Source organism: Brachypodium distachyon, chromosome 2 (genome assembly GCF_000005505.3).
Source record: "Brachypodium distachyon strain Bd21 chromosome 2, Brachypodium_distachyon_v3.0, whole genome shotgun sequence".
In the NCBI taxonomy this organism is placed as follows: domain Eukaryota; kingdom Viridiplantae; phylum Streptophyta; class Magnoliopsida; order Poales; family Poaceae; genus Brachypodium; species Brachypodium distachyon.
In genome coordinates, this window is record NC_016132.3 from 21,401,819 (window position 1) to 21,473,184 (window position 71,366).

Below are 71,366 nucleotides of genomic sequence, written 5' to 3' on the forward strand. Positions count from 1 at the left end.
ACTTGCGTTTGTTTGCAAACGGGGAGGAGCGTGGAATCGGCACACGTAGAGCACATATTTACCCGTGATAGGTCGTTGCTTCTTTCGTCCTGATTTCGTTGGTTGATGTTGTTGTGGCATCTGACTCAGCTCTAGCAAAAGAAATACTTATTTCACTCCTGTCACATCAACAACCATCAGCATTAGCTCTCTGTTGCTTCCAGTTCGTTGGTCATCTGATGCCTTCTTTCTATGGCATCCAATAGGCCGGTTTTGACTGGGGTGGGTTTTATATAGTACTGTATGTTACTAGGAAGCAACTTATGGAACTACTTTGGTGCAGGTCAGGGTTTAGAGCATGTTAACTTTGTGTACAAAAGGAACGAAATGTATGAACCTCTTTAGTTCACAGAATTCCAACAATGCAGGAATAATGATTCTAAAGTCATTCTGTCTTTAAATATGTACATGTGTTTCTTTTTCCATTTTTGAAACAAATGAATTGGCACAAATAAAATGTTAATTGTGCAAAGTAAAAGTAATGAATTTGGTGACCTATAATAATCTTTCCAAAATGTCAAAAGCAATAGGATTCTTCCTTTGAAGTTGATTGAAGTGGCCCAGGTTTCTTCTCCTATAAATAAATAAATAAATACGCTGAAATCCCACAACGACTAAAAAAAAAGTTTTGAAATTCCTCTCAATCAAACATGCACTTAAGGCCCTGTTTGTTAGAAGTGCTTTTGAGATTGCTAGAAGCACCAAAAGCTGAAACAGAAGCCCAAACAAACAGGGCCTAAGGCTCTCCAAATGGTCCCGTCAGCAATCTCTCTTAGAGCACATCAGATTTTCTTGCTTACGTGGAGTACTCAACAAGGATAGAGTGTGAAATTGTCTCTTATTTCATAATATATCGTTTCTACCCACAATCCAAATATTGTTATCGTCGAAGACGCACAATCGACCACACGAGAGCAAGCAATCAACAAGGCACCGAGATTTGTTAACAAGGTTCAACGATCTTGCCTACTCTTCGGGGCATGAATACAAGTGCTCTTCACCGTAAACTAAATCGACATAGTACAAGCGACAACAAATCCCGCCGAGATCATCAGACGCATCTCGACCATCGTGCCACAGCCGGTCCGGGCACTCGTGCCACGGGCACCGGACTGTCTCCTCGTGATCTCGTGTCTAGCATATCAGCTTTTGTTTAGTCTATTTTGGCTACCCCACGCTGCATTTATATATTAGGCTCGAGTTACACGTGTTCAACTAAAAAACTTAACCCTCCGCTAATTACAAGTCTAACCGTCACCAAATGCGTATACATATTCGATACATATTCTACTAAATACATAGATAATTAAATCTCTCGCTGACCATCCAACTAGACTCACATAATCTTAACAAAAGTGGGTCTCTACTATAATAAATACTTAGTCTATGTAGTAAGTACAATGATTGGTATAGTTTGTATGTAAAATGCAGTGTCGGCCTGTCTGATCTCGCTTCTAATCTCCTCTGAGTACGCTGTTACCTCTACCACCGCGGCAATATGACTAGTATTACGTACAGTATTTACGCTAGCACCGTGGTACGCGTAGCTCTCCTCATCAGTGTCGTTGTTATCATTGGCTCCAGCCTATCTCTCTAGGCTCTAGCTAGGGCAACAGCCACAAGTCCACAACTGCAACTTGCGGGCGTGGGGCTGCAAGAGGGCCCCCGCCTAGCGCGCACAAGTGTCAAGTGGGCAGGGCCGGCCGGAGCGTAATAAGAAGCATGCAATCCAACACAAGCAAAGTGGGCGTCCCTGTGGTGCCTTCCTTTCCTTCGCCGTTTGCTTTCTTCTTTTTCACCCTAGCTTCTCCCCCTGGGAAGGAAACTGGCAATAACGGCGACCACTGGGGAACAAACAACACGGCCAAGGACTGAAGCTAGTGCCGTTGAGTGTTGTGGGCGTTGCCGAGCAGCCATTGGCTGGGGAGTCGGAGCTGTAGGGAGGCCGCATCATGTGTCGGCGTCCGTGACCGCCTTTGCACGTACCGGTATTCAGATTCCTGGGGCGCTGGCTGCAAATGGTCGCATAATTGAGCCCGGGACTAGAGGTTGAGAAGCCGCCGGCCGGCCGGGCGCAGAGATTCGAGATTCCACTGCCGCCCCGACCCCCCTCCTTTCCCGCGTCCGGACCACCAAGATTTGCTGCTCCCAACACTAGCGGAGCGTATCATAATGCGCTGGGGGAAAATATATTAAACATATAAATGGGGCAGCTTCAGAGCACAAAGTAAAGCAAAGCAATTAGCAGCAGTAAACACAGAGATGTATTAAGGCTCTCCGTGTCAGCGTGCACCAATAGCTAGTAGTAGCAATAAGCAGTTGTAAGCACTAAGCATCCATCGGGCTCGGACCACGTATCAGTCGGTGTTATCAAATTCGACAAACATGAATAGTTTTTGTTCGTTTGCTTAAAAAAGGAAAGTAAAACCCCGTATTGTGGTAACGCTTTTAGCGCACAATCACGGATCTCTTTCCCCCCTGTCTAGTTCAGCTCGGCACGCTCTTGCATATAAAAAGGCGGCCACTACGTAGTCCCCTTTGCTTTATTTTCCAAATTGAAGGAAAAGGCCGAAGTATCCATGGCTAGATTCGGTAGAAAGAGCCTAGAGCAGCCTAAGTAGGTATAGCTAATCCCGCACTGAGGGAGAGGGATAGCCAAAAAGCAGCTCAAGTTTTTGGCGTAATTGGCACTTGACATGCATGCATGCCCACCCCGGGGTGGAGCAGTAAACAAATGCGCTCCGAAACCGGCCACCGTAGGCAAATGGCAACGGAATTATCGGTGTAACTGGGATGGGTTGCAGGTGTAGTTTCCCGGCAGGAGGCCGTGAGTAGTTTAACTCCTGCTGCCGATCAGAATACTCCCTCGACCGCCCCTGGAATTAGCGACGCTGTTCCGTGCAAGCTGTGAAGCCGTAATAAACTGGTTAGATGGCAACCCAGCAGCAACTGAGGCGACGTCATTGCCTCATTGGTGAGATTGGGACCAGATGTGCCAGGGCATCGTTATCGGCGCACAGTTTTTCTGGCCTGCCGGTCGCCATTGGGCAGTGTCTAGCTCCGTGTCACGCAGCAGGGCAGGGCCATGCAAAATGCAGCCGGCCGGCAAACCAACCGAGGAGTATCTGCGTTGCTTCTCTCCGGTCCGGCACTGCAACTGGCTCCGACGCTGCATCATGAGTACCAAATGAGCTTCGAGTCAGCACTCAGCAGAGCCGTTCAAGCAGCAGGTAGCTTAGCTAGCCATCACAGCAGGGGACCGAACCGAAGTACCTCTCCAGCTCCAAATGCAAGCATATTTACAGAATCTAAATATAGCAAGCCCCGGATACTTTCCCTTGGGTTCAAGTGTGAGAACACTGCACGCGCATCTCTCTCTCTCTCTCTACATCTGTGCCTGCAAAATCGTACGACATGGCATGTCACATGTGCCCATCGTTAAATTGTGCAACGGAAAATATATGTAAGATGCATGGACCATCCATCCAATTATTATTCTATGCACCGGTTGAAACCAGGGGAGCTGCACATGCTTGCTAGAGGGAGAGGAGTGAAGACGACGGATGGCTCGCTCAATAATGGGCACATGCATGCAACCAGACTGAATGGGGGACACACAGACACGGGAGGAAAAAGAAAACACAATTACTTATATTGTGGCAATACTTACTGGCTGGCTGAATGGCTGGCTGACTGACTGCTCAGAGATTTGCAAAGCATCTACCAGTTACAAAGTGCCTTTTTCTTGTAACCTACCCTTGACAGTGTTTGCCACTAAGAGAGTTGACATGCTGTAATTCTCTATGCTTCAGAAAAATAGACATACTGTAGTTCTACGTTTTTCCTACATTGATCTGAAGCAGATCTGATCCGGGGTTTAAGAGTACTCCCTCTGATCCGAATTTGTTGACGCAGCCACTTCACAAAAACTCACTCCCTCTCTCCGGCCGTCGCATCAAGCTTTCTGGACCGAAGGGAGCAAGACATAAGTGGCTCCCAGTGATACAAAGAAACTAAAATACGTTTAGTTATTGAAGAAACTAACTCTGAGCATGTGTGGTGAAATTAAAGGTGTTCATCTGTTCGTTACAACTTACAAGTCACAAAATATCTCTTGAAGCTTATCAACTCTAGTCTCTAGTGGCCCCTTTAATTGATGGGCATGCCATATAAATTTCATTTCTTGCAAAGATCTAAAGAAAAATTATGACGGGACCACAGATCAGTTCATAGTGCCACCTCCCGCGTCTGTGAACTTTTCACTTGAGAATGCAAAAGGAAGTCCTACTCATCCTGAATTTTACCATATATTCTGCATCCTAAGATTCCAGTATAAGTGCTAATCGTTTTCACCCCCACTATTCATGCTTTATTCCCTCCCTTTCTTTCTTTTCTTTTGGTCGCATCTCTTGGCATGAATTACAGTTCTAGCAAATCCTTACAAACTTCAAGCCTTTAAACAGAAACTACACACTTGCTATTCTTGGGAAAAACTGTAGCACTCACCAGTAAATCTGATTCAACGGTCAGCTTTACTGTACAATGCTACAGATGAACCAGGGACCATTTCAACAGTGTTTGGACCACAGCCAATTAACTTGCTTCACTCTCTTCCCTCCATCAGTTCTGGCACTACTGGGGCATGTTTCACTTAAGAAAATCCATGGAGGGCGTGACCAATTACAACAAAATCTACCCTTGCACGTAAATTCCTCGCATTCTGGGAAACCTGGTATAAGAAGTTCAACTACGGTATTTCAGTTTTACAGCAATTGAATTACAGCGAGAGCAACACATCAAGAAGTTTTCTTTTTGTTGGAAAAAGTACGCACAAAGGAGTTACTCTTTAAGATGATGGAACATAACATCCCCCGACCTCTGCACCTGAAGCTGCACCCATCCCTGCACAGAATGAAGTAAACAAGCTGAACATGTAGATAACAATTAAACAGTTTTAAGTTGCATACTCATAGGATTTTGAAAAGGATGTATAGATGTTGGATGTTTAATACTTCTATGGTACATACCACAAGTTCATTAAGTTGGGGAAAACGAAATACAGTATATTCAAAATGAAAACACCCAACTTTCTGTAATGTGAGGTTTGGCAAATGGCAAATGAACTTTCACTTTTGGTGACTACCAGGACTTGCCACATGCTACTTCACAGCTCGCGATACCTAGATAATAGATGTGCAAAAATCCCAAAAGCAATTATATATAGACTAATACATCTGGTGTTCTTTTATCTCAAACAAGCACCTAAGTGCACGGAATTTTGTATTAGAAGAAAGCACTGAGATGGCGCCGGTCTGTCAAACAAACACCCAACCAAATCTAACAGACAAACAATGAAAAAGGCAAAACAAAGACAAGCCAAAAACAGGGAAACAAAAACACAAAAAGTACATCTAGCCTGGAATTGGAACTTTGGAAGAGCTTACCATGAGAATTCCATTAAGAGACGCATAAGGGTATGGCTGCTTAAATATCCTTGCCAAGCACGTTGCTCCAAGATCCCGTAAAATACAGGCTTGACCTGAGCAGTGATTTGATGTCATCTACAAACTATTCAATCCCAAATTGTTAGCCTGAGCAGTAATTCTTTGGGCCTATGGCTTATATATAATCAAATTCATCTAAACAATTGCAAATATATTCATCACAGCTCAGTTCCTACTTTATCCTAAAAATATATTCATCGAGGTACAAGGGAAGGGGATATTCCAGAAGTATTAGAGTACTTATAAACACCAATCAGCTTAGTGCAAGGAAATATGCTTTTTCCAAATATAACACATATTTAAGGAAACACCATGAATAATGCTGAGCAGTGTCCGTTGAGGTTCTCTCAATTGGCTATACTGTATGCCCATGCATTTACTTCACTGGAGATAACTTCTTACCAAGCCCAGGAAAGACCCAGCTTGGCCCAGTGATTGCAAATATATAGTAGGTTGGATGTACCTCTCAGCAAGAAAAGAAAGGACATGACATGAGGGTGTCTGTTGGTAGTCGACCTTGACCTGCATAATTAGCGTAGTTTTCCTGGTTATTATTCTCATCTCCCTATACAGCAAGAAAGGAAAAGGCATGAGGGCCTCCCCTCTTGCATTTGGACATTATCTGCAAAGAAATGTTACGACGTCTGGGAGATCAGCTTGCATATCTGCCAAGACTGGTGACAAATGCACAAATATGGCACTAGCATTATAGCAATAAGGATATTCAATCATATTCCAGATTCCAAAAAGTAGTATAAGCAAGTTGTAATATGCCACCCTCATCAGAAATAGATGATTGTCAAAGGCTCAAAGCATCTTATTTCTCTGAACCACTGCTTTTCGGGAATTGTGCCATATGGACTGTGGTTCCAATTTGATGTGCTTGCATCTTTTACCATAAAAAGGTGATCACAAGAAATGGGTCCATTTAAGTGCTCAGCAACATCATTAAGAATTACACTTATTTCTGATTATTCTATCAACTTAATCAGTAATCTAGTCTCAAACTTGCCACCCTGGAAATAATGCACCCATTCTCCTTTGCGCCATGCCTAAATTTCGGACATTTCAGCGGGTCCAATTTTTTTACCCTTTTGGTCAAAATTTTAGGTTTGACTAGAATTTTAGTCAAGCCCAAATAGTCCATATGACCCGCCATAGCCTTGCTTAGTACAACCAGTATTACTTAAATATTAGAAGTATAAGATTGGATTCCAAGTTCAGGATTTTCAAAATTTCTGTGGTATTTTTGACATATTTCAAACTATATTTCTGTGCTTTTTCCCAAAACAAGTTTCCAAAATTTTGGTAAGTTGGAGGGTCCTGAGGTTTTCTCTGGACCAAAATATGGAATCTTGCGCTGTGCATAGCTTACTTCGGCAAAATTTAGAACCGGCAAGCCAAAACAGTAAAATTTAGAACGGTCAAGTAAATAGGCTGGATAAAACTTTAGGAATGTCAAATTCAATATTTATGATGATAAATAGTTGAATGATAAACAATTTTAAGAATAAATAAGAAACCATGTATTTAAAACTTTAACACCACACAGAAGTAACGCAAATATAAGAATATATAAGAAATATGTCTTGAACACCTTATATACTCTGCAACAAGACAATATTTCTCTTTTACATAACCCAATACTCAACAGGTACAAAATATGTAACATTATTCCAATGATTCGAGTGTATAACCAAATCAATGATGAGATTGTGCTAACTCTACATCACTTTTGAAAATTTTCAACCCATATCCCAGAGGGAATAAGGGATCATAGTTAGCACCTCCAACATTTATAGGCAATTGATCGGCAGACCTAAACCAAGTTACAGGCAATGTGCCCACAAAATCATAATCTCCAAAGAGGCAATCAGTAATCCCCATCCCCTCACTTCCAGGTAGCCAGGCAGCAACTAGAGCATCTACCTTCTCCAGAACTTGCGGCTCAATAACCAAGGGCCTTCCAGATATAACAATCACTAGGGTAGGGATTTTACTAGCAACACGAGTAATCAGGTCGGAACCATTAAATGGAATGCTAAGGTCACTTCTATCTCCCAACCCTTCAGCATATGGAACCTCGCCAACTACCACAACTGCATAGGCAAATTCCCCAGTATCAATGGTAGCTTCTGTTGGGCATTCCTCATGCATAACTTCAGTTTCCACTCCCACAGATTCTTGTATGGCTTCCAATATGCTTGTACCTGTTGGTTAGGATAGCATCAATATCTTTTTTTATATAATACTGAGCATAGTGCAGACTAATACTCTTTTCATATCATAGAATTAGAACTGTTGTATTAAATAAATAAATAAACCAACTAAGAATGGTCACACGTGGTTTTAAAAGAAAAGAAAAATGTGTGTTTCATGTGATAAGCCAACCATTGTGGCTGACTTAATTTCCAATCAACATCCAGTTATTTTAACACCAAACACCCACTAATTGTTTAGTTCCATTGTGGGCTTTGTGGCATCTCTTCTGTAAACTGTATTCCAGTGTCTCTTGTATTTTGTTTTGGCCTTTAATACAAGCCTTCAGTCTAAAAATATAACAGCCACTACACAGTACTTGAACAATCCACTGCAAACGTCTTAAACTTCCTTTTAAAAATCACGGCAGTTGAAAATGGGCCATATGTTTTCCATAACTACTTAGCAGCTGGAATTCCAGACAAGAAACTGTTTCTTCAGTACCAAGGTTACGGTGAAGTGCTCCCCAGTGTATTCTTGCAAAGTTGAGTTTTTGCTTACCAAGAGTGATCCGTCCGCTGTTTCCATGCCAAGCTATTGTCCACCCACCGCACTGATATCCAATATTATCAGCATGTGTCCCTGCAACGAGTATTCTTTTTGCATTTTTGGGCAACGGAAGAAAAGTTTCTTTCTGATTCTTTCCATTTTTCAGAAGTACCAAAGACTTTCGAACAGCTTCACGTGCCAGCAGCCGATGCTCCTGAAAGGTTGAAAATTTCATAATATCATATATGGTCAGTGATATCCGATGCGAGACAATTCAAACAGGAGAACAATAAGGGATATCTATTCTACTAGTACAATACCTGTGCGTTGCTATGGACTAACAAAATACATGTTTCAAGAAAATGAAGTACTATTATGTTATATTGTACTCCATAATCCACATTCATTCGAGTCTCAATGTGCCAAATCAACAATGAGGAAAAAGCAGTCCAAAGATGACGGACCGCCACCAACTGAGTCTTTTATAGGAGTATAAAGGTTACATACTAAAATCACAGAGTGGGATTCCTTTCCTTCGAGACACCAAGTTAATCCACATTGCCTAAACCATTGCGAATATTCATATGTTAACGAAGAAAAGAAAATTGTATGGTGCGAACATGTTGTAACAACGAATGACACACAGTTAATCAATATTTAAAAAATCAGTTGAATCAAAACCCAAAATAATAATATAAGTAATATTTCCAGATACATTAGTTTACATGGTAATCATGTGTGTTTATATGTGGAACAATGCTAAAAAGTGCTAGGAGTCTCGATGAATAATAAGTTTGAACCAAATTATAACTTATACAGTTTGACGATAGTGTTAAGTTCTCAAATATATATATACTGAATAATATAAATCAAGAAGAGACCTAGATGTAAATTAGGAATTGTTTAGTAATGAAAATCTGTAATTAGGAGACACAGAGAAACATACATGACTTGGAGATTTATAGATAACTCAAAGGTGTAACTGAAAATTTTCTGAAGTTTATATGCAGACAATGGAGAGATAAGTTAGAAATTCCAAAAACAAAACATAAGGTCATAAATTTGGACTATCCTCTTTTTATAAGTGGACTACGACTAGTAGAGTATATTAAGTGCACTACGACTAATAGAGAACAGCAGATAGATCATCACAATTGTATCTAAACAGATAACAACCAGTAGATCTTCATAATTGTTTTCAAACAGACCACGATACCTAGATCCTTATAAGTGTACTAAGCAGATCGCAAACGGTAGATCTTCATAAGTGTACCTAAGCAGATCGCAAACGTTAGATCTTCATAAGTGTACCTAAGCAGATCGCAAATGGCAGATCTTCATAAGCGTACCAAAAACATATCACAACCCGTAGATCTTCATTATCAGTATACCTAAAGAGGTCATCATCGATAGACCTTCTTACATGTATCTAAACATATCAAGATGTTAAATGGTGGCGTATCCGGTGAAAACCTTCATTCAGTGCAAACTTCATAAAATCATATTTAAAAGTTTCAAAAAAATTCTACAAAAATACCATATATTGGGAGTGTGATGTTCTACACACCTGCAAAATTTCAAGTTCAAAGTCAAAATCATTTGGAAGTAATTAAAAAGAGAAATTTACAATGAATAGTGTCAAACATTGAAAGATCGCTATTCATGCAAAATTTGTTTTTCCGCTGCTACCAAACGCCATTGAGTTTGGACTTTAAATTTTACACATATATAAAACATCACTTTTCTAACACATGTAATTTTTTCGAGAATTTTTTGAACTTTTTTCGATGGAGTTTTCACAGTTTGCACCGTAGAGGTGGTTTTCACCGGATATTTATATCTTCATAAATGTAGCTAAGTAGATCGCAATTGATGTTTTTCATATATATTTTCACCTCAACCGACCATTTGACCGGATGACTCATTTGTAATAAGACCACAACTGATCCATCTTTTTTAGTAATTGTACATATATTTATATGGCCATCGATCTGGTGGACCTTAACTGTACAAAACTACACGAGCTTTAGCTCTACATGGTTAGATAATATCAACAAACAATGATTTGAATCTTAACACAAAACATATCACACACAACCGAACTGCTGACTCGGTGCAAATGACAACGTGCTCAATATACTCTCTTAGTTGGATATGTAGTAGGCTAAGTTAGAAAGGACCAACCGACTAGCGAACGAAACTTCAATTTAGTGCACCTGTGAGACTTATAAACTACCAAGTAACCGGCTGATGAACAGCTTTAATTCTGCATATCTTCTATATCTAAATAGAAGCACCGCACTAGTGATTTTCCTGCCTGCTGGTGAAGCCACGTCATCCTCTTTCCCACATGTCCTGTTCCCATATCACGAGCGACCAGCGTTCCCGCGAGCACAAGCCGTTCCAGCAGCACCCATTGGGTTCCAATATGGGCTTCGTCATAATAATACATACTTGCATGTGTTCGATAAATTTAAGATGATTAAAAACTTTTCCTGTGCAATTCCGCATGATATCGTGCTAGTTGACAGGAACAGTAAAACACATTCCTGTGCTAACATGTATGTTACCTTGCAGCCAATTATGTCTAGTAGAGACGGGTCTGAAAATGGATGCTCAAACACTCCAGATATGAACTTAACCCTTAGAATGCGCTCAACAGCATCATCAATCCGTGACATTGGTATCTCCCCTGCCTCCACCAAGAACACGAGATCTTCCAAGAATTTCTCAAACCTGTGAGGTATCATAATCTGCAGATTGGTCAGCAAATGCAAAAGAACTGGTATCTGCAGAATATACTTTATATATGAGAACTTGAAAACTAATACCATATCCATTCCAGCATTAACTGACTGTGCAATGCAATAACGATAATCAGATCCTCGAGGCTCACAGAGCCTGTCAATACCCTCCCAGTCAGACACCACAAAACCCTGAAAAAAGAGCTCACACATGTTGTCACTTTCATAATTCATGGTCATTATTCACCACCAAAGCTTCCATGAATATACCAATCAAACAACATAGGTTTGACTACCTTGAAGCCTAACTTTCCCTTTAAAACATCTGTGAGCAAATAGTGGCTTGAATGTAATGGTTCCCCATTCCAATGAGAGTAGGATGCCATGACCGTTGCTGCTCCTTGAGTTATACAATCAGGGTAAGGTCTCATATGGATCGCTTCCAAATCTTCTTGCGAGCAAATGGCGTTCCCCTCATTGATCCCCTTGTCAGTGCCACCATCCCCTACAAAATGCTTGGGGCAAGCAAGGACATTCTCCCTGCACATCACAAAGACCCATTTCTTCAAACAGGATGTAGGCATATACAGAAATGAGGCTAAATCCCACCATTGAAGTACCTAACGGAAGCGAGGAAAGGATAACCATGAGGATGATCTCCTGGTGGCTGGCCTTGCAGGCCGGTGACAATGGTGGTCAACGAGCGCACGGTCTCTGGGTCCTCGCTGTAGCTCTCGTAGCATCTCCCCCACCTAGGATCCCTACAAACCTGTAAATCACCCACCAGACCAAACACATATGAGGAGCCCCCAAAACGGACACCACCAGTTAATCCGGAAGGGTTTAAAATTAGACTCACGGCGAGGCAAGGCGCAAAGGCCCAGTGGATGCCGGTGGCGCGGACCTCGAGCGCCGTCACCACGCCGATCTTACGCACAAGCTCCGGATCCCTGGAAGTCAACGGAGTATTATCGTTAGTAAACAAACGGAACAGTAAAAGGGGCAGTTACGGCGACTTGGTCAACGGGTTTCATATCACGTCATGTACTCATGTGATTGAGTACCTGGAAGCTCCAAGGCCGACGTTGTGGGGGAAGACGGTGGCGCCGAAGACGTTGTTGTGCCCGTGGACGGCGTCGGTGCCGTAGAGGATTGGGACGGCGAGGCGGGACGAGAGGGCGAGGCGCTGCATGTCGTCGACCATGTGGGCCCAGTCGGCGGGGGAGGCGCAGTCGCGAGGAGCGCTTCCGCCGGCGTTGAGGACGCTGCCGGCGGCGAGCTCCGCCAGGGCGCGGGGAGACGCGACGGTGCGCTCGATCTGGGCCATCTGGGCCGCCTTCTCGCGCAGCGTCATCCGGCCCAGCAGGTCCCGCACGCGAGTCTCAACCGGCGCCGACGCGTCCTTGTACAGCGGTCCCGCGCCTTGCGCTGCCGCCGCCGCCATGCGGGTAAGCAGAACGGTGGAGTGTGGAGATGAAATAGTATGATGGATCGAGCTGACGAGAAAAACGAGGCGTGGTGTCCTTCTCTAGGATGTATTGCTCGCGGCCTCGCGCCACTTGAGATAACCGTTTCAAATAGGCAAAGCCTTTTTTATCTTCTGACTTTCTGAGAAACCCTTTTTAAAGGCAACAATATGTTTTTTTAGTTAAAAATGCAGATATTTTCAAAAATAGCATCGGTAAAATTCTGAAATAAATACGAGTAAGGTGAACATCCATGTCAAGCCTAGGACTTAACCGTTCACCAACAATATGTCATTATTTATTGAGTAAATTTCACAAACCACATTCTTTTTGCCACTTGTCCTGCAGAACCACAGTTGTTGTTAATTTGTCCGCGAAACCACAATTATTCGGGATACATGTCTCAGCAAGCCCAAAACCACTGTCCTAGCACATTTGACACGATTTCTGACAAGTAGACCCCCACCTGTCCGGCACCACCTCTGTCTCTCGATCGACCCAACCCGTTAGCAACCTCTCTTCTCCACCACGACCGCCACAGGAAGCCGCCCCTCCTCGACGTCTGGGCCACCACCACCAGCACGCCATCACGTCCAGGCGCTCGTCGTCGTCCACCCACCAGCAATCCAGCACACCGCCGCGTCCAAGCACTCGATGCCACCAGCACGTCGTTGCGGAAGACCTCGCCATGGATCTGAAGCAGCATCGCGGTAACTGGCAGGGAGCCGTGGGGGAGGATGTCGTGTGCGGTGCACGTAGGAGGCTGGCGGCGGGGCACGAGCCGAGGAGCTGGGTGGGTCGAGGGGTCGAGCGCCAGCTCGCCGCTTGCTTCCTCGGCTCTTTACCCAGGGGCACCTTCTCTTTTCGAAAAATAAACCAGGGGCTCCTTCTTCTACTTGTCCCAATTGTCAGGCGAAAACACGCGCTGCCAACTAGGCATAGCTCCCTTTTACAACGTGATTGATCGATAGTAGCATGTACTCCCTGCGTCCCACATTAAGTGACTCAAACTAGTCTAAATATGGACATATTTATATATACTAAAATACGTCTAGATACATGTAACGTTTTGACACTTAAGATTGGACGGAGGGAGTACAATACTGTATATAAAGTGAAAATAGCATTGATAAGTTCATAACTAACTTGTGCACGCCGTAGTATATAGACAGAAAGATACTTGCAGAGCATCGTCTTGTTACACATCCACCATGAACAATACTAATATTCTTCCTTTATTTAAAAAAATATATTACAACAAAACTGTGAGCACAAAAGGGGCCACATGATCGAGTAATTCTTCCATCCACTTAGCTTGGTTGTCACGCAGCATCCAGGTATATTAACAAGTTCCTTTTTTAAAAGTAGAAGAAAATGTTTGCATCATTCCATTAATTAAGCAAGAGAGTTATGAGTAGTTAACAAGGCCGAAGAGGCAATTAAAAAGCTGCCAGATACGCCAAACGAAGGTCTGTTGTGCTCTCCTGTAAGATAGTCTTTCTGATTCTAAATTCTTCACTCAAATTTTCTCAAACATGAATGTATCTATTTTTTTTAAAAAAGTCTAGATGCATGTAATATTTCGACAACAATTTAGAATCAGAGTGAGTAATATGTTTCACAAATGCTTTGACCCTCAATAGCCCAAACTTTGTCCTCTGCCTAAATTTCCTTTTTCTTTTCCTTTTTTGGAAGATGCCTAAATTCTCTCAATTATGATCATATGCACGGTGGAAACCTTATGGAAGATGCGTGTGTTTTATTCGTCTCAAATTTGCCCCTAAAAACACTACTCCCTCTGTTCATGAATATAAGAAGTTCTGACTTTATCCTAAGTAAAAAGATATTAAAATTTGACCAAATTTACAGAAAAATATACCAACATTTATAACTCTAAATTAGTTTTATCAAGTCTATCATGATATGTATTTCAATAATATATTTATTTGATACTGTAGATATTAGTATATTTTCTTAAAAACTTGGTCAAACTCGAAATTTTTTTACTTAGAACAAAGTTATGACTTCTTATATTCAGGAACGAAGGAAGTGCATCATTTCTTTTTGACAGCAAAACAATACATTACTTTGTCTCTTTCAATCCAAGTAAATGTCATTGTAGGTGGCGTCTATGGGCACATTATACTCTCGCCCACCCGAGAAGTGGAGTCTTGCCATGTGGCTTTTGATAGGGGGATAAACAAAGAGGTAATCTTCAAAATCAACTTTAGAAAAGCTTAGGACCAAGTTTTATGGCCATTTCTCCAACAAATTTTAAGAGCGGAGGGCTTGTCACCAAAATGGTGTGTATGGGTCCAAATTTAATCATTGGAGGCGTTGTCAGTATCAAGATAAATTATACTCCCTCTGATTCTAAATTCTTGACTCAAATTTGTCCAAATATGGATATACCTATTCTTAAAAAGCGTCTAGATACATGTAATATTTCGACAACAATTTAGAATCGGAAGGAGTAATATAGACAGCCGCAAAAAAAATGATAATATAGCATACAGGATTACTTCTAAAAAAGTAATCCCGTGTCACTCATCCATCTGATGATCTGAATATGTTGCTAATTATCATTACATGAGCAAAAGTAGACACCGAAATCTGCGGGATCCTGAGGTCGTGAGTGAACGATTGACTTCTCATTTTCCTCCAATACCCAAAAATTAATGTTGATGCTGCCATTGATCAATTTAACCAGCGGGGTGCTTCTGGATTTGTGATGACGGATGACAGATATTGTTTTCTGGCCGGAGGCGCAAATAGGTATAACGATGTCCCTAATGTCTCGACTGATGAATCTTATGCTTGCCGAGATGGTGTGAAACTAAACAGTGGCTTGGGAACTGTTAAAGTCATCTTGGAGACTGATAGTCAAGAGATTAACTTCACTCATATATAAAGCGGGACGCTAATATGTTTTTTTCCAGATGTATTATCCATTTATAGAAGAAGAACTGCGATTCAGCGAAGTTCGAATACAAATCCTGTCATCAGTCGATATCTCCCCACCCTACAAGATAAAAAAAGAAAGAAACAACTAAAGTGATCATCTGGAATCCCGGCCTGCCGCCCTCCCTAGAGATATAGGGGAGGATGGTAGCAACCCTAGGAGCCAAGCCATCAAACACCACATCATTTCGATGCTTCCAGATGACTCAAAAGACAAGAGTTACAACTGTGTCCACCTTCTTCCGTGACTTACCAGAAGCATCGACATCGGACCACCAATCAACAATTGAGGAGTGAGCTGAGGAAAACCAGTAGAGCACCCGTAAAAATAGACGACCACACCTCACGAGCCACCCGTAGCCAAGCAGAATATGGTCAATATCCCTTGCTCTTGGTTGCAAAGGGGGCAGCACTCTGGATGGTCCAGCCCGCGGCGTTGCAGTCGATCAGCAGTCCATCACCTCTTGAGACAAAGCAAACTATAGGAAGAACTTACATGAGGTCGGTGCCTTAGAGCTCCAAATGAGATCAACACACGGCGTGGATTCCCATCTGGCAAACATGGCTTGGTAAACAGAACGAGCCATGAAACTCCTAGTGGTGGACCGATTCCACCTAACCGAGTCATCCCCTTCCACAAGAGTCAACTGATTCGTAGCATCATAAACAAGGAGGAGTTCCCGCAGACCAGACTCGTCCAGGTCGGGGCTAACCTGCCGAACCCAGCTGTTGCCTGCAGCGCCAACAGCCACAGAGATATCAACACTTCGAGGCCGACAAACCAGCAACAACACAAGGGTGAAATCCTTCATTCTCTGGCCCTGAATCCATGGACCGGACCAGAGATCCGTGGAGAGGCTGTCACAGAGTTGCACATTGGTCACCGCCTCGAAGATTGCAGTAGAGTCGTCTGAGATCGAGAAGGGAATATCACAGTAAGGCCTCCACTGTTCAGTACGGCGAAGCCAACACCAACGAGTTCTGAATGCCAAGTTGAGTAGACGTAGGTAAAACACCGCAACCTTACTAATGAATCAATATAATCTTCTGATTCTAAGAAAAAACTCTCAATATAATATATACTTTTTAGAAAAATCAACCTCATATTAATCCTCTGTCTAGTGAATCATCATGGATTTTTTTTTATTAACTCTACGCCTGTGTGCAGAATAATCTACGGACCGGCAGTTGGCAGATACTCTTCGTACTTGGCCACACCACCTTGATGGCAGCGAAAAATAAAATAAACTCCTCCAATATATTAACAAAAAAGTGAATCGGACAACTGGATTGGTTCAGCGTTTTGGATCTCACTAACCTATCCTTTCGTGGATGCTTGGCACATGGTGAGCTTGATGCAAGGCACGCACCTCTTGATTTCCGGCTTCCGCTAGTACCGCCGGTAAAATCAGGAGTAACATGGGATCCAGTGGGTAGACGCAACATGGTTGTGTGACCGGAGTCACCGGAGTGCACCTCTTTTTTGAAAGAAAAAAGTCGGTACATACGCTGCTTTGTTTCTTTCTTTTGATCCGGACGCGCATTTCTTGTATTTCAGAAGCTTTTTTTTTTACGGAAAGCTTTAGGTCGTAAGACCTATTACTATAATTTTATTAATAAAAATATGTACAGATGGACATTGTTACAAGTAAAAGAGAGCTATCTAAAGCTATCAATCCATGTTTGAAATGCATGGTAGTTCTTTCTTTTTGCTCTATGGAACACCAAATTGAGCTCTTCCTTAAGTAGCCTTCTGCATCTGTAAAGAGATGGAATAATTCCATTGAAGATACAGTCGTTGCGGATATTTCAAATGCTCCATGCTGCAGCACTTGTGATTTTCATGTGAAATGACACGTGAAGTTTTGCTTGATGGTTATAATATTTTCATGGACAGTTTGTCCAGGAGTGAAGTTGGGCAAATGTAACTCCAGCAAGTTTTGGCAAATTGACAGTGAAAGAAGAGATGATCTCTGATTTTCATGGTGTTTCTGTTGCAGAGAACACATGAATATGACTGAAGGTGGAAGTTCTTGTTGTGCAGCATTGCTCTAGTGTTAAGTCTGTCACCATCAGGAGCCACGGGCATGTTAGACGCTGGCTTGTATTATTACATGGATCCGTTGCTTCTCCCCTGGGAGTTTTTGGCGATGCTGACATGGTGACCTGGGCATTCTTGTCACGTACGGTGAGCTCGTTATACTAGCTACCTGCCAAAGCCAGCTAGATGTAGCATGTAGAGACCATCTACGCCTTCTTGTTTGCTAGTCTAGACTACCAATCAATCACCAACCAGTGGCTTTATGCTCTTTGTATAGTTCATCCGTTCTACGGTCATGAATCGTTGTGGCGTTTTTCTCGCTTTAGTGACACCAAATCCAGGCACTGAAACCTCATCAACGAGCAAGCCAAACATGTCGTCTTTGCTGCCGTTTGTGGTATCGTTCCTGTTTCCAGAAGTTCCATCGGGTCGTTGTTGATAAACACATCATGCTCTCAGGACAGAAAATTTAGCATGCAAGATGCAACTCAACGAGGTTTATCCGGGAGCATTTGTGTTCAACAGAGAACATCTTAAGTACGTATTACATAGGCTGCCAAAAACAGGTACTTTTACACCTCCAATGGTACAAATCTGGGGAGCAGGCATTGTAGTGTCACAGATGCAGTGTTACTCAGTATACATCTTCCTAGGATTAGATAGTAGTACAGGCAAGAATACCATGCGCTTATTCGGTTATTCCAGTACATACCAGCTAGCCATATGTCCATACAATAACCACATACAAACATCCTTATGGCCCAAGAGAGCAAAGGGCTAGAACATAGCAGAAAGGTGCCGGCTTAGTGTATTTACAGTCACGCAGGATACAAAGGAACCACAGATTGCGGGCAGTCCGACCTCTTTCCGGCAAGGGAGTAGTATGCAAGAATCTGAGCATAACGATCTACACAAGGCTCCCCATCTACCGTCAGCCTATTTGCATTCTCAGGACTGGGAGGTGTAAATTCTATGTTCCAGAAAGGTCTGGCCATGAGCATGAGGTCGCGACCAGTTTGGGAGGCTTTGTAACCTTGTACCCATACGTACCTCAGAGAAGGCATTTGTAGCATAGCAAGAGCCAAAGCCCGCTCACTGAAGCAACAGCTCCTTAATTCAAGCTTCCGTAGGTTCACACACCCAGACGCAAAAAGGAGCAGTCCATTGTCTGTGTCTCCAACATTACCCAGAAGCATGTACTGGATAGTTCCACTGTGCTGTCCAATATAGCCAAGGCCTACATCTGAAAGCCCCCCTGGTCTCAAGTATAGCGCGAATCTCCGAAGCTTAGCACAGCCCCTCAGCAGCGCACGAACACCATTGTCTAGTGGCAATTCTGTTATCCTCTCTTGTCTATCAAGCAGGACAAGCCGAAAGTCACACAGATTTTTGCAGAAAGTCCCAATAGATTCCAGGGCCCCATTTGTGATATCAGACACATAGGCAGCTATGTAGTCCAGTTCACGGCAACCAACGGCTACAGCTGTCAGGCCTACCTGAGAAACTCCTCCTTGCTCTTCTTGCAGACCAGGATCATCATCCCCTCGCTCAACTCTGAGCCTTTGTAGCTTCTTGCATGTGTCTGCGACAACCCCTAATCCTCTGTCTCCAATCACATTCCTCACCTGTAAAGCATATTTAGGATGTTAGTTACAATTAAGAATAGAGCACTAATTGAATATGTTACAAGGTACATGTATCACCATTACCGCGAGAACTAACAAGTTGGGACATTTTGCAATGAGCTGGCAATGATCTTCAGTGGTGAGAAAAGTGTACTGCAAATCCAGCTTCTTGAGTACAGTGGAAAAGGGAAAGATGATATGCATCTCATTAGTCCCCAAGCAAGTAAGTCCTAAGGAGCAAAGCCTTGAAGGAAATTTAACATTTCCATACTTTGTGAGTTCCCCTTGCTCATTAAATTCCGCTCCAGCAAATTCTTCCAATGATGTGGCCATTTGGAAAAATCCAATTAAATCAGAAAGGTCACAGTCGCTAATCTTCAATGAAATTAATGACTTGCAGTTCTTGGCAAGAAGCTCGAGGTCAGCTGGCACCACTCTGAGGTAAGTCATATAGAAGTTCAAGGTCACCAGTACAGGATTGTTAACAGCAAGGTCATGGAGCCATTCAGTGCCATTATCAGTAATTGAACATTCTTCCAGAAACAAAGTTCTCAGTGATCTGCTGAATTTAGTGCAACATGTTAGTGGAGTGATCTTATCACGGCATTACCAACAAAATATACCAAAAAGAAAGATCATGGAACAAAGGAGTGCATTGAAGAGAAGCAATTTTAGCTTATGGTAGCATAAATAGTCCCAATTTTGGTGATCAGCATGGAAAAGAAATGTACTCCCTCCGTCCAACAAAAGATGTCACAAGTTTGTCAAAATTTGGATGTATCTAGACATGACATAGTGTATAGATGCATTCAAATTTGGTCAAAGTTGAGACATCCTTTGTTGGACAGAGGGAGTATGTCATTTTAGTAAGACAAACTATCTTAGGTACTCAATTGATGCAGGGGCTGGGGGGTTCCTCTTCCTTTTCGAAAAAAAAGAGAGACAGGTAAATATGATCAGCCTGGCATATCCTTGGTACACAATGTTGTTCATGATAGAATGTACTGATAGTAGAAACAACCAGCAACTTGACTATTTATCCTGTACATTAGTACGTTCCAATAGAAGACGAGCTAGCTTTGGTCAAGTCAATCACTACTGCTTTGGCATTTTTACACTTTGTTGCTGCCAGATTTGGTGACCTCTTGCGAATTGGTCAGAAAAATAAATGCTGTGCATCGGACTCTTGTGCATTATGATCAACAGCAAAATACAAAGCATGCAATTAATCACTTATGAATAGATATACTACACTTGTAAGGCAACGAACTCAAACCACGCAGATACAGGTCTTTTTGTCCTGTTGTACGGCTGTCCAATCTACCATCATGTCTCATCATGTGAGGAGAATATGCCCTACAATGGGCGTTCAGATCTAGAACTACCTTTGGCAAACATCAACCGTCATAAAACAAGTTTCTATTTACAGAAACTGATTAACGAGCTCGGTGCTCTATCTATCATTGCGCCCGCTGTTTCGGGACATCAACTAAACAACGGCTCAATTCGCCACCAAGTCACTGTACCCCCGATCCCCAAACTCAAATTCCGGGTTACCTCTCACACTCGCAGATCAGAGCAAAAAGGGGTTAGTAAATCGAGAAATTACAGAACAGTACCTGCAGGAGCGAGCGACGAGGCGGAGGGCGTCGGTGGAGAAGCCAGAGCACTTGTCGAGCTTGAGCTCCTGCAGCATGTGGCCGCGGGCGCGGACAAGAGTAGCGAGGTCGTCGTCGGTGACGACCATGCGCCGCAGGTGGAGCGTCTTGAGGCACTCGAGCGGCGCAGCGAGCTCGGCGACCCAGGGACGAGCGTACGCGCCCCAGTCGTCGGGGATGAGGCCGTACATGGCGGCGCGAGGCTTCCCCTTGACCGCGAGCGACTCGAGGCGCGGGAACCGCGCGAGCAGGCGCGCCGGGGACGCCGCGTAGCAGAAGGGCACGGTGACATGCTTCCGGGTGAGCGCGTCGATGCGGTGCCACCGGCGGCACACGAGCGACGCCGCCTCCCGGTCGCGCGGGTGGTCGACGTATCCCATCACCAGGTGCAGCGCCTCTTCCGGGACGACGCTGCCATCTAAGCTGAGCGCGCGGCTCAGGCGCCGCGGCTCCGGGGCCTCCCCGCCCATCGAGCAGCGGATCAGATAACCTCCGCTCGCTCTCCGTCTAAGGCTCTCCGCCGGGGATCTGATCCGGTGGAGACATGGGGATTTCCCCCCTTTCCCTTTCTGATGGTGCTTGGTGGTGGTGCAGGCAGAGAGGACTGGAGGAGAGAATTATTGGAGGGAGAAGAGTGGAGAGGGGCTGGGGGATGGGGACTGGGGGGGGGGAGGAAGGGCGCGCTTACTTCAGCGCGATCCAGCTAGGGATGCTCCGCCACGTCGGCTCGGGGCCAGGTGGGGAACTGCTAGGGGCACATCTCACGCGCGCACCACACAACACCGCAGGGTGTGGGACGCCCCCTGTCGCCGGCCGGTCTCTCGTCTACCAGATCTTGTGGTGAACCCACGATGATGGTGGCTTTGAATGGGGGCTCAGACAGCAGCTGTACCACGTGAGCGTTAGTTGATGCTGATCATCATCATCAGCAAGCTAGCTAGTTTGTACCTTTTGATCAGGGTGGATCTCAGTGGCATCGTTTGATTGTAATTTTATTACCGAGTAAAAGTGCATGCGTTTTGGCATCGCATGGTATTGCAATTTGATGTTCACGATCGGAAAGTGAAGCTGTCATGGCGTTACAAAACCAGATTTCACTCGATCAGTTTCACGTCAATCAAGTGTAGCTGTCGTGGCATTACAAAACCGGATTTCACTCGATCGGTTCTGCGTCGATCGCAACTGCATAGCGGGACGAAAATATACGACGCCTATAATTGCAATCAAAATGAAGTATATCGACCGTTCACTCTGATCTACCTTAGATCTTTGAGTGTGGAGTTAGTTTGGCAACTTTTTATATCGCGTGTAGTTAACCTTGTACATGGAACCGGATGCGGGGTGATAAGATTAGATTCCCTTCTAGAGAGAGGTGCTTTGGTTTGTATTTAATTTTTATAATAAACTTGAGATGCATGCATCTGTGGCATTGTGACAAAATAGGTTAAGTTGGAACCGTCGCTAGGCCTAACTTTTTCAGGAAGAGTGCAGCAACTTTGTCGCTCTAGCCATGAACCAGCAATATTTTAACAAGCCGTAACGCCATATGAAAACTTTAAAGCTCTCGAAAGAACTATTTTGTTTACTTATACTTTAACCACGAAGTGTGCATGGGGCACATAGCATTCTATTTTGGATTATTTGTAAGTTCTAAACTCACGCATGCATGAGAGACTAATAATTTGGCATCCGTAATTAGATTTAAAAAGAGTTTTGATGGTGTTGATGTACTTGATTTCATAATCTATGGATACCAGTGTGATCCGGTGTCTAATTGAGCCTAGAAGAACACTCTTTTTTGGAAACTCGAGATGAGATGGTACTGTTGGATCAAACATGGATACCATATATGTCACCACCAAAGCCATAAAGTAGGTAGATGTATTATATATTAAGGAGTTGTTGTTGTCTAAGAATTGTAGTACTCCCTCCGTCCAACAAAAGATGTCTCAAGTTTGTTAAAATTTGGATGTATCTAGACATTACTTAGTGTATAGATGCATTTAAATTTAGTCAAAGTTGAGACATCTTTGTTGGACGGAGGAAGTATGTGTTTAATTAGCATTAGCATCTTTGCACAGTGCCCCCCTCAAGAAAACATCAAAATTAAAGGCATGCATAGGGTATAATTTGCGTTAGCCAGTTTTGTTGATTTTGTTGTTTACGCCGTAAAGATCTAAAAGAGATGCTACGATTTTTTTTTCAAGCCAGGAGTAAAAGTTATGGGGCAAAACTTAGAGAATTTTTATTTACTCATATGTCGTTTTGTAAAGTTAGTTCAAGCGCATATGTAAAACTTTAGAAAATGCCACCAAATTAATATTTAAATATTGTGATTCTTGTTCTTAAAATACTTACATATATAACTTGTTGGCGTACTACCAAAATAAAACTCATCACACATATACATATATAGTTCAAACATGAAGTATTTGTAGCATTCATGGTGTACACTTGGCATTTAAGTTGCTTATGATTTTTTTTAAAGGAAGTTGCTTATGATTTGAGTTGGAGTATAAGTCAATTTCTAGAACTTCTATGCAACTTGTAAGTTGTCCAAACACTTAAAAAACATGCAGAACAATCGCCTAGATGCCCGATGAACATGGTAGCAGGCCATTCTGCATGTTTTTTACGTAAGAAGTATACTCCTATTTAATTGCCTATCTCGTCCAAAACCGGAGGGAATGCCCTCTTTTCATCAAAAAAAAAATCGTCCAAAACACCATAAAAGGTGTTGCATCAGACGCAGTGCATCAACTATCGTTACCAGGGGCCTGATCGTTACTCTACTGTATTCTCCACTCATCTTAGCTCAGCTGCAATCTGTCCTCGCCAACACCAACAAACTTTTTTGTGGCACTCCCGGGTGCCCCTAGCAAACTGCACCTTCGTCCAATGATGATCTTTTGTTAATTTGGCAACCGGGAAAGCGAAACCAATTTGACGGGGCAGGGTGAAGCTGCAAAGCGCAAACAAGTGGATGCATCTAGATAGTGGGCATCTGGACATATCGTAAGTGTCATCAACGCATATAAAAATGCTTTCGGCTCTCGGGTAATATACATCCATTTCTCTTATTCTCGCCGTGTCGAATTCGCACTCAAATAAACATAGAACGACCCTGTTCCTTGGCAAGATTTTCTCCGTGATGATGCTTCACACACTCGTACGTACTTCGTTGCGCTTATGAGGGCAATGCGGAACACCTTTTAACCAATATATAAATGAACTGAGCTAAGCGTGACTGCAGCCAGCACCAGGAAGATGATAAGTCCATGTTTCATTTAAAGTGCCAGCAACTACAACTGGCATAAAGGTATCGTGTGCCTTGCACCAAAAGCCGCTAAGTTGAATGGACGGAAAATTTGCTGAACTACTAAATGAGACGGGTGCATTTCTAATTCTCATTGTACATCTCACCTACGGGTGCAATTAATGGAAACGTGAATCTCGGGTAAGCAAAAGATCTACTCCGTATGCTCCGTCCAACAAAGGATGTTTTAATTTTATCCAAATTTGAATGCATTTATCAACTAAGTCATGTTCAGATACATCCAAATTTTGACAAATTTGAGACATTTTTATTGGACGGAGGAAGTACTACAGTATTATTGTTCCATTCCAATTTCAAATTTTTTACTAAGTGAGTAGAATTTTAATCTGTTTTTACCTATTTCAGTAATCCTGGAAGAGGCCACACCGAGACCCTAAATCCTTTTTTTTTTTCTGAATCTCCAGCCAGGCTACACATATGTCTAAGAGGTATAATTAAGTTTTTCTTTTGCTGGAGGAGCTCGACTTAAGTTATGCCACAATATCATTTATCTATTTTCTTTATTACTCCCTCTGATTCATAATAAGTGTCTCAAATTTAGTACAAAGTTAGTACAAAATTATACTAAGTATGAGACCTTTATTATGGATCGGAGGGAGTAGGAAATACTACAAAGAGTGACAACCCGACAGCACAAACCTATATATACTTAAGTTTATTTTTGTCTTTTTGGGAGAGAGGAGCTCTACTCAAGTTATCCCACGGCGGTATCCTTTCTATACGAGTAAATGCGTCGACCCTTCTGTGCACCGAGAGCGTTCGCCGATGCGGGCTTGCTGACCGAAGCGGGCAACGCGAGGCAACGGTGGTGCCTCAGACGGCAAGGATGAGAGCTTAGAGGAGATGAGGCAGCGGCTGAGCCAGCCAACGGGAGCTCAACGTAGTTGGGCAAAGGTGGGAAGAGAAGCGGAGGTGGGGCTGGGTGCAGAAGGGGGCAAACAACGAGTTTGAAGGCAAGGAGGCCTATGGCGATGGCGAAGACCCTGTGCTTCTAGTTGGTGCGTAATTGGCCTCAACGTTGCCGGCGAAGAAGAGTGCGTATGTGCGGTCTAGGAAAACTAACTACCGACTAGCATTGACAAGTGGGACTGGCTTGTCAAAATTTGGATTAAATCTAAGGTTCATGCGAATTGTTACTTGAAAGGCACTACTTCTGTTCAACAATTTTACTGTAGTAACGTAAAATGACTATCTCAAATATGTTGGTTTTATACGGTTAACTTTTTTCTATATTTTATTTACTATACTCATAACTACTGAAGATAAACTTTGGTGTAGTCCGGACAGGTGCGCGTACACGGATACTGCTGCATTGTGTGGTGTGCCGGAGTCGGATCTCGAGAGAATCTATCAAAACTGACGCGTACTACTAAATGTAGGTGCACCTGGACAACAGGGTGGTCCACTCCCATCTGTCACTTCTGTCTAGCAGCCGAGACTGCCGAGTTCCCAATTGTGTTGTACCCAACCGTCGCTGGCAGGTAGGGATCATATGAAAACTGGTACTGTACGTACCTTTCTCATCTTTGCCTCTGAAACGTCAGTGCGCTGTAGCGCGGGCAGAAAAGTATTCGCGTCAAGCTAAAGCTTAACCTGACGAGTTAATTAGCCTCTGGGTCGCTGGTGACCAAACTGAAACAGGACATGATGGCATCCACTGTTTACTCCACTTGGAATGTGGATGCTAAGCAGGCACGGTGCAGAGCAGGAGTACTGCTTAATTTCGTTATGCCAGAAGAAAATGCATCATAAATATATTAACGAGAGCATTGATATTTCGTAGAAGCGACTCCTTTGTTTGGAGGAGGTAAATTAAAGGTGTGGCAGCTAGCAGAGAACGACAGCAGGTACGTACGAGAGTTTTAGCTATTAGCTTCCATTCTAGACTTACTTGATTATTGACTTGTTATTGTACTATCTTATTTCAGAAATTTTCTCATGCCCTTATATAGGGTCGTTGGATTGCAGCCTTTCGCTTTCTTGAGAGGATTTTTACGATACTCTTGTACTCCATATATAAGGGACGGAGTACCGACCAAAACTAACCATCCATTTAGAAGGATATTTTTTTAAAAAAATTGTCCTAGTTAATATAAGCAGATAATATCTGTTTTCCTCCTAATTTTCCGATCGAGTTCATATTCCCCTGCTGATTTTCTGGTCAAATACATGCCGCCGTGCGCGCCTGCCTGATCGGCTGATCCTACACTGCCTTTTGCTGCGGTATGGCAGGTTTGAGTTCGGCGGCTGCAGGTGCAGCCTCCCCTCCATGCATGGCGCCCCACAAATCTCACGAAGCCCTAAATTGAAATCCTGGGCATGCCTGGGTGCTCGTGCTGCCCAAATCAGCCCAGCCGGCCCTGGTGGAGCATAAATCATCCGAGACCTGTTCATCAGCCTGGGCGCTTCTAAGTTCAGTCTCCAAAATCGCAATTAGCAATTACTCCCTCCGTTTCATAATTCTTATTTCAAATTTGTCTAAAAATGAATGTATCTATTCCTAAAAAGCATGTAGATACATGTAATATTTCGATAAGAGTTATGAAACGGAGAGAATATTTTTTTGTTTCGCAGGTATCAATTAGTAGCAATTACGTGTGTGTTCATCACATAGAGGAATCCCAACGTGGTCTTGGAGATTGATTAGGGTTTACCGTGCAATGGATTATATTCCGTGTTCATACGAGCAATATTTTATTTGATTTTTTCTTTTAACTATAATATTTCCTTTCGTCTATTCCAAAATTGTTTTTTTACCATAATAAATTATACTAGATTACGATTTTACCCAACATCAAGGTACTCCTTGTTTTTTGGAGACAGTACTCCCTATGACCTGTAGTGGAGTACCATGTAAGACTAACCGTTAGATTAAAGAAAATAAACGGCTCATATTTATTCCGGAGTACCATAAAAGAGCTTCTTGAAAGGGTCTCTTCGCTCTTTCTCATGCTATATTTTATTTTATCTTTCTCTCATTGTCTTGGGACCCTAAAGACCCATCATATCCGTAGTTCATTCGTCTCTTTCAGAGCTTCCAAATTTTGCATGTCCAAATAGTCCGTCTATGTATTCGTTTGAGGAATTTGGAGCAAAGTCAAGTAACGAGGTCATTTTTCTTCTATCACATGATGGTTATCTATTACCGCTGATGGCACATGTAAGGAAAATAAGTAAATCTCTCTTCAGTTTTCTGAACACTACTACAAAACAGTGTATACGTGACGAGTCATCAGTGGTGGGCGTACCATGCCCGTCACTGATGACCACTCATCACTGACGGGCGCGGGAGACCCGTCACTAATGGTTTTATGTGAAAAATAACAAAATGCACAAAAACACACATCAGTGGCGGTCTTTAAATCTAGCCCCGCCACTGATGACCCCCGGAGACATTTGAAGATTGAAAAAAATCATAACTAATTCATAAAAAATCAGAAAAATGTGATTCTTTTTGCTAAAGTCTAATTTTTTCTTGCTTAACATAGTGGAACAATAATATCAGATGTTAACATTTAAAAAATGACCTATGTATTATAAACTTGTTAGTTTCCATAGTTGAAGTTTATTTTTAAGCCAAATAACCAAAATTTGTCCAATTACACGTCATAGTTCATGATAATGTATCCATTTTTTTGTCCAAAAGTGCATCTTGTCATGACAAACAATATTGCCAAAGAGGTTTACAAATGTTTGGTTATAAAAAATGATTTTTCATTTTCCAAATGCAAAAAATAGGGTGTTTTGTGAAGCTACTACAATTAATATGGTTAAAAAAGACCTATATCTAATTTTCACACAAAGTAAACCATATTTATACGTACATGTAGTTGGGACTACAATAGAAGCCATTAAGTTTGGTTGAAATTGTAAAAGAAACATTTCAAACATAAAACAAAAACATAAATTTTATACTCATCAGCAACGGGCATGCTGTCTTGCCCGCCACTAATGTTGTGCTGAACACAAAAGAAATCAATAACTTTTTTCTCATTTAAAAGATTAACACAAAAAAAGTAATGAGAAAAAAAGTAGTGAAGCTTCACCGCCGGGTTTGCAATTTTGCCCGCCACTGAAGCTGTGCGAACCGAAGAAACACAAATCTTCATGGGCGCATGTGATTGGTGGAGAGTCAGTGGGCATGGATCGATGACGTGGATGCCTCCATCAATTCATTTTTCTATCTCTCCTCTCCCGATGCCTTCTTCTCCTACTCTCATCCCTCTGCTCTCGTCTCTATCTTCCCGTGCTCTCATCTCTCTATCTCCCCTCTGCTCTCTCCTCTCCGAGTCCACGACGCCATCTCTCTCCCTCTACTCCTCTCAATCTCTCCTGCCCCACCGCCTGCAGGTCACCCCGCCGCCGCCGGGCCCTGCCACGCGAGCCCCGCCTCCGGCCTCGCGGCACCCTGCCACCGGCCCCGGACGCGCACCCTATCACCGGCCCCTCTACCCGCCACGCTGCCGGATCCGAAGAGGGCGCTGCTGGATCCAGCCATCTTCCGCCGTGCTGCCGGATCCGAAGAGGCCGTCGCCGGATCCAGCCATCTTCAGCCGCGCCATCGCCGGATCCGGCCGACCCCGGCCAGCTCGTCACCGGATCCGGCGACCAAGACGCCTCTGCACACCGCCGGTACGTTCTCCCCTCTCTCTCTGCCCTCCGTTGCCCCTCTGTTCTCTCCCTCACTCTCTCTCTCTCTCTCTCAGTCACAGATGGTGGCCGCCAACTGCTTGCCGCATCGACGCACTGCCAGCTCCGGCGCCAACCACTTCCCCCTCGCCATGTAGAAGCAGATCTAGGAGCTGGGCGATTTTTTCATGATTTTTGTTTTGCGATTTGTTCCTCATCGCTGTGTAATCCTCGATGCTTGATCTGCGATTTGGGAAATTTTCCTATGATTTGGGTGATCTGAGATGGTACGGTGGAGATGGCAGGCCTCTGGCCTGCTTTTTTTTTAAATCGTGAAAATAGCATCACTGTCGGTCGTGTTAGACGCCCGCCACTGATGATGGTCATCATCAGTAACAGGAAGTTAGTAACGACGGCCCCGCCCGTTGCTGATACTATTTTTCGACCGTTACTAATAAGCCTTTCTATAGTAGTGGAATAAAACATATTTTTAGACTTCAGCGTAATAGTCGTCAGTTTTACAAATCTAAGTTCCCTCAATTCTTTTAGTTGTTATCTCTTGCACAAAATCGTATGGAACTGAGGCACAGGAAACCAGTCCGTAAAAATTTGGATTAATAAAATCATAAAAAAAACGATTCCTAGGTGTAACGCCCCGGCGTCACTCCTGGCAGCTCTCTAGGCTTCAAGACTGGCCCCACATACCAACACATGTCTTTCCAGCGCAGTTTGTCCTCACTCATGTGCTCCCGGGAGAAACTTCCGGGTCGGTCACACATCCTCAAATTGCTCACAGCAAAGCACGCTTAACTTTGAGGTTTCTTTCGGATGGGCTCCCGAAAAAGAAGGTATACCTTGTTGATATGAGTATTCTATCAATCTTATTAAGCTGTAGGGCAGTGTGTCACACTAGGATCATCCAAAGGTGCCCCATATATGATTTCTTGGGTTGTTTGAAATTTCCATGGAGCCCATAGCATCTGTTCATCTGACTTGACATGCTAGGACAGAAACATAGCATCTCTCTTTTCGTAGTAGACGGCTGTTTTGACCCACGGACGCACAATATTTGGTATTCACTCCGATCCGAAATTTTCGTCGAAATAAAACCACAAAAAGAATTTAAAATCGGAGGGAATAAATTCATTAACGTTTCTCGACTAAGAACCTTCCATCGCCAGCATTGTGATAAACGAGAAGAAGAAAACTGCATTTCATGGTTCGCACCTTACACTCATGTTGCGAGAGAACAACACAATCTGCACGTACACTTGGCCACTTGTCTTGTCCTGCTGATAAACGTAGAACTTAACCTCAACCAGTTGAGAGTTGACGATTCAGCAACTGGAAGGGAGGCGACGAAAGCCATGCGGTTTTTACACCAACTCGCGACGTTGACGAAAATCCACCCGTACGTGATCCTGTAGTTTACCTGAGCTTGGCCCGTAGGAGCAACGCAGCCGCGCTAGGAGGGCTCGCGCGTCGACGACAACGACGTGACGAGCGACGCAGCTGCGCGCTTACCAGTTTCTTGTGCCATGCCCTCGAAGGCAGATTTGCTGCTTGATGCCTTGATGGATGGATCGATCCGTGTTCTTCCAGAGTTCCAGTTCCAGGTGCTCAACGTGGTAACGCCTGCATGTCGCTAACCGCAATGTTCCACGGCCCAATCCATTGCTCCGGCACAGCCAACAATTGTATAGAAATCGTACAATCAAGTGTCGTACGTGCAGTTGTTCCGGAAAAAATTATTCTTTTTTGCAGATACATATTGAAAGTTACTCCCTCCGTTTCATAATTCTTGTCGAAATATTACATATATCTAGACGCATTTTAAGAATAAATACATTCATTTTTGGTCAAATTTGAAACAAAAATTATGAAACGGAGGGAGCAGTGACTCGCAATCCCCTCGAGTCTCTGATCACCCCCTTCCTGTTTTTTTTTCTTTTTTCTTTTGAAACACCTTGATCTTTACTTTTCCCTTTTGTTCTTGATTGAAAGTGAGATGTGGCCTAAAAAAAAGTCAGATGTGTTGTTTTAAAATAAAATAAACAAGGCCCAGTCCAAGTTGACGTGTGTGACTGCGTTCCACTTGCTGCCCACGGCCCACCAGAATAATGGTCGTATCTGGGAAATACTACACGGCCAGACTTGCTAACAGCACTCGGCCGCAGGCCTCAAGATTTTCGAGAAAAAAAAATCAAGATAAGAGTAAGTTTCCCTAAAAAAAACCAACAAGTAGGCCATATCAGGTCCAGTCCGCAGCTGGGCCCTATTATTTTAAAAAACATCGTCTATAATACACGCTGTCACGCGCAGCAACCAACAATGGTAGAGTGATCTCCGTCCTGTGGATTCCTTAGTAAATAAGACTATGGGTTGTGTCTTTAAGATGACTCTACATAATTCATTGGCATTAATTGCAAGTTGTGCAATCATGAAATGTTTAATCTTACTCGACTCTTTACTTCTTTTTCCTTCCCTTCAGTAAAGTTAATATGAGAGGTGATTTAGGATCAACCTTTACGGATGCTCTTACAAAATCACACATGTAGTCGAGTGTCCTCCCAGCAAGGATAGCCGTTGGAGACACCTAAAAGAAGCCCCAACAGCCAAGTGCTATGTCCTTTGCTTGGATTTGTCTCCAACAGTTGTTGTTGCATTGAGAGGGTTTATGTGTTCTTTGTGGCAGTTTCTATAAGGTAAACATTATATCTAAAATAATATTTACTTGGTTTCCCTATCCCGTGTGATCGTCGCGGATTTACTCTGTGAAGCATGTGGTTCTCATGACTTGTAATCCCACGCTTTCGGTTTTCTTCCTTGTTGATTCTGTTCAAAAATTAAGCAATTCGAAAATAACAAATTAATGATTAATTCTATAATATACATCATGACGAAGCAACTAGCATATGCATCTCGAATATATTAGAGGTATTCAACAGCACAATCAACAATAGTATAATCTCGCAGATCATAACTAAACAGTAGATCGAATTACGGTGTACGCACTGTTGCGGTGAAGAGAAAACCGTTGCTGTTGCGTTCGCTTGACAAAGTTGTTGATGAAGAAGACGGCGGCGCGTCGCGCACCCGCCGGTTCGAGGAGGTAGACGACCCGTGGTTGCAAGGAAGCGAGCAGTCACGCGGAGCGCTTCCAAAAAACCTTATTCGCCCTCTCCCATACAGGATCGCAAAGGCGAAAGGTTCCGGAGACCTGCTCTCCCGATCGCTGGTGCACGTAGGCGCTCGGGATGGAGTAGACTACGACGACGGCGCAAAAGCGAGATACAGGCGAAACCCTAGCTCGGTTGTGTTTTTCGTACCGATCGGAGAGACGGGGCGGCTGTATATATAGTCACGCAGGTATAGGTCGGTTCGGTTTAAGAAACCTGAACCGACTCCACAAAATCTGCACGCGTCCGTAATAGCTTCCAAAAATACTTCGCGCGTGTGACAAAAAGATAAGAAGCCCGGCCCCACACCGACCCGGCACGGCTCGAACTCGATCCACGAAACACGGCACGCGCGCTCGTGACGAGGCGACCGGAGGAGGAGCGCGCGTGGGGATTTTCCTTACTCACTTGCTCAATAGGTGAGAAAAAACATCGCTTATATGTTGGTCTCACTCACTCTAAACTACCAAGATGGGGCTATTCTCTTCCCACTCCCCTCATCCCACTTCATGAATAGGCCTTTGAGATACCAAATTCTAACAATCCCCCATCAGATCTCAAATACCCATTTAGAGATTTATCTGTTCTTGCTACTTGTTTATATATTAGTGTTTCAGCAGAGACTGTTCAGTTGAACTTCTGCCTAAAACTTTAAGTTACATCCATCCACACTCACAATGGACTAAGCCTTAAATTGCAAGCTGGCGTGAAATAGATTTCACTCAAAGTCAACCAGTACTGGGCTATCAGTAGTCTACTCCGCGGGTGGAGCATATGTGTCGTACTCCGTGGTCTCTTCATGAGTTACTAGAGATCACCCAAATCTCATAAACTGCGACGTTAGACAGTCGGACTCATATAAGTGTGTTCTTTCAAGAATAATCTGTAGGACAGCATCTTTCGCTACGCATAGCCGCAATGAACACATTAAGTCATGTTGTCAACCTGCCTTACAGCAATTTGAGAGTCGCACATCTTCACATAGAGGGGGTTATAACATACTCTCCTCTGTTATACCGATAGCTTCGTTCTTTCCAGATCCTACTTCACGGGATCTCCGATCACATAGGTCGGGTTACCACTATGGCACAACATTCATGGGTCTCAACCCCATCTCCCTTGATGCACTCTCTATCACATTACGTGATATCCCTTGGTAAAGGGATCTGTCAGGTTTTTCTCTGTTTGAATATACATAACAGTTATCACTCCGGAGTTTTTCAATTTCCTGACAGACTACACACGTCTCCTCACGTGTTTTAATGACTCCGCGTTATCCTTTGAACTGCTTACTTTAGTAATAACCGTTTGATTATCACAGTTCATCAGAATAGCCGGCACTGGTTTTTCAACCACCGGCAAGTCCATCAAAAGATCTCTCAGCCACTCTGCCACAAAGGTGGCTATATCAAAAGCAGCAATCTCTGCTTCCATAGTTGACCTCGTCAATATGGTATGTTTGCAAGATCTCCATGATACTACACCACCACCAAGTATGAAGGCATACCCAGTTGTGGCGTAGAGATCATCCTTCAGAGATCCAGTTCGAATCACAATACCCTCAAGCACAGCTAGATGCCCTGAAAAATGTATTGCATAACTCATCTTACCTTTTAGATAGCGCAATATCCTTTCTAGTGCACGCCAATGATCTATACCCGGGTTTGACGTGAACCTACTCAATTCGCTCACAACAAAAGAGATATCAGGCCTCTTAGCGCTAGCTAAGTACATAAGGGAACCGATTATTTGAGAGTATCTCAATTAATCTTTCCCTTCTCCATTATTTTTTCTGAGTATCACGCTGGGGTCATACGGTGTTGGTGAAGGTTTGCTGTCAGTAAAACCGAAGCGACTCAAGACCTTCTCAACATAGTAGGATTGCAACAAAGTAATTCCACTCTCATCCTTAACCAGCTTAATGTTAAAAATAACATCAGCCTCTCTAGGATCTTTTTTTTGACCGGATAAAACAGCAGGAGAGGCTCTTACTGCGTTTGTATTAATATCAAAAGAGTCACAACTTTACATATGTACAGGAAAAGTAATAAAAGAAGAAAAAGAAGGGTGAAAAGGAAAGAAGGACTACAAATCAGCTAGTATGAGAGAAAGTTGTGCTTTATGCTTCTCCTTTGAGAGTCTGTAGTCGAGGAGCTGAAGATCAATCTTGAGTCGTGATTTCCAGGATTCCCAGATCTTTCATATCAAAGCAATTTGATAGACACGACTTGACCTCATTTATCACTTTTATGTTTGTACCAAAAATCAGAATATCATCCACGTACAAACACAAAATAACACCTTCGCCCCCAGCATGGCGATAGTACACACATCTATCAGCCTCATTAATGACAAAGCCTGCAGAAGTTAATGTTCTGTCAAACTTCTCGTGCCATTGCATAGGTGGTTGTTTTAGTCCATACAAAGATTTTAGTAACTTGCACACCTTTCTCTCTTCACCCTTTACCACAAATCCATCTGGCTGATCCATGTAAATTTCCTCTTCCAACTCTCCGTTAAGGAAAGTTGTCTTTACGTCCATTTGATGAACGACAAGACCATAGAAGGCAGCCAGGGATAGTAGTACTCGAATGGTAATAAGTCTAGCAACGGGTGAATAGGTGTCGAAGTAATCTTCGCTTTCTTTCTGAGTGTAGTCTTTCGCCACAAGCCGTGCCTTATACTTTTCAGTAGTACCGTCAGGCCTTAGTTTCTTCTTGAACACCCACTTACAACCGTGGGGTCTTTCAAATAGCTCCCAAGTTCCATTAGAAAGAATGGAGTCCATCTCACTCTGGACAGCTTCTTTCCAGTCATCTGCATCCGGAGATGCATATGCATCTGCAATGGTTTTGGGAGTATCCTCCACAAGGTACACAATGAAGTCATCACCGAAGGATTTGCATCCTTCATCTCTTACTCCTGAAAGGAACTTCATTGTCATCCTTCTCAACATCATCCTCAAGATGTTCAGATTCATTATCAGATGTATTAGATTCAGGTATGCTAGACTCAGGTAATATTTCAGAAGAAATTCTAGCAATGCTATGCATATCTTTCATAAGAAAAATATTCTCAAAAAATGTTGCATCACGAGATTTCATAATAGTATCAACATGCATATCAGGTACCTCGGATTTAACTACTAAGAATCTATAGCCCACGCTTCGCTCATAGCCTAGAAAGATACAATCCACTGTTTTCGGTCCGAGCTTGCGTTTCTTGGGAATTGGAACGTTGACCTTCGCCAAACATCCCCAAGTGCGCAAGTAAGAAAGTGATGGCTTTCTTCCAATCCACTCCTTATTTTTGTTTGGAACTTTATTCAGGACATGACATGAAGTCAATAGCGCCCCCCCTACCATGCCTTAGATAAACCGGCAGTGGCTAACATGAAATTCAACAAGTCAGTCAACATGCGGTTTTTCCTCTTGGCGACCCCGTTTGATTGGGGAGAATAGAGAGGCGTCCTCTCATGAATAATACCATGTCCCGCACAAAACTCATCAAATACATTGGAGAAATACTCGCCACCACGATCTGACCTAAAACGTTTGATCTTTCTCTTCAATTGATTTTCAACTTCAGCCTTATAGATTTTAAGGTAGTCTAAAGACTCATCTTTAGTTCGCAACAAATAAACATAGCAGAATTTAGTAGCATCATCAATTAAAGTCATGAAATATCTCTTTCCACCTTTTGCCAACACACCATTCATCTCACAAAGATCAGAATGTATGAGTTCTGGAGGTTCCAAATTTCTCTCCTCGACCACGGTGTGAGGCTTTCGAGGTTGCTTTGATTGCACACAACTATGGCACTTAGAACCTTTGGCAATGGTGAAAGTAGAAATTAAACTCATAGTGGATAGCCGAGACATTAAACCAAAATTAATATGACATAAACGAGAGTGCCAAACACTTGTATCATCATTAACACTGACACAAATATGGTTCACTGACATGTCACTAAAATTAGAAAGGGAAAAACGAAACAAGCCTCCGCACTCATAGCTTTTACCAATAAATTGTCCATGTTTGGACACAACTATTTTTTTAGACTCTAAAACTACCTTCAAACCATCTTTGCATAAAGGGGAGCCGCTAACGAGATTCTTATTCATGGTGAAGGGGCGCGTAGAGATAAACAAAAACTTTTCCTACGCGAACTCCCAAAATCTAGCCGAGGTAGAAGGCCACGAGGATTACCACTAGACGCGCAGTTGCGGATTATTGATGCGGCGCCTTGATGCAGTGCAGTCCCTCGATCCGATCCAGCCGATCCAATCCCGCGATCGTCGAAGTGCTGAACGTACAGCACCTCTGCCGGTATCCACACGTGCGAGGAGGAGCTCCGGCGGCGGACTGCTAGGTCCGGTGCGACGGTTGAACTGAATCGGGCTAGGGTTCTCAACGCATGAGAGTGGAAAAACCGTGCCTCTTAGGCATCCCACGCCCCTGCTTATATATCGAGTGGAAGTGGGCTCCAAGCCTTGTGGCCCATCCACCCTGCGAGTCCAACTCGCATTGTCAGCCCAATTCCAGTTCGGGTCCAACCCGACCAAATACTTGCTCCCGCTCTTAAGTGTGTGACCCCGCAGGCTCATGGTGACTTGGACACGATTGGAGTCCGACTCACAATCGATCAATCGGTAGCGGCTCCTAGCAGAACGTGCCGACTCCCAAGTACCATCGAGTCATGACGACGTACCTTCCAATGTGACATACGTCTTAGTCCCTTTTGCCTCACGATATACCTTGTCGAACTATAGGTGATTAATCGTCATCCCTTTAATAGTTCAACTCTCTTCTCGATCCGTGATATACGATTCATCCGACTAACTCTTAGTCGATCGACCCGGTTAACAGTTAACCAAGTCGCGCATGGCCATGCTTCCCGAATCATATCACTCGAGAGGGCCCAGAGAATATCTCTCCAGTCGGAGGGGCAAAATCCCATCTTGGTTATCCACATCACACAGCTTGATTCTCAGTCAACCCGAACTCTGCCTTTATAACTGCCCTGCTACGGAACAACGTTTGACAGAACCTAAGTTGGTGATCCACAACTCGGATTGTGCGATAACCTCAGGTCTAAGGATTACATTGATTGAGACATGCAAATGACGACCTACTCGTTGCATCTCAATATGGGTCAGTCCGACTCGCTAAACTCTTTAGCCGAGTCCGTGTAAGCTGGAATGACATCACCATGCCCATGACAAGTGGAACTGAGTCATCAGCCAACTTTCACATTAGTCTAGGTTATGTGTCCAGCACAACCTCAATGACTAAGGACAATTTAGTATGAACAACATGAATACATAGTTCCACAATCAAATCACATATTCAATGATACATATCAGATGTTCAAACAAGGACAACTTAATAATATTTATGAATACATTGGGAATTATATCATACATGATTGCCTCTAGGGCATATTCCCAACACATGGAGGGGACATGCATCACGTTCCTTAGCCGCACGATCTTCCTCGAAGTAAACTTCCGATCGACCGTACCAACACCACGAATAGCTGCATGCGACCCGTTCCCCGTCAAGACGGTTGAATCCCTTTCATGCTGGTAAGAAGTAAATAAGGAGATGTCAGAACATACATGAACATTAGCACCCGTATCAATCCACCAACATGGAGATTGAAATACTGAAAGAACAGTAGGTAAAATACTGTACGTGTCAGTGTTGCTAGCGGTCACGATGTTGACAGTCTTCTACCCTTTTTCCCTCTCCGATCTGCACGATCAGGACAGTCTCTGGAAAAGTGGCCGAGCTCTCCACAGGTGAAACAATTCATCTTGCCTTTGTTTACTTTCTTCTTCTTCTTGAAGGTAGTAGTCCGCGCAGGCTTGTTGTTGTTAACAACAGCGGATTCTTCCCTTTGTTCTTTCCGTTGCCGCAAAAATTTCTCTGTACCATATTCGTTAGACGGAAAATCAGCAGCCTTCTCAGTGGTGTCCTTAGCCCGAGCTTTCTCTTCAACATCAAGGGACGCTATCAGTTGTTCAACTGCTATTTCCTGTCTCTTGTGTTTCAGAGACGTGGTGAAGCTCCTCCATGCAGGAGGTAACTTTGCAATAATGCACCCAGCCACGTACTTGTCGGGCAATTCACACTTGAGAAGCTTGAGCTCTCTCACAATGATATGTATCTCATGCGCCTATTCAACTACAGAACGGTTATCCACCATCTTGTAGTCGTTCAGCGACTCCATGGTATACAGTTCGCTGCCTACATCGGTTTCTTTCCCTTTCCTTTTTCTGCTAGCGAGCATACCTCGCTTGTGCATCCCACAGCTCCTTCCCGTCTTCTATGTCCACATACACATCACAAAGACGGTAAGAAAGAACACTCAGAATGCATCCTCTGAAGGCAACATTAGCATCCTGGAATTTTTTTTTGAGATTCCTCAGATAAATCTACCTCTGATTTGCCGTCTGTCACCCAGAATACTTTCAAAGTCTGCAAGCAGAGCATGGCTTTTAATTGCCATCTCTTGAAGTACATTCTGGAAAATTTATCCGGCTTCAATGCATCGGCTAAACCCTTAGTTAAATCACGAAATTGCCTACAATAAGGTTTTTGGATTGTTGAAAAATTAATGATTAATTCCATAATATAGATCATGACGACAGTACCAACTAGCATATGCATCTCGAATATACTAGAGGTATTCAACAGCACAATCAACAATAGTATAATCTCGCAGATCATAACTAAACAGTAGATCGAATTATGGTGTACGTACTGTTGCGGTGGAGAGGAAGCCGTTGCTGTTGCGTTCGCTTGACGAAGTTGTTGACGAAGAAGATGGCGGCGCGTCGCGCACCCGCCGGTTCGAGGAGGTAGACGACCCGTGGTTGCAAGGAAGCGAGTAGTCGCGCAAAGCGCTTTCCAAAAACCTTATTCGCCCTCTCCCGTACAGGATCGCAAAGGCGAAAAGTTCCGGAGACCTGCTCTCCCGATCGCTGGTGCACGCCGACGCTCGGGATGGAGTAGACTACGACGACGGCGCAAAAGCGAGATACAGGCGAAAACCTAACTCGGTTGTGTTTTTCGTACCGATCGGGGAGACGGGGCGGCTGTAAATATAGTCAGCAGGTATAGGTCGGTTCGGTTTAAGAAACCCGAACCGACTCCACAAAATCTGCCACGCGTCCGTAACAGATTCCAAAAATACCTCGCGCGCGTGACAAAAAGATAAGAAGCCGGCCCCACACCGACTCGGCACGGCTCGAACTCGATCCACGAAACGTGGCGCTCGCACTCGTGATGAGGCGAGCGGAGGAGGAGCGCGCGTGGGGATTTTCCTTGCTCACTTGCTCAATAGGTGAGAAGCAACATCGCTTATATGTTGGTCTCACCCACTCTAAACTAGCAAGGTGGGATTATTCTCTTCTCACTCATGTCATCCCACTTCATGAATGAGCATTTGAGATTTTCAGAATTATTAAAACTTGGACTTATGCTGATCAGGCCTAACATCACCAAATTGTAACGTATTCACGACTAGCAACGGTTTGGCAGTCTCTCACGTGTGAGGTATCTATCTGACCACGATGTGTTGAGTGACCTTTGGTTTCACATTGTTTTTTCAGATGGATGGTCATCCAGTTCTTTAGAAGTCTGTGAAGGTAGTCGAAGTTGTTCATACAATATTTTACAATTTCCCTAGGATAATACGGATGGATATAGAGGCTTTTACCTTGATATGATTGAGCTTTTGTTAGTTTTATCCTATCCAGGATCTTTGATATTGGTTTTTGACTCCTGGCCGACGCCATATACGTCTTCGCGCGTTTCGATCCCCGCCGTCGCTAGCTACGGCCATCGGCGAGCCGGCAAAGCAGCATGCAGCTCCATGCCTCCGCCCACGACTGACGGTCCACCGTGTGCTAAGCCAACCCCAACGGCACGCTGAGCGACCGGCCCCCCCATCCCCAAGGCTGTGGCTGGCGACGCACCACGACGCAGGCGGGGTCATTCGCTCCCGTACCCCTCCGCTCCCGCTACAAAACCTCAGCCGCGCGTGCACGCCCGGAGACCGACAGTGACGCCCAAGCCACCGGCCGGCGGTGTGTTGTGTCTCTGTATAGGGGCAGATTCGAGGGCTTGGCGCGTTGCGGCGGTGCGCGGTGGGGGCGGGGAGACAAGCCGCACGAGGGCCGGTCGCCTCGCCTCGACTCGACTCGACTAGCGCTGAAAGCGCGCACGTACGTACGACTCGCCAACAGTCGTTCAGCCGTTGCGTTTATCTGGGTTCCAGTCCAAATGCAGCCCACCCGCGCGCGCTGGGCCCTACCGTTGTTTTCTTTCCGTGTGCGCAATTAGAAAAACCTGGCACGCCACGTGTTGCCTGAGTTGGATCGCGCGCGGCCCGCCCCGGCACGGCATGTGCCGTCGGAATTATGTACCGCATACACTGCATGTCGTTGAGGTCGAGATTTGGTGCGAGAGAAGAAGATTTGAAAACAAGGAGACAAACCCAAGAAATATCTGAGAAAAGACAGTGAAAGTTGTTGGACTGGCCAGGCTCATGCCAAAGTCGGATACTTGTAATAAGCGCAAGGCTGCAGGGCTGCTCGATAGCCTACCTACTCCGCTTGGATGTGAAGTTAAATTCTCAGTTTAAATGTGTTTTCCCAGAGAAATGAGGTGAATATACTGAATCTCTTGCCTTCAAAAAACCCTGAGAAGTTTTCCCTTTTTAAGAGAAAACTGATCGTTTAGACGAAGGTTCATCTCATATTTGGTTAGGCTTAATTTATGATTTTGATTTTTGGTTTATAAGCCAACATGCCTTTTTTAATGTGCTTTCGGTTTTCGAGTTACTCATTTTCTGTTGTACAAAAATCAAATCGACTCAGAAGTAAGAACTAGACATTCTCATGTTTTAGGTTGCAAATACATTTAGGTCTGATCATCAATATGTACATATTGCAGACATCAACAAGATAGAGGTAAATGTAGTTAGCATAATTGCTGAACTGAATCATTCTCTACATATGAACGTAATATCCTTGCACAAAAGAAAAGTAATATCCGGGTACCTTTTTGTTTGTTTCACTCTAAATTAGTGTACCATGTACAATCTTGAAATAATTTGTACTCATGCTCTCATCCAGCACCATTTGTTATGTTTCCGAATCCAACTTTCTTTTGTGTATATACTGTTATACAGGAATCATATATAGCGTCCGTAAAAAAAGGTTTTGCTACAGAAAAATTGTTTGTTCGTTTTTTAGTTAGAAATCAGCCAACTTGTTTGGCTATCGGATTTGAATCAAACAGCAGCATGTGAGAGAATGAGGAATGAAGATGACATTTATATATTAATTTAACGGCTCTGATGCGTCAACTTAGCTTCTTGGCTTAAAAATCAGGCGACTAAAAAATAGCCACACCCATAAAAAAAAGGCAACTTTGACTTATAATGTGCTCCACCCGTAGATATATGTCTTTTTTATGGTTTGCAACATACACTTCTGATCTTTTTGCGGAGCTCGGGATTTTTCCATCCTTAAATAAACACTTTTAACAGTTATTTGTAACATGCATACACGTGAGAAAAATTATAGGATTTATACATTATGAAAAAACTCTCCATAAAAAAGTCATCGCACCTTTTCTGGGACAGTATATTTTTCCGAATAACGTGTATATAAGAATATATATATAGTTTTTTTTACGTGTGTTCATATACCAAATTTACTAATTTATCCAAATATATGTGAAAAAATATTTGTCAAAGTTACATGTTGGAGCCTGTGTATATTTACAAATGGAGTAGTATCTTTGTTCATTTGAAACAGCATGTTTTCAAAATAATTCATGATCAAAGTAAACCATGTCGATATCCAAAACCATCTACGTTTAGGATCAGAGGGAGCATGTGTACAAATTTTGTGCTGATCCGAAGATATTCGGATCGAATGCAAACGTGCACTGAAATGCGACTCACCACACCTTTTCCCTTGTAACAGCGACAGCTTGCTGTGCGCTAGTCGTAAATTATCCCCTTTCTAAGCTTCTCTGCTCTGTGGCCAGCAGGAACAGGAGGCGCAACTTCCTTATCAGCACATCTTCATCTGGGAGCCACAGACGTTTCGCAGAAATGTGCAACATGAACAGGACTACAGGAACGATGGAACGCTACTGCGCAGGTGCACGAACCCAAACCCAACGCCATGCCTATATAACGTGTCGAGCACCCGGCAATGCCCAGCAGCGCCATCTTGTGTGACGCCGTATCACCGAGCAGCACAGCAGCCACTCCAGATAAGAAGAGAACATGGCTCCGCCGGTGTCCGCCGACGCCGTTGTGGTCGAGGCTGCCCCTGCTGCGGCAGCGTCCAAGGTGGCCGTGCTAAACCAGATGGTCTGCACGAGCGTAGTACCGGCGGCGCCGATCGTCACCGTCGTCTCCAAGCAGACCGTTGTGCCAGAGGGCGTGTGGGCAGCAACAGGAGACCTCAAGCTGTCCGTCTCCGACATGCCCATGCTGTCGTGCCACTACATTCAGAAGGGCCTGTTCTTCCCCAAGCCTCCAGTTGGCATGCCAATCACTGCCAGCCTCGCGACGGCGCTCGCCCGCGCGCTCGCTGTCTTCCCGGCGCTCGCCGGACGGCTCGTCACGCTCCCCGACGACCGCATCGTCATCCGGTGCGACGAAGGCGCGTCCGTGGAGTTGTACCACGCGGTGGCGCCTGCTCTGTCGCTGGCCGATTTCCTCGTGCCGGACGCCGACGTGCCGACCAGGCTGACCAAAGACCTGTTCCCCATGGACCGCACCGTGAGCTACGAGGGCCACCGCCGCCGGCTCACGTCCTTCCAGGTGACCGTGCTCGGCGACGGCGCCGTCTTCGTTGGCTTCGTCGCCAACCACGCCGTCGTGGACGGCACCTCCTTCTGGCACTTCTTCAACACGTGGGCCGGGCTTTGCCGCGGCGCGGAGGCTCCGGAAGTACAGCCGCCAGACTTCCGCCGCAACTTCTTCGGCGACTCCACGGCCGTCCTCCGCTTCCCCGGAAGCGAGGGCCCCGCGGTGACGTTCGACGCCGCGGCGCCCCTCCGCGAGCGCGTCATCCACTTCAGCGCCGCGGCGATCCGCGACATGAAGGCAGCGGCCAACCGCAGAAAAACCAGTGGTCGAGCTAAAGATAATGCCGAGGTTAACGGCAAGCTCGCCCATGACTCGAGGGAGATCTCCTCGTTCCAGTCGCTGTGCGCGCACATGTGGAGGGCCGTGACGCGGGCGCGGCTGCGTCTGTCGGCGGACGCGGTCACCACGTTCCGCATGGCCGTCAACTGCCGGCACCGGCTGCGCCCGAGCATCTCCCCGCTCTACTTCGGCAACGCGATCCAGAGCGTGGCGACGCACGCCACGGTGTCCGAGCTGGCTTCCGAGGACTTTCCCTGGGCGGCGGCAAAGCTGCACGCGACCGTGGTGGCGCACGAGGACGGAGCCATCCGGCAGGCCGCGGCGGACTGGGAGGCCGCGCCCAGGTGCTTCCCGCTGGGCAACCCGGACGGCGCGGCGCTCACCATGGGCAGCTCGCCACGGTTCCCCATGTACGACGGGAACGACTTCGGGTGGGGCCGCGCGCTGGCCGTGCGGAGCGGCCGCGCCAACAAGTTCGACGGCAAGATGTCGGCGTTCCCGGGACAGGCCGGGGACGGCAGCGTCGACGTCGAGGTGTGCCTCGCGCCGGACACCATGGCGCGACTCCTCGGGGACGAGGAATTCCTGCAGTACGTGTCCCGTGCACCGTTGTGATGCACGGGTTTTCGCAGTGCAACGTATCTGGTCCATCCCGAGATCCGTGTTGTACTACCAGCGCACGAGATGTGACATGGGACATGGCCATCTCTGATCGATGTGGGCACTGGGTGGAGTACTCTGGACATGTAACACATGTTGCTGCCCGGCACATGCATACTGGTCTAGCTACCGGATTTGTATGATCGCAAAATATCACATGAAGAAATATCAAGTACTAGTCCGATACTGCAGTCGGAGGAGTGACCAGGTAGAGCTGCACAGCGACACTGGTGTGGTGCCGCTCAAGACTGGAACCGACAATATGTACCAAAGAGTCAAAGACATGGCAAAGCGCTGACAACAACAAGGGAAAAAAACCGACATGCTCTGTTCATTATATCGTTGTAGTACCAAACATGAGCAATAGTTATGAGTTTTGGAGTTGAAATGAGACTTCTTAGTTACTCCTCGTTACAGAAAGTTCGGCAAGATTTTCAACTAAAACCAGTTCAAAGTCGTGCAAATTTTTAGGTAGAAGTTTGGTTCTGGAGCGAGGTGAAATGGAATGTAACGGTTCTATTTTTACAGAAATGGAATGGAAGGGGATTTTTAGGCCTCTTGACTACCGTACAGATGTAGTACTTGCTCCGTCCAACAAAAGATGTCTCAAGTTTATCAAATTCAGATGTATTTAGACATGACTTGGTATATAGATGCATTCAAATTTGATCAAAGTTGAGACATCTTTTGTTGGACGGAGGGAATATCTGAATTCCCGCACAAACACAAGCCACACGCACACCACACTCACACACCAGACTCTGTCGGCAAAAGGTACGTGTAAACGGTGACAGAGGCTAAGCAAACAAGGGAATAAATGCCCATGAGACACACGATATTCGTCCCCAGAAGGCATCGAACTCATGCGGCCTTGCGTGCACGATGGCGACGTTGGCCACTGAGTCGGACGGTTTTGAACTAGAGCTAGTTCAAAGTTTTGCCAACTTTTATGCGGTGTGTGGTTATGGAGCGAGGTGAAATGAAATGGAACGGTTCTGTTCTTATAGGAATGAAATTGAATTGAACAGTTTTTTTAGGCCTCTCGACTACAGTACAGAACAGTGGCGGATCCAGTATTGTCCAAAGGCTAGGGCTAAGTTATGCTAAATGTGAAAGACTAGGGCTAATACATTGTTAATTAATTTATTTTGCCAACTCATTACCAGAGCATACACGTATGAACTATCACACACCTAGGGCTATAGCCCCATTTGCAATAGGCCTGATTCCGCCCCTCGTACAGAAGTAGTATCTGAACTCCCACACGTACGTTGCTATACCACTAAGGCATTAACGTGAGAGAGGCTAAACAACCAAGGGAATAAATCCCCGCGAGACACATGATATTTGTCCCCACTAGGGATCGAACTCGTGCGGCCTTGCATGCATGACGGCGACGCTGGCCACTAAGTTGAGCGGTTCTACTTTTTTATGTCCTAGAAACCAAACACTGGAACCACTAATTCTCTTTGGAACCAACTATTTCCTACTATTTTGAGGAATGAGATGGTTAGACATATTGATATAATTATTTTTTTAGAGAAATCGTATGGTTCCGTTCCAGTTTTCTCTGTTTTAAGAACCAAACAAAGAAACCATCTCAATTTTTAAAACCGCTCCATTACATTATATCTCATAACCTCGACCAAACACTGTCTTAGGGGTCTTAAGGGAACGAAGGAAGTACGAAGAAGCAAAGAGAGCAGTACTTCATTATTGTGTCGAAAGCTTTGTCTTTTAAGGAGACCCGAGGGATCAGCTTAACACTCCCTGCATTTGTCTTTGAAATGGATTATAGTCTCTGCGCCACCACCGTCGATGCACACCAATGCTCCAGTAGCTCGTTGATCCGTTCACTGCACGTGTTGCAGGTAATCATCGTGTCCAAAAGGCTAAGCGAAAACCAAATTGGTCGCAGGGCGGCTGGGGGTAGGGTAGTACAGGTGAAGCAAGGAAAAATCAGAGGGGTAGAACCGTAGAAGGAAGGACACAGGAGTAAGAAAAAGAAATAGACACAACGAGGTTTCGCCTCATCTAGTCCATGCTTTTTCTTTTTTTCTCTGGCTTTATTGATTCAAGCGACAAAGGACAAAAATTCGATACACGGACACAAATAACAAAGAAACTTAACAAAACTAAAAGCTTCATGGTAAACCTTCGAAGTAAACTTCTCTTGATCTATCTTTTGCATCTTGATACTTCTCCACGTATTTGTTGACAAAACTGTAATATACCAAGACATGCTTGCACAAGCTGAACTAACCTCAGAGGTTTTGAAAAGCCGCATGAACCGCCAACCTCAAACGGTGAGAACCTAAGGGCGTGTACAATGGGGTGACGTCAGCCTTCTCTTAGCGATGCCACATAGGATAAAATCTGACGTGGAAGAGAGAAATGAAAAAAAGGCAAAAGGCTTCTCTTAATTAAGAGATGATCTCTTCACAAGAATGATAAGATAAGATAAGACAAATTTCCCATTGTAGTAGATTTTGCCTTTTCTTAGCATTTATTTAGTTAATTTTATTCATCTAAGTATTAATTTTAAGATATAACACTAAGAGATAACCCATTATACAACATGTTTTATTGTCTTTTCTAATTGACGTGGCACACCTAAGATAAGACAGAGACCAGGCCACAAGTCCAGTACACTTCAGCTGGCCCATGACCCGTGACCGAGCCCATACATCTGCGACATCTCGTTTGCTCGGTCGGTTCTTTCCAAATTCATCATTTGGCTGATGTACAGTTCAACGTGTTTAGACATGTGACTATAAAAAATAATCCATTTCTTTTGTTCATAATAGACACCTCTAATATAAAAATAAACAGTACTCAATTAGGTATCTTTGTATAGAAATAAGCGATGTTGCTTAAGAATAAACCGTTTTAATTTTACAAGTATCTTTTTAAGCACCTTGCATTGTACATTCTCTAAGGAAACGTCTTCGGTGTCCCTGATCACTCTGACTGCCTGATGGATATGGAAGCAACTCAACGCGGTCATCTTCAATAAGGTGCGTTCAGACTTTGGGGGCGTGCTTTCAACTATCAACTCGGAAGCTAGGCTTTGGATCCAGGCGGGGGTGAGTGGCCTTTGTCTCTTCTATCAATGCATCGAGGCGCAAAAGAAAGGAAAAAAATTGTTCCCATGGTGGTCATTGACTTTAAGTTCATTTTGTCTGTCGTCCTTGCTGCCAAGACCATGTGGCAGTAGTTAGGGACAATATACATAGAATTTCAAATATAAAGGCAAATAAAACCAGATTTTAAAAAATGGAATGAAAGAAAGAACCCATACAATTTTGAAAAGGAACACATATAATTATTTAGAAGACGCTGCAAATGTGAGAAATTTAAAAATAGGAAAGATAAAGAACAAGGTTATGGGCTTATCGCTGTGAATTCGAGACTACTTGGAAATAAATCTGGAGGATGTATCCGGTAAAAAATACCTTTACAATGAGAAATATTCAAAATGTTGAAAAATCATATATGCTAAGAAAGTGATGTTTTATATATGTGTAAAGTTCAGGACCAAACTCAACCATGTTTAGTAGCATGGAAAAAAAATGAATAGCGGTTCTTCACTCTTTGAGACTATTTATTTTATATATTTTTTTTAATTTATTTCAAATGCAATCGAGTTCTATCTGGAATTTTTTTAGGCAATCAACGGGAGAGGGGAGATTCCCCACCTGAATATATTACTTCAACAGATAGAGTTTACAAGCAAGATGAGAAATAGTTGCGCCACAGACCGGCTGCTATTTTGTTTTGATTGCATTTCAATCTAAAGGCGGACCAAATAGTTATGTCATGAATTAGGGATGCGAGTGCTACACCAGCGGGTGGCCGGGCACGACAATCTTGATGCCCATGAACCATGATGAGCTTGTGGGCGTAGAAGACGGCGCGCTCCGGGAGGAGCAGGTTGGCGTGCACGCGGTGCTCCGCGTGAGCGCGAAGCCGATCGGCATGCACGGGAAGGTGAGCAACGTACGTAGGCCAGTGCGCATCATGGCATGGAGATCCAAGAGAATGTTTCGTGCAGATGATCGAACACGTTACATTGGACATGGCTTGAAAATGTTTCAAGAGATCTAAGCCAACAATACAGAGTTACACACACACGATTACTCGACTTGCGCTATAATTTGCACTTACACGCCCTACGAAATTACTGGACTTGTACTATATAGATCGATCAGAACATAAAACCATGGTGTCCCGGGAGGGACCATGCAGTGCCAGCACAATTTTCCGGTGTGTGTTTGCCATTCTGATTACGGTGTGCAGTGCTCAGATGCCGTTGCACATCTCAGCTGGTGCGTCGTTAATTGTCGGATCAATGGAGCATTTCTTGTAGCATTGAAGTTTTGGAGAAACACAGCTTAGCAGTTCCAAACACTTCTAGCATTGAAGTTTGAGAGAAACACAGCTTAGCAGCTCCAAACATCTCATCTCAATTTCCAGACCAAAGGTGTATGAATTCAGTACATACTACTCCCTCCGTCCCATATTAAGTGACGAAATATTACGTATATCTAGACGTTTTTTGGCTATAAATACATACATATTTGGACAACTTTGAAACCTTCTTTTTAGTGATTTAAGAGTGTTGTAGTAAATAAAATCTTTACATGGGCCGGGCCGTAAATCCTACGTAGCGACGACTAAGTCAACATTTCCCAAGCACGAGTCAAGACATCCACGTGGCGCAGTCAATCCTACGTGGCAAAGGAAGACAAGTCAACAAGTCAAGCCTTTTATGCCATGATCAAAGAGTCAAATAAGATAGAGTAGGGGGCAAGAAAGGTGTGAGAAAAGAGCCCTTAGTCCATGGTGGACCATGAACCAACCCTCACTTTCCCTCTCATGGTGCACACAAAAGCTATGTATCAAGAAACCACTTTTAACATTTTGCCTCCACTTTTTTTTTTCTCCCTCAAGGGTAGCCATGGTCTTTTGTCATGGACTCCTAAGCTATAAATACCCCCTATGAGGGCATGTACCATTCACTCTCAACTTGAATAAACTCAAGGGGAGAGGGCTAGAGTGCTCCCTCTAAGGTTCGCTCTCGCGCGCCGCTCTCGACTGAAAGTCGACCGGCCTCGAGGAAGCTTTCTAGGGGACTCTAGTTTCGAGGCTCCGAGCTAACCTTGGTTGGCACGGGCTCGAAGAAGAAGGGGTTGTGTTAGAGTTTCGAGGGTATCCTAACCTCGATACTTGGAAAGACGCGTTCGGTCCAAGTACGAGGCAGCCCCGACGAATCTCTCGTTAAAGGTGACTTGGGAAGATCCGCTCGGCCCAAGCACCTGGCTAACAACCTCCTCGAAACCTTTCCTAACATAGGACTAAGTCGTACCCGCAAGGTTGATCGAACCTATTCAAAAAGTATCGATGTGTCCACTTGTCCAAGTGTACGACGACCTTCGCTATAAGGCTGGCGTACACGCTCTACTTTTATACCCGCACTTGTGCCATCGAGCATTGGCACTCCTAACTCTAATTGTTGTCGAGAACAACAACAGTGGCGCCGATCGTGGGGAACTCTCGCCGCAATTGAAGATTTAATGGTCCCGACGAAGCCTACTTCATCGGGTCCCCAACTTACCGCGAAGTCTACACAGTTGCAAACGAAGAAAACAAGTGCCTCGGGGGCTCCCGAGGAAGAAGGAATCATCATCAATCTGGACGTCGCCGCAAGCATGGTCGCCCCGACGAAAGTCGCGGTCGCCCCGTCGCTACCGGCCGTCCTGGAAGGAACTGAGGTGCTCGAAACCGTCGTAGGCGGTCCCTCGACACTCACCAACATGATGGCAAACTCGGTATGCCTCACTCGATGGGTTTCACGCCACTTCCTCTACAAACTGTAGTGACCTTGTCCTCGAAACATGGTCCTGATGAAGCTTAATAATGTACAGATGTAAGGTAGAACCATGCATGTAAAGGAGGTACATAGTTTCAGTAATGCATTTTACTACTTATCCAGGGGTCACTCGAAACGATCTTTAGTAGCATAAGTTCGTTCCATCTTTTTTCTTTTATTTGGAGAGGATGTTTCAGTTTCCATCTGACCTCTGTAGATCTTTTTTTTGTGTGGAGAAAATCTGACCTCTGAAGATCTTGAGTAGTATAAGTTCGTTCTTTGACGGAGAGGGGCCAAATTTCCTTTTTGTTTGTTCGTAGGCAGACTGCCGAGAACACCCTGGGCTGGGCCGTGGCCTTTTTTTTCCTTGAATCGGAACGGAAGGGCCGTGGCCTTTTAAACATCGCTGATAAGATTTTCTCTCACTGGTGTTCTTGCTATAGTCCATGAACTAAAATGGTCGCTTGGCGGACCCAATTGAGAGCCTGTATGTCAAGAAAGTATAGATTTATGCTCAAATGTATTTTAGGGACCAATTTCACAAGAACTCTAATCTGATATAATTTTTATTCAGTTTTGCTATTTTTAAATTAAGAGTAAATTTCACAGAATCACAATTTTTTGGGCAGTTGTGTCACTGAACCACAGTTAACGAAAACCATCTGCGAAATCACATTTCTTGCGTCAATTTGTCTGGGTCGGTCCGATAGCGAGGGGTTTGGCAGTTTTGCTTCATTTCTTACCAGTGGGTCCACTTGTTAGACGCCACGTCGTGTCGTATCCAACCCAACCCTACCCGTTAGCTCTGATCGTAATGAAAAGGCAGGAAGACAAGATATGTAGTGCAAGAACTTTCAGCAGAAGCTCGCGTGCTTCGCTTTCCCTAATATCGATTTTTTGCCCCGACACTGACCAAATTTTCAGAAGATATGAATTTCTGCCTCTTAGGATATTTGCCAGCGCCAGCGCCACACAAGCAGGATCGACATGTTAACGCTGACGCGGCAGATCAGGAACGTGAACTAGCCGGTCGACGTGCAGAAGAGGTACTCGATATTTTTCTTTTTCCGGTTCGCTTTGCTGCTGAAGTAGTAGCACTTCTGAGGATAATGTCGAACACGTACGCCATACATGTACGTCGGCGATTCACCACAGCTTGTACTCCTACATCTTTTCACATCAGCAATACGCCACGGAAATTAAGCAAATCAAGTTTCTTTCAGTTCGGTCAGAGTATAGAGCGCGCATTACGTAAAGCAAAACAAGGCTTATCAGTACTCACTTCGTTTCAAAACATAACTCATATAAATTTGTGCACTTGACCAAGTCAGCTCTCGTTTCAAGTGACTAACCACTCATGTCTATTATATACTAAAAACAATATGAGGGATACCGAGGGAAGACACCACGTTGATCCACATCATCTGAATTATTCGGAGCATTAGATATGATATCTGATGGTTAAGATTTAATGAATGAGATAACTTTGTTGGACTAGCACAAAAAGTTAAATTGGTTTAAGGCCCACCTAAACCAATATTGATATACTAGGCCTTTTATCCCTAAAAAAGTTAGGCCTTTTATCTTTGTACGGGCATACACATGCGCACGTGGCTAGCCTTTTATCTTCATACGCCAGGTAGGAGTCCTTAGAATTTATTTAGGAATATTTTAAAAAAGAATTTACTTAGGAATCATGTGTGGGCAAGAAGAAAAAAGGATCAACTTCCATAGATAACTAACGCCATAGTGGTGCGCTTGACTAATTTGCGTGGAATTTTTCTTTTCTTTCTTGGGCAACACATCAGGGATTACCCCAAAATAAGAAACAAATGATTATTCCATCAAAAAACGTATATTCGTTCCATATCTATACCTATCTAAAAAATACGAACCGTTCTTTTCACCGTTGTCTGTCAAACTTTTCATAAAATGTGTGGACCTCAGAATCGCACCGAATCAATCTATACCAAAGTAAAAAAATACGCACCGTTCTACTTTTTTTTCTCTCTTATTTTCGCCAAGCCCTCGAGACCCATCTCGTCCGCCCGCACGCAAACCACTCCTTCGTGCGCTCCAGACGCTGAGCTCCCCCCTCCTAGCGCAGCCCAATAGGAGACCCTTCCTAATCCAACAGCAAAGAAAACCCAATTAAAAGCCCAAAAAAGGTATCTCTTCACACCTTCGACCTTACTCTGCCGCTTTGCTAATGCTTGTTATCTGTAGGTGCAGTGGCAGATTGATTCTTACAAAAAATATGATCCAGCATGCGGTGCCTCCTTTCTTCCGAGAGCCGGCGGCGCTGGCCTGCAGGCTCCATCTTGTCATACACTGTTTAATTCTAGAGAAAACAAGGGAACATGTTCGTTCTCTCAGCCCTCATCCCCCGGCGTGTTGATCTGGGCCAACAGGAGCCACTACGACAAGCGCGCTAAGGCGGTTCAGCATCCGTTTAATTCCACAGAAAACAAGGGAACATGTTCGTTCTCTCTGCCCTCATCCCCGGCGTGTTGATCTAGGCCAACGGGAACCACTACGACAACGCGCGCTAAGGCGGCTCAGCCGTGATTATGGGGGATGATTGAGGAGGGGAAAAGGAAGGGAAGGGCAGTGGGATACAGTTCAAAGCACCTGGACGGGTTGCGGGTCGAGGAGGCGTCGTCGAGGGTGGAGAGGGTGGCGGCCGACGCGCGCATGTGCTGCTTTTGGCGCGAGGAGGAAGACGGGCACGAGCTCTCGTGCGGGCATGGGCGGGACGCTCTTGGGGAAGCTGGCCCAAGAGGGAGAACGGGTGTGGCCCAAGACGAAAAAAAAAAGACCCAAAAGTGGCTTTCCTGGGCTGTGACAGCGCACGGGCATTCTGCTAGTATAAAAAAACAAATGATAGCTCATGTTCTAAACTTTATTCCGAGTATCGATATAGTATTCACTTATTTATCACATTAAGATTCATTATTGTCCAATTCCTACCTATTAATATAACTTGACGTAGAGACGACATATGAGTAAGCGACCGATTAACCAACATCCAAACTTCAAATTTGTGTACAATGTGATATACATCATGTATTGGTATTTTTAGTGCACGGGAAACATGAGGGGTACCAAGGAGAGGCTCCACATTGATCCACATCATCCTAATGATTTTAACCGTTGGATCTTATATTTACTGGTCAGGATTTAATGAGTATGGCATATTTGATTTGATTGATGGGTTAGATTTAGGCCCGGTACGAATTAACATCGGATGGTCCGATGTAGGAAAAAAAAAGAAACGGAATGGGTGCAAGGTGTGCGTTCGCAATTGTCGTAAATAGAAATTATATTGACGTGATTTGTAGTTGAAGCTATCTGCTTAAGTGAATCACGTCTGACATGATTTCCAAGATAAACTTTTTGAAAACAATTTCGATAAATAGGTTTCACATTGTGCTTGATTGATAAAACCAAATCAATAACAATTTATGTTTAAACATTGTGCTTGATCGATAAAACCATATGGCAAGAAATATATCCAAAAAAAAAAATCACAGCAGTGAGAACAAATTTTGGTGTAATTAGACAATGAATCATCGATACAAATTCATTCGACATGAGTTCTGGCAACCTTTTTTTGGTGAAAGGCAAATGTCATATATTAAAGCAACCAACTTTTACAATACTATGTTCAATTAAACAAAAACAATTGCACAACTCAACTTTTTTGACGTGGCAGCCGCGAAGTAACCGGTCTGAGCCAGAAGATGCCTGCAATAGTAACCTAAGAAGCAGACCGTCGGCTCGGTCCCGGAGAAAGGCGACGTCGAGGGCTGATGACTATGGTAGATTCAGCCAAACAGATATGTCGAGACCTAACCTTACTAGCTCCGAGACGAAGCCAAAGTTGGTTCAACCTCGCCGATCAGAGAAACTGCACAGACAAGAAAAGCATCCACAAAACACGAAGATAGACCAAATCAACTACTCCATAAGAGTTGCCGCCAACGAGTTCGTGCCTGGTGAGGTGGATTAGTAGTGGGGGAAATCTTATTCTTAAACAACATGGTGCCGCTATATCCACCATAGCGACGCAGCCAAGGAATCAAACCTAACCCACTGCCACCCCGAGTCCTACCACCAAACCAACACAGCCGAGGAACCAAATCTAACTGTAAGAAACCTAACTACCACCCCTCAACGCAGGTCGGAGTCGCACCCCTCTTCGGCAGGCGATGGAGGGTCCTTCATAGTGCCAGCAGCGAGCAGTCTAGCGGAATGAATGTTTTTTTTTCGAAACAGAGGTGGCTACGGTTTTAGGAGATAGAAACCTTTTTTTATTGACGAGTTATGGCGACCTTAGGCATGATGTCGTGTCAAATACATATGGTGAAAAGTTCGCCAAACTGCATGGATAAGTCTAATGCAAACGTGAGGAGTCGAACAATCGATACAAGCTAAAATCACATAGAAATACAATATTGTTTCATATTTAAAACATAACATGATATGCTTCCATACTTCTAGGTGTAGTCAAGTTGGTTAATTCTACTTTTCTAAATGTACTTGCGTTGATTAATTTTCCAATTATAACAACCAATCGTGCTCATAATTTAAACTTTATTCGAATGTATTACTGCAATGTCTATGTCAATTCTTACAAAGAACTAATTGACCTATAATTACCTCACACATGATTGACATAGATATATCATTATTTAGTGTTTTTAAAATAATATATCAATAAGTATGTGTCCCAAAAACTTAAAAATTATAAAGACGTTTCCCGGGACACCTTGCTAGTTGGATTAAAAGTAAATGAACGTGAGTAGTTATTGGCCGGGTGCGGGTACCAAGAGAAAAATGAGTTGTGTTATGAAACAAATGAGAAAAATTTATATGAATTGTTTTGGAACGGAGGAAGTACCTGATGATGTCAGCTATAGATAGGAGATGATACGCATGGAATCCTTGCGTACGCATTAACCAAGGATATCTACGTGGTTTGGTGCTCAAAGCCTAGTAGCCTACATACAAACCTCAGGAAAATTAAAAGGTGCCGGGTGTAGCATTCCGGGATCTCCTCCTGCTAACCAAAAAAGGAACGGAGGAGACGGCGACGGCAGAACCTTTTCGCGGATAACGGCAACACGGCGGCGCGTCGACCAGCCAGGTGATCCTCCTGCGACCACGGGCTTGCATGGTGAGATTGTAATAAGCAGCAGGAGGAAACCCGGAACGGATAGCAGCGAGATGTTACAGCTATGGTGATCCTTCGTCCAATCATCCGAGCCCGTTGTGTACGTGGAGAGACAAGTCAAAGAGTTCACCAATGGTAATAAACTCATCCGAGCGCGCTGCATACTTTGGTCGGTCGGATAAGGTAGTGTCTGTGGCTGTGCGGGGTGGGGAAATGCGATGCGTCGATCGGGAGGAACGGCCGTTGCAAACTTGCGTCGATCTGGTCGAGCGACCGGGAGAGCCGAGCAGAGGACAGGGAAGGGTGTCGCCGTGTCGTCCGATCGTTGGCGCCTGACCCTGACCTCAGCTGGTCCTGGACAGCCGAGGTCACATGAGCTCGCTAAGCTAACGTGCAAAAAGGAAGTATAGATATTGTTCCCTTCAGTACTGCCTAATCCGTGTGCTAGATTGTTCTACTGGCGCTACACAGGTCATGTATACTTAGGTAAATAAAACTTCAGACGCAAAAACCCGTTTGCCTTGCACGTAAAAATATCTCGCATAGTGGTCATATTTGCCAGCGTGCTGCGTGTGAACGTGTTGGGGGATTCTACTCCTACCTATATTTCAGAATCAATTCCGCACCGACTGTTTGGGAGGAAGATATCTATCTAGTGAACGGTGTCAGTTTGGAGTTTTGGAGGCACGGGAAAGAAATATCTCGCAGGGTGTGTCGGGGTGTTGGGTCTTTTCACGTACACTTTCTGCGTGTCGCAACTACACCGGCTCGTACTCCATGTGAGATGCTTCGTAGGTGTGGCACTCTGATTGCCTCCTGTATATGGAACTTATCAGGTACGGCCATTCCCCCCCGAATGGAAAAAAGAGCTGACGTGGTTGGAGCTGGTCGAAATGACCACTTTGCCTTTATGCAACCTTCATTATTGTATTTCCTGAAATGACCACTCGTGCCAGTTTGTGCCGCCAGAGCACATCATTCTTGCACGAGAAACAAGTTGGACGGCGGAGAGGGGTTCCTACAATTAAACTCTCCCTACGCATTTGGATTATTCTTTTGCAGGAACTGTGCATTTGGCATCTACCTCGCCATCAATCACGAGTGAGTTCAGCTGATAAGCACAACAACGGTCCATATTAGTTCACGGTTTGCGACGGGAGCGTACATCATAATTGCCCCAGCCTACACTACACGGGCGCAAACATGGAGTATTTCTGTAGCAACGTGCCACGTGTCGAGGCATTGACGTACTATGGAATTATGATTGATGAGAGTGAGTGAGTGAGTGAGGGGAGGATCAGGAAAATGTTGCTGCCTCACACCAAGATATTTGACCTGCCAGGGCCCAAAAATATCGTTCCCCAACTAAATCCACCGCCTCCAGAAGGGGTGGGAAGGGCAGCTCCGACTTTACTCCATCCCAGCGAAAACAGGATCCAGCTTGGTCTACCACTGGAACCACCGCGCTACTGTTTGTTGGCTTGTTGCTCCTCTCACCCTCACCCCGACGCGCACGCAGGGGTCACGCGCGACACACCTTGACACGGCTCCACAGTCCAGACTCTACAGCTAGCGATTAGTATTCCCGTACGTACGCATTTCCCATGTGACCCTCGTGGGCGGAACAGAGCAGAGGCGTCCAGGACCTGCCCAGTGGAGTAGGCAGTAGTGCGGCCCTGGGCCACCGTCGGATCGGCGGTCATCTGTGATCTGTCCTCTCCCTCTGCCGTCCAATCCCCCAGGGACCCACAGGCGCCGGGCCGAACCGCGACGCGGCCCACTGGCCGTCTGTCCTGGCCGAACGTACCAAAAATCCTGGATGGAATCTGGTGCCCTTCGCTCTCCAGCGTGCCACAGCCGTCCGTTCGCCCCCGATATTTTCTTACTGTTTCCGGCGTGTAGCCAGCCAGCATATAGCCGCGACCGGACGACGTCACTCTCGCTTAACTTTCTAGACTCGCGTGGAGGCCGCAGCACAGCAGCCCTTTAGCTTTTGAGTTTGGCTTAGCACAACCCGATGACTCTGTAATCAAATGGCCAGTTTTACTGTACGCAGCACGGAGGGGAGTATTATGTACTGTACGTAGCAGATGGTTTTGTTGCACTTGGACTTCGCAGCTTGCGCTTTTGCACCCGGCCACTTGCTGATCACATGAGTTAGATCTAGAAGTTTGGACGTAGCTGACCTGATCACATGAATTAGCTGATGACGGCGTCCTTCTTTATGTGTGGGGATGTTCATTGCCTACCGTTGGTACATAATTTGCCGCGGGAATTTGGAGGAGTATGCAGTTAATTTTATCGGAGTAGTACCTAATCTAGAAGATACTCCGAGTAATTTCCGAGGAGCAAGTTACAAATATACACACACATATATATTTCACCTCAGCATATGCTCCAAAGATGGCAAACTTACAGCAAAATACTCCTTTTTTTCGGGTATACACCAAAATACTCCACATCTGACAGTTGAAGAATATTATGTTCGCATGGCAATTGCCATTTGCCAACATAAAATTCCATGACTTTGTGAACTGAGCATAGGTCAGGTTTTTCTTGTGATGGAACGAGCACTCTAGTTTAAATCTTAGACTTGGCATGGTGTCGCATTTTGCTCGGCGTTGTTTTTTCAATGAAAGTGACTTACTCGTCAACTTAGAGGCGTTTATGATGGATCGTCAATCTCAACATCCGCCGTCCGGCTTGGTCTCTCAAAGGTGCTTACAAGAATAGCGTGTGCATGCGTTCATAGCAGTGAGTGTACGTTGGGTGTGTACCGAGTTTTTTTTAAAATCCAGTTTTTATTTCCTTAACTTAAGCTGTAAGGAGGTGTTCGTCTTTACACAACACTACACAGTGGCACCACCACTAGACCGCTTCACGAGCGCGGGGCGACCGGGACGCGTACGCTGCCCCTCCGGGTTCTTAAAGCGAGCCGCCTCCTCTTACGTTTGTGCGCGGTCTCCACACCTCCCTCGCGGCGGGTGATCTCGCGGCCGCCAAACCCAAAGGCCACGGGCTCTTGCCACACGCAGGGAAAGGGAACTTTCTCAGCTAACATCACAGGTCATGGGCTTCCAGGTTGCGGCCGTCGTGCCATCGCCCCGCGCGCCCTCCACCGCTTCGTCGTCGCCTTCGACATCCTCGCGAACTCCATCACTCAGCGGTGCCGGCTGCGCCAGGCTCGCGAGATCCCGGGCGCCCTTCAGTTTGGGTGGCGGTCGCCGGCGTGGAGGCGAGGTGCGGCGTGCGCTGAGCGCTAGCTTGGATGGCATGGGAGGCGGCGGGGAAACGGAGTTCCTGAGAAGGATCGAGGAGCTCGCGGCGTCGGCGGGGGTGCGGACGTGGCCTCCGAACGTGGAGCGGAGCGCCAGCAGCGTCGCGCTGCCCGTGTCGCTGCGGATGCTGAAGCGGAAGAAGCAGCAGCGGCAGGTGGCGCCGCCGCCGCGGCCGCAGTCGATGTGGGACGAGCGGCTGCTGGGCAGCTCCGCAGGGGAGTCGGTGGGGCGCGCCTTCTCGTCGATGGTGCTCATCGTGCGGGAGCTGCAGAGCTTCGCGCTGCAGCAGATGCGGGAGTCGCTGCTGTGCGGCGACGACCTGCAGGGCGTCCTGGCGCGCGCCCACGGCGAGATGCACGCCTCGTTCGTCTGGCTCTTCCAGCACATCTTCGCCGGCACCCCGGCGCTCATGCTCTCCCTCATGCTCCTCCTCGCCAACTTCACCGTCCACTCCATGGGCCACAGCGTCGCCGCCGCGGCCGCCGTCCCGCCGACTCCGCCCACCGCCTCGGCTGCTGCCACACTGGTCGACTACACCGAGGCATCCAACCCGCGGTTCGATGCGGCTTCGGTCAGGACGTTTTCCGTTGGTCGGACTGCCTCGGTCGATGGGGGTAGCGGAGGCGGTGGCAAGGTTCGTCCCGTCGCGGGCGCTCAGGGCGATGACCGGTGGGACGATTCCCACCATAGCCTTAGCCGTGTCGCGCCGCAGCAACCGGCGCCTCTGGCGGGGACGGGCGCGGAGAAGATCCTGCCCGAGGATGAGCAGGCCATTTGGGAGAGGATGGTGGCCGAGGCTTCACGCATGCAGGCCAACGCGGAGTTGACGGATCCAGACTTGTTGGGCAACCTCGTCGCGCCGGTGGAGGCAGAGATGGAGACGGAGGACCTCGCCGAGTTCGCGCGGACGGAGCAGCGGTACGAGCTGGCCGTGTCCGAGGAGCCCTACAACTCGCTCGTGCTCGCCAACTTCGCCCAATTTCTCTACCTCACACGGAAGGATCACAGGCGGTAGGTCCCGCGGCCACTACGCCCACAAACTGTTCGACGAATCGACAGCGCAGTTGTTCTTATTCGTTCTTGTACTTCCTCGGTCACTGATCTGGTAATCTTCTCTGTTGATCCCAGGGCGGAGCACTACTTCGAGAGGGCGGTGCAGGCGGAGCCGACGGACGCGGAGGCGCGGAGCCGATACGCGACGTTCCTGTGGAAGGCGCGGGACGACGTCGAGGCGGCGGAGGAGAACTACCTGGAGGCCATCGCGGCCGACCCCGGCAACGCGCACTACGCTGCTGCCTACGCGAATTTCCTCTGGAACACCGGAGGCGACGAGACATGCTACCCCCTCGACTGACGGGCGCAAGAGAGGCATAGTTCTTGCTGCATCCGTTTTGGCGGCCATGTGGGCGAGACGTCTGAAGCGAGACACCAGTACACCACCATGGCCGACCCCGGGGGGCGGTGGAGTAGTGGAGCTAACACATGATCTCTTTCCGGTTTTACCAAGTTTTAGGTTGAGTAGAAATATGCATGGGCAGCAGTGGAGTGAGTGGTGATCCGGGAGTACGTGGTGGTGTGAATCCCGTTCCGGGAATACGGCGATTGGAGAGCTTTTGGCTGGCAACGGGGATGATGGGCGTGCAGACTTGAGGATGAGTTCCCCATGAGGTTGTCGGCTATCTCCCTGGCCATTGCAATGGATGGATGGAGTAGAACAGAGGCGGGGAAGAAAGGCGTGGGATGGGATGCTGGAACCAGTGGATGTTGTGTATAGCAACTTGCGTCCGGTAATTATGTATATGAGCAAATAATAAGTGAATAAGAAGAAGATGATAATCTCGGTGCAATCTTTCTGGGATCTTGCATATTCCTGCTGCTGCTCTAGGGATTGAGACAGCCATGGTCGAAGCGCCGACCTTTCTTTTTAATATGGGTTTCACTATATCAAAACTGGGAAAATCATATTTCTTACACCACTGAGCCATAACAAAACTGAATATAAGATGTTCTAGTTTCATCGTACTTAAAGTTTGATTAAGTTTACAAGAAATCAAACATATCTGCAGTCACTTTGTACGTCCCTCGTTCATTTTAATAGGGTTCCACATATAGAAACTCACTAACAAAAATATAAAGATAGACGCGGGAATCTCAATATTAATCGGACTGCTCCAGTCATCGACCGAGAAAATCTTATTTCTCACATGACTATGCCCTATCAAAATTAAATGGGCGTAACTGTTTCTAAGTTGCTTGATTTTTAAGCAAAACTTTTAAATCTAAGTTGACGATTCAAAACCCTTAGATTAAGATCTGAGAGTCTCCGCTCTCTCCTCTCCCATGCGATACCGTTGGATTAAGATATGACGGTCAAGCACGTTAGCTGATTTCCAATTAAAAATTAGTCAACTTCGCAATAGCAAACCGGAACAAAATACATAAGATGTTCCAGTTTCATCGTTCGTAAATTTTTCAAAGTTTGATTAAGTTCATAAAAAATCTAACAAATTCAGTCTATAAATAAACATCTAGGCAACAGTGCTCAATTAGACATATACAGATATACTCGGTTTGGGATTTTTTTTTTGAAGAAGGGCTTTCCCCTTCCGGCTTCCATTAAAGAAACCGATGGGTCTACAAGATTCTAATCTGGTCCAGTCCCAACAGCTGAACCAATAACGGAGTTAACCACACAAAAACTAGCAGCAACAAAGAAAATTTCAACGCCTGAATATTGACAGCTAAGAGCATAACATCTACAGCAGACAGACTCAGCCTTTGCTTCCTTGTTACAGAAATGAGCATTCTTTTTTTTTGCGGGTAGCAGAAATGAGCATTCTGAAGAAGACAGACACAGCACCATCTTCAGGTCTCTGCAAAACATCCAGCCTCCACTTCAACATGCAATTCTTTGCTGAACTGTATTCATCCCTTAGCTGCAAAACATCGGTTTGGGAGTTTAAATCGTAGCAAGGATTACCTCACATGGGTACTGCAACTTCATACGAGAATGGTCGACACACGTCCTTGCAGTGATACTTGACCCGCAGAGGCCTTAATAAAGCCATTTTAACCGAAGAGGCCTTAACAAAGCCATTTCAATCGGTTTCTTATCATCTCGTCAGTTAAATGTAGGGACGTCGGGAAAATGCGCATGGTTTAGGTATTGCGCGCTGGGTCACCAGGTTTTCACGGACGCTGCATGCCGTATTCAGTGCCAGTACTAAAACTTCTTTCTTGACCGTGCACATGGACGAAGCCCAATTTGACAACTGACAACAAGCCTATCTATCGCACTCGATCTCCTACCGGCGACCTGCTCACCGGCAAATACTGATATTCTCTTCCCGGCTTCAGACCACGGGAAAGAGTACAAAATGGAACTTACGCGCTCGCGTTCTTCCTAATGACGTGCACAGTGGCACATCACGATGTATGTATGATAGGTTTATCCTGTCAAACGCAATGATCCCGGCTAAAATGCACCAAGAACGAACGTCCAAAACCGGCAGGGTGGCATGGCAAACGCCTGGCCTCTCTGATATGCCTTAATATTGAGGGAAATTCTAGATGAATTTACTCTACAGTAGCTCGTAGTATGATTTGCTCCGGCAAGGGAAGCATTTGGACGGCTCGGATAGTCGGATACATACACCGGGGCAGTCACTCGCGCGGACCCATACGCAATTGCGCATCGTCAAGGGCCTGCAGTGCAGAGGCTGGCAAATCCCTGACGCTGAAGTGCGATCATTGCACGGCATAGAGGATTTGCTGTTCTTGATCGTATCAGGCTAGACGTGATCTATGTGAGCCTGGTGCCGTCCAAGAGGAAAGTTCCACACGGCTGGTTTGATTACTGTACAATAGAGGGATGATGCCACAGGAAAGATGTGAGTAAGGGGTGTGCATCCCATAATTGTTTCATTCTTAATCGAGAACGGTGGAAATGGAATATGCTCCGACAGCATTGGGGATCATTCAATCACCACAATCCGCTAGACCGCTACTACCATATGGGGTCGATCTCACAATGCGTACGCCGGCCAATCAGTGTTATTTCATTGGATTTTTCTTTTGAGAGCTGCTACTGTATTTCATTAGACGTTTTTTTTAGGGGAATGCTATTTCATTTCATTTTATTTTTGAGAATGGGGAATGCTATTTCATTGGACGTAATCATATACAGAAGCTAACTGGACCGGCCCACTGCCACTGGAAACAAGTAATGGGCCTGTGTTTACTAAAAGCTGGTTATTAATGTGAGTTCAGACAAAATAATCCACATGTGTGTTTCGTCACTGGTCAATGATGACCCATCTGTGACAAAACTGTTCATCGAGTGTGCTAATGTAATTATTGGTTAGGAAGTTGGGTGAGTGAGTGTGCGTTTTGGCCGCGTGCTCCTCCTCCTCCTCTTGTCCTCCATCAGTGTCAGACTCAGTCCGTCTCCTTCTCCCTAGACGGACAAGTCCCTCACCTTCTCGAACACGACCTCCCTAGGTCTGGAGAGGACATACCGCCAGGGGAGCGGAAGGGTCCGGAGAAGGAGCCGCATCGGGCGCGGGGCCGGAGAAGGGAAGGCTGCTGTTCCGACGAGGCAACGCAGTTCAGTGCTAGTTTCTTTTCCCTCGTGTGCTAACTGGACGATGGCTATGTGGGCTGCAAACTAGCCCAGTTCATGGATTTGCTACGATTTTGCTGGCGGAGTAGGGGCCCAGATGGAGAGCGCGAGGCCCAGGCGCAGGTAACGGCCAAAAATTGCCACGGGAAGATATCTGACGGTGAAAATCGCTGGAGGCCTCGGCGATCATGTGCTTCGGGCAAGTCCAACAGTTCTACTGGAATATCTCTCCTATATGTTAAAATGGAGACCCCTTTTAAAAATATTCTTTCTTAAAAATTGTCCAATTTCAGCTGTTTTTCTAAAAAATCTTCCCTATTCTATATTTTAAGAATTTTGTGTAACTACCATTTGAAACCCAACGAAAGACTATTTTCCATTACCAAAATCTGAAAAAAAAAGTAGAGCATCTTAGCATTTGGCAGACTCTATACCACTACTGAGCTGCTACTCCATATATACAAAAAGGACTATTTGTTAATCGTTCAACAATATGAGCTTATTAATTTTATTCTCTTCAGTTCCATTTCTATACTCCAAATCTGCAGCACAATAAACATCTACTCCTAAATCTGATGAACATGCAGCAGCTAGTTGTTTAAGAGCCTGTTTGGTACCGCTTCACTTCACAGCTTCACCACTGAAGTAGGTGAAGTTGTCCCAAACATCTTCAGCTCCATATGTTAGGTGAAGTGGAGCAGCACAATCCTCTAGTTCATTTTACTGGAATCAAGAAATAGGTGCTTCACCTGCTCCACTTCAATGAGTTGGGGTAAAATTACCACCAATGCCACCAAGTTACCCCCAACCGACCACCATCAAGGTCCGATTTCTTTCCCGTTCTGTTCATCTTCCCCATGGCGGCTCTCCTCCTCCGTCCCATCTCCGTCTAGCCCGTCCTCCTCCTCTGCCGTCGCATCTCCGGCGAGCCCACACTCCTTCTCCACCGGCCCATTTACTCCACCAGTACAAAGCCGCCGCTGCTGCTCCCATCTCAGGAGAGCCCACGCCCTCATCCTCCGTCGCATCTCCGGCGAGCCCGCGTTTTCCCTCCGCCTGCCACCGGTGTCGCAGCTCCGTTGTCGGGAGGGCGGCTCTCACGCTCCCGCCGCGGGCGTCATCTTTTACTCCCGTCATGGTCGCAATCATCGTAGAGGGCGGCTAGGACAGTTGCAGCGCGGTGCTCAAGGCGGCGATACCCGGTCATGGCGCGGATGCAACACACAGCTGCGGCTACCTGAGGTAGCGAGGGAGTCTGGAGCGGCTGCAGAGCGGTGCTCGAGGACATTGTTGCCGCTCGTCCGGGGCTACTGCTGCTGCTCTCGACGGCTCGATCTACGCAGCCATGACATGTACGCAGCTCGCGGCTGCTGTTGCTGCTGCTCGTACGTCCACAACGATGGTGATACAATCAATCAATTGAATCCTTGGGCAAACTAATCGATCGATTCTTCTACTAGAGTGCACGAGTACAGCGTTTCACTAATTTGGATCTGGACTTAATTTTCGATAAAGAAAAAAACTAATTTGGATCTGGAGCTAATCTGTGTGCCAAACACTTTTGTTAGGTGAAGTGGAGTTGAAGTGGAGTGGATTTTAGGGGTGAAGTGGAGTTTAGGTGGAGTGAAGCCCTCCCAAACACACCCTTCATCGAGGAGCAGCTCCAAGTCTCATCTCACGAACATGCAACAACTATCGAATAAACATCTACCTATGGCCGCATCCTCCTGCTGCACTACAAGAAAAATGCTGATTTATGACCCCCCCATTTTCGTCAAAAAATCGTCATTAATTTTAATTTATGACGTTCCCGTGACGAAAAGAATGGTCAACAAACAACCGTCACTAATGACACATTATGACCTTTTCAGTGAAATTTTAGGATCATCATAAATTTAATGACGATACCGTTTCGTCACTAATAATGCAGCAGGGGACACGTAGGATCTGACGTGGCATATTTAGTGACGAAATTAGAATGTCATAAACCAAATTTGGCCCGTTCCAGGCTACTTGTTTATGTGGGCCAGGCCCAATAAATCATCTCTTTTTCGGTTCGTTGACAAAATGGGCTAGGCCCAACATTTCGGCCTGTAACGTTTTTTATATAGTTTTGGTCCAACCTTTTGGGTGCACTCCTGACATCTAACTTTTGACCTGATATTTTTTTTTGGCCCATGGCCTTTTTGCAGTCCACATGATATGCCCACGGCCTTTGACATTATGGCTTTTTTATCTAGTTTTGGTCCAATTATACAACCACGTATCCCAACCACATATATTCAATCCAGTACAATATTTCTGATCATTTAACACTTCCAATAATCATTCAACTCAATACATTTCATTCATCATAATAATACTTCTAGAATTCATTAAGCCTAATACAATTCTTGCAGCAGAATACACCACTGCTCCAGTACATAAGAAACAAAAAGATCCACCAAAAAGATTCAGCTTAGCCCAACACATTACAACACAACACCAAGTTATCTCAAGTATCAAATCTCTCCTTGCACACTAGTCTATCACATCAAAATGGATCCCAGCAAACAAAAGATTGTATGCAATCCAAATTCATCTGGTATCAACTATCTCCCAACAGACAAAAAAGGTTGGCATCTCCAATGCTGCACACTAGTTTCTATCCCACCAAAATGGATCTTAGCAAACAGTCTTATCTCCTAGCAAACAAAAAAGGTTAGCGTCTTCAACACATCAAAATGCAAGTCCGTCTCCCAGCAACTATTCCTAGAAATTTTACCTAATATCTCCATCAGATGAGCATGCCTCGCCTCATCTTCTTCACTTTTCTTGAGCAGCAGTTGGTGCTCCTTGTTGCGTGCAGCTTCAGCTTCTTTAGACTTCTTCTTAATGGCAGCTAGTTCTTCACGCATAGCTTCAGTTTGTTGCTTCTCCCTGTCAAGCCTCTCCTCAAGATCAATCACGTGCGCAGCTACAGCAGGACTTGATTTGCTCACTTTGTTCCTAGAACCTGACTAAAGGCCAACATTCTTAAGAAATGTGTTCGAAGGGCGAGTCCTCGTAAGAACTTCTGCAACAACTACAACAACGGACTTTGGCTGTTCACCTTCTTGCAAGGGCTGAACCATCATGGTTTCCATTTGAGTCTAGCATTTGGAAGATTAAATGAATAATTAGGGTATCAGGATTGTAGCATGCAGACATATAGCAACGACACGAGAAGTGCTTAGAAAAATGTTTTTGAACAATAATCAACCATAGCAGTGCATAAAGAAACTCATTGCAAGACTTTAGATGCAACAGAAATAAGTCAATCACAACATGGGCAAAGCTTGCATACTCTACCAAAGCAAATCTAAAGCAACAACCTACCCATGGATGCAATGGACATCTAGGCTGTGAGTATTGTAACTTGTAAATAGCAAATAACAAACTTTTGGCCCCACAGCTCAGTATTCTCAGAACTAGTAGCGAACTATAGCAGCAAACTACCCATAAATGCTGGAAACTACTCCCTCCGTCTCATATCAAGTGACTTTTTATTACATGTATCTAGACATTTTTTAGGCATAGATATATTCATATTTGAGCAAATTTGAGTCACTTAATATGAGACAAAGGGAGTAGTAGTGATCCATGTTAGACTAGAACAGATTGATTTTCCCATGATGCCCGATGACCCAAATACCTGATAAGAAATTACTGTGTACACAATGACCAGTTAGCACAAGGTCGTTTTACAGATAACCAAATGCCTTGGCGTATCTACAAGATCTAAGAGTGCAACAATCTAAATGGACAAGTAAATTTGATACCCAATTATACAACCAACCTTGCTTGCTTGATAAGAAATTGACTCCACAGAACATAATAAGAATTGTTAAATCAAAATGGCCCATAGAACGTCATCAATTTTTCAGGCCAAAAAACATGGAGCAGAAGGAGCGCGACAAATGGATCAAAGCTCAGCAGCACCAACACATTGTTTGCATCATAAATTGAGAAACAAGCGACTTACTATGGCCTCCTTTACTGGCTCCGAGAAACCTTTTTTGCTGCTGTTGTGCCACTCCTTAAATATGTCAACCTCGGACACTTGTTCACCCTTTCGACTCTCCTTCTAAAATGTTCTGAAATAAGAATCAAACTATAAGCTTTTGCAAGAGAAGTTATTTAGGTCTACAGAAAAACAAGATTACTCTTACATAGGCTTGAACATGAGCAATATAGCACCGCGAACCAGTTGCTTGTGAATACATGACTTTTGCTTGGTTTGCCTTGTTCTTATCACAAGTCTCCTACAGATTGGCACATTTCCATAAGATATATTGGAAACAAAATGATCATGATCATGATCACAGGTATCCTACAGATTTCATTTCTATAAGATATGTTGAAACATGAGAAAATAAATAAGATGATTATGATCACATGTATCCTACAAATTGGCAACTTTCTACAAGATATATTGAAATGCAACATGATCAATTATCGATTGAATGAATGAACGGCTGCTCAGAAGTATAAATTGAATGAACATCCGCTGGTAAGTACAAATGTCGTTCTGAAAGGGCATTTCGATCCCTAATGAGTTTTGGTGTTAATGACAACATAACTTGTGGACTAATCGTGCGCCAAGTGTTTTCAGATTTTATAACTAGTGGTGTGACACGATTCATCGCCCTCAAAAAGGAAAGAAGAGTATAAGGATTTACGGCTTTTTACTTTATTGAGTCGTAGAAAAATCCGTACTATAAAGAGGGAGTCCATTTGGGAACGCTTTGTATGAATCAACTTCACGTACACAAATCTACTAAATTGCACCCACATAAAGCCTAAACCCAGTTTTGAGTTGAGAGTTGTTGTTATCCTGCTAAGCCTGACAGACAATTTCAGGGATAGCCGGTACTACCGCTTAAATAGCCGGAGGTTTTGGTGGCCGGAAGTTCTGCCCTGGTACTGGTCAGGTACTGGAACGCTACTGGAATCCTACTGCGTATAGTGGTGGGAGACCGGTAGCAGGGCGGAAGTTCTACCCCCTAGAACTTCCGGTCTACTACCGCCCTGGTACTGGTGTAACTGAAATGAGTCTTAACGGTTGGATTTCGATGGGGTATAAAAGGGGCTTTGTCCCCAACGGGTTTCTTGGCCCGAGCACAGCCAGTTCATCCCCATTCTCTCACTGAAGAACACCAAGAGTTTCAAATCTCGAGATCTCTCTCCCTAGTGCATCCCCCAAGCCAATACTTTGAGGAAGGGTTGAGAAGAGCTCGATCTAGGGTTTCACCAAATCAAAAGTTGATTCCCCTTGTTTTCCTTGGTGGATTTGTTACTCTTAGGATTTTGGTATCCCTGGCAGGAAGGTGTCTCTTCAAGCACTCCAATCTTGTGAGGAGGTGTTTGAGGATTTGGGAATGAGCCTACAATTTAGTTGTGAATTCGTGCCCTTCCCCTTGTTCGTAAAGGTTCGGCGTTCGCCTTCAAGGAAGCCATTAGTGGAACTCACCTCGCCTTTGTGGTGTTGTGAGAGCTCATCCCATCTTTGTGATGTGGTGAGTTGGAGAATAGAGTGAGCCTTTGTGGCATCTCCACCTTTGTGGTAGAGCACTCCTCCAAACGGAGACGTACACCGATCCCAATAGGTGGAACTCCGGTGAAATCTTCGTCTTCCCGTGTGGTATCATTCTTGCCCCTTTACTTACTTGTTTTACTTCATTGTCTATACTTTGCTTCGGCTAGTGCTTCGGCTATTGCACTTCATACTAGGGTTGCATTCCCTTTAGAGAATCTAATAAACCCTAGGATTAAGTGTTTGTATCTTTCAAGAAAAGAAAAAGAAAAGTTAAATTTGTAAGTCGTCTATTCACCCCCCATCTAGTCGACCATACCGATCTTTCAATCGGTATCAGAGCCTCGTCTCTTAATTAGGGCTTTATCGCTCTTAAGAGTATGGTCGGCGATGATGGGGAACCCACCGTGAAACCCCAAGAAACCGAGGTGATAGATGATAATGCTTCACTAACTTTTAAATCCATCAAATTGCTTTTGGATAGCATGCAAAAGGTGATTCTAGATAGTGTGGAAAAAAATATTAGTGAGCACCTACCTAACAAAGCCTCTTCTTCTACTACCGAGTTCGTCCATGCCAAGCCACCAAGTGGGGTGGATTTGGCTAAGGAAGATTCGGATGCCGAAGCCCATAAAAAGGCTAAGGCTATCGAAGAGAGTGCTACCAAATCCCAAGGTAGGGGTGGCTATGGGTTGTATAGTGAGGTGGCTCCACCACCTCAATATAATCATCGCCACCATAATTTGCCACCTATGTACAACCAAGGTGATCCCCCCATGCTAACCTTTGCTAACTACGTTGATTGGTTTCATTCCATGAGGACTCACTTCAAGAGCACGTCAACGGAGTTGTGGAGAATTGTTGATGAAGGTTACTTGTTTATGATCCCAAGAACATGTCGCAAAGAGAGTATGTGGACAATCAACTCAATGAGCATGCGATTGGAATACGCCTAAAGGCTCTACCTTTGGAGTATAGAACCTATGTTCGTGGAGTTGATTCCTCTAGAGATGATTGGAAGCTCATTGGTGATCACTTTGACAACAATGAGAGTATCAAGAAATCAAAGTTTGAAGTGGTCATCAATGAATGCAAGAATTTCTTCATGAAGGATGGAGAGGTTCTGGATGAGCTATATAGGAGAGTCATCACTCTTGGAGCCAATATGAAGGATCATGGAAGTCTTGACATCAATGATGAATGGATCAAGCGTCTATTCATAGAAGCCATCTCTCCACACCGAGAGGTCCATGCCGCAATGATTAGGCAAAGAACGGACTACTATAGCTTGACTCCAAGTCAAGTGATGGGAGAATTTGTGGCTATAGATATTCTCAAGAAGACCTCCGAGGACAACCTCATGCGAGCCAAGTTTCTCTCTTAAAGCTCAAACCTTGCATTGAAGGCCAACGTGACTCCCACTTCAACTCCAAGTGAAGCACCCCAACAAGAAGAAGTTGAGATCACGGAAGAAAATTGCAACTATGAGTTTAATAATCACATGGCTCTTGCGGCTCAAGCTTTTTGGAAGAACAAGAAGTTTGTCAAGTCCAACACCTTCAACCCCAACAACTGCTACAACAACAAGGGAGCTTCAAGCTCCAAGCCCAAAGGTCAAAAATCTCGTAAATGCTATAATTGTGGTAACAATGACCATTTCGTTGCAGATTGTATCTATGAGAGGAGGGAGGAGAATGGTGGCCGTCTCATCCTTAAAGGGAAGACCAAGCCCTCCTTCAACAAGAAGTCAACGAAGAAGAGGTAACCAAGAATGCTTCTTGTTCAAGAGAAATATACTTCGGGTGATGAAGATGATGATGAGGAAGAGTCCACGGAGAGAGCAAACATTGCCATTGCTCCTTCACTTCCATCTCTCTTCGACTCCCCCAATGAGAACAAGAACCACTCACCCAAGTGCCTCATGGCCAAGACCTCTTGGGTAATCCCTCCTCCCACCAAACATGTCATTCCTAAGAGTTTATCTCTATTTGATTGTGTGGAGGAGAGTAGTGTTGTTGAGCAAAACATGAATGAGTTCGAGATATTCATGGCAAGCTTGGAAGGTGAGACCAAAAAGAGGTTTGAGGACCTCTTGGAAAAATTACTAGAAGCTCAAGCTACTATTGAAGAACATGATGAGCTCATGGATGAAAAGGTAAGACTTGAGTGCGTTGCCGCTCATGAGATTGCGGAGCTTAATGAAGCTCTTAAGGAAGAACAAGCAAATTGAAGCGACCGCCCCCTTATTAGGGTTCGATCTCTGTGCTTATTTGTGCTAGTCCCTGGATCGACTCACTAGCACACACAGTTTCAAAATGTAATACCAAGATACAAAGATCAAAAGTACTTTATTACATTGTATCATCCAGAACTTAATTGTACTTACAAACTTACATTGTATCATAAAACTGCAGTGGAAAGGTAGAGCAAATGAGCCTCATCTACTCCCAGAGGAGAGAGCATGTTGGAATGTAAGCACATGACCCAAAAGACATCGACGAACCTCACTCTTCGTCAGATTCACCTGCATTATTAATTGCAGCCACTACGTGGTCAATACATTGAATGTATTGGCAAGTTCACCTGGAAGTTATAACAGATCCTACCAAGTATATGCAATTGAGGTATAGTGGGGTTCAGGCTTTATGGCGTGGCAACAAAACATAGTTTATCCTACTACAATTGAATGTTACAATGTTATCTAATGGACACGGGGTAGAAACACCCATGCTCCTATTAACCTAGAGCACATTGAGTAGAAACATCAAGTGCCCCTACCCTGTTCAAACCATTCATTTTATTTAAGAAATTGGAATGAGTGAGACCTTCCTTACAGCCCCAATATCTAGTTGCTCATAATTGTCCGTAACCGGGGACACGGCTAAGTACTTAGTTTGACACTCTCGAGAGGTTGTACACATTCCCCACAAGAAATTGACGTGTTAATCCCTTGCTGTCCTCCGGGTGGAGTAGCAACGGCATCGACTTCAAGAATTTTCAGAACATGTTCACCCAAACCACCTGAGGGACCTGCGCTCGCACCTACACAACTACCTCAGTACAATCCCTCGGATCTGGGTAAACATTTCTTAC

The 71,366-nt window shown here is 44.9% G+C and overlaps 4 protein-coding genes and 1 long non-coding RNA gene across 8 annotated transcripts; 2 read left to right on the plus strand and 3 right to left on the minus strand.

Annotated features, from left to right (window-relative positions):
- Window positions 1-7,115: 7,115 nt before the first annotated feature.
- Window positions 7,116-12,607, minus strand: LOC100825601 (beta-glucosidase BoGH3B). Of its 3 annotated transcripts, XM_003568290.4 has the most exons (8): window positions 12,100-12,597; window positions 11,895-11,985; window positions 11,656-11,804; window positions 11,332-11,575; window positions 11,123-11,227; window positions 10,862-11,044; window positions 8,304-8,505; window positions 7,116-7,753 (listed from the first exon to the last, which is right to left on the minus strand). In XM_003568290.4, exons 1-8 carry the CDS (start codon window positions 12,477-12,479, stop codon window positions 7,245-7,247), a joined length of 1,863 nt encoding a protein of 620 aa, XP_003568338.1. In that variant the 5' UTR covers window positions 12,480-12,597; the 3' UTR covers window positions 7,116-7,244. The 3 variants fall into 3 exon arrangements, with proteins under 3 accessions (XP_003568338.1, XP_024315208.1, XP_024315209.1); XM_024459440.1 differs by having other exon boundaries at window positions 10,862-11,227; window positions 12,100-12,601; XM_024459441.1 differs by lacking the exons at window positions 7,116-7,753; window positions 8,304-8,505 and adding an exon at window positions 8,657-8,853 and having other exon boundaries at window positions 12,100-12,607.
- Window positions 12,608-17,974: 5,367 nt separating this feature from the next.
- LOC100825916 (coronatine-insensitive protein homolog 1b) lies at window positions 17,975-21,459 on the minus strand. Of its 2 annotated transcripts, none has more exons than XM_010233012.3 (3): window positions 20,748-21,459; window positions 19,213-19,690; window positions 17,975-19,128 (listed from the first exon to the last, which is right to left on the minus strand). In XM_010233012.3, exons 1-3 carry the CDS (start codon window positions 21,254-21,256, stop codon window positions 18,322-18,324), a joined length of 1,794 nt encoding a protein of 597 aa, XP_010231314.1. In that variant the 5' UTR covers window positions 21,257-21,459; the 3' UTR covers window positions 17,975-18,321. The 2 variants fall into 2 exon arrangements, with proteins under 2 accessions (XP_010231314.1, XP_003568339.1); XM_003568291.4 differs by having other exon boundaries at window positions 19,213-19,687; window positions 20,748-21,458.
- Window positions 21,460-41,819: 20,360 nt separating this feature from the next.
- Window positions 41,820-44,337, plus strand: LOC100843759 (uncharacterized acetyltransferase At3g50280). Its single transcript, XM_003566150.4, has one exon. The coding sequence runs from the start codon at window positions 42,243-42,245 to the stop codon at window positions 43,725-43,727; it is 1,485 nt and encodes a 494-aa protein (XP_003566198.1). The 5' UTR covers window positions 41,820-42,242; the 3' UTR covers window positions 43,728-44,337.
- An 8,915-nt stretch (window positions 44,338-53,252) lies between these two features.
- LOC112270620 lies at window positions 53,253-55,138 on the minus strand. Its single transcript, XR_002962927.1, has 2 exons — window positions 54,750-55,138; window positions 53,253-54,647 (listed from the first exon to the last, which is right to left on the minus strand). It is a non-coding gene; the product is annotated as an uncharacterized LOC112270620 (long non-coding RNA).
- Window positions 55,139-57,656: 2,518 nt separating this feature from the next.
- Window positions 57,657-59,947, plus strand: LOC100826542. Its single transcript, XM_003568293.3, has 2 exons — window positions 57,657-59,109; window positions 59,227-59,947. Exons 1-2 carry the CDS (start codon window positions 57,890-57,892, stop codon window positions 59,450-59,452), a joined length of 1,446 nt encoding a protein of 481 aa, XP_003568341.1. The 5' UTR covers window positions 57,657-57,889; the 3' UTR covers window positions 59,453-59,947.
- Window positions 59,948-71,366: the final 11,419 nt, after the last annotated feature.

What these genes read in the sequence shown, in the direction of transcription:
- LOC100825601 (XM_024459440.1), bottom strand. Translation starts at nt 12,479, where the DNA reads ATGGCGGCGGCGGCAGCGCAAGGCGCGGGACCGCTGTACAAGGACGCG. An exon ending in CCTTTGCGCCTTGCCTCGCC is followed by an intron (nt 11,805 to 11,894) that starts GTGAGTCTAATT and finishes GGTGATTTACAG; the next exon opens with GTTTGTAGGGATCCTAGGTG. An exon ending in TAGACATAATTGGCTGCAAG is followed by an intron (nt 8,506 to 10,861) that starts GTAACATACATG and finishes TCAACCTTTCAG; the next exon opens with GAGCATCGGCTGCTGGCACG.
- LOC100825916 (XM_010233012.3), bottom strand. Translation starts at nt 21,256, where the DNA reads ATGGGCGGGGAGGCCCCGGAGCCGCGGCGCCTGAGCCGCGCGCTCAGC. An exon ending in CTCGTCGCTCGCTCCTGCAG is followed by an intron (nt 19,691 to 20,747) that starts GTACTGTTCTGT and finishes CACTAAATTCAG; the next exon opens with CAGATCACTGAGAACTTTGT. An exon ending in CCAACTTGTTAGTTCTCGCG is followed by an intron (nt 19,129 to 19,212) that starts GTAATGGTGATA and finishes TATGCTTTACAG; the next exon opens with GTGAGGAATGTGATTGGAGA.
- LOC100843759 (XM_003566150.4), top strand. Translation starts at nt 42,243, where the DNA reads ATGGCTCCGCCGGTGTCCGCCGACGCCGTTGTGGTCGAGGCTGCCCCT.
- LOC100826542 (XM_003568293.3), top strand. Translation starts at nt 57,890, where the DNA reads ATGGGCTTCCAGGTTGCGGCCGTCGTGCCATCGCCCCGCGCGCCCTCC. An exon ending in ACACGGAAGGATCACAGGCG is followed by an intron (nt 59,110 to 59,226) that starts GTAGGTCCCGCG and finishes TGTTGATCCCAG; the next exon opens with GGCGGAGCACTACTTCGAGA.